The sequence below is a fragment of the Populus alba genome, chromosome 1, assembly GCF_005239225.2.
Source record: "Populus alba chromosome 1, ASM523922v2, whole genome shotgun sequence".
Lineage (NCBI taxonomy): Eukaryota > Viridiplantae > Streptophyta > Magnoliopsida > Malpighiales > Salicaceae > Populus > Populus alba.
Window position 1 is genome coordinate 50,554,957 of NC_133284.1, and position 72,089 is coordinate 50,627,045.

A 72,089-nucleotide genomic window follows, 5' to 3' on the forward strand; every position below is an offset into this window, starting at 1 on the left:
ATCGGCTACAAATTACAAAATCAAAATAACCTCCAATTTTATTTTTGTCTACATCTTTTCCTGTCAATTTATTTTGAAAACTTAATGGGCACTAGTTTTTAAAGCAAAATTTACAAAAAAAAAAAAAAAAAACTTCCGCTGCTCTTTTTCTTTAAGTAACATGTATAAATGATCTAAAACATCAATAAAAGGCCTCCTGAGTTGGAAATTAGGCATGGGGAGAGACATCTTGTCTTGCTCAAATAAATGTATTGTAACACTAAAAATGACTAAAGGAAAAATGATTTATTGATCGTAGCATTGACGGTGTTAAAAGCTAGTGAATCCCATGTTAGGTTTGTACATGTATAAAGCAAAGTTATGAAATTATGTGAATTCATGGTTCAGCTCAAGATCCAAGTAATAAGTTTAAATAAATTAATTTAAGTTTATTTGTAGCAATTTAAAATAAAATTATTTTTTAAAAATTAAAATAGATTTTAACAATAAATTGCTAGATCAATCAAGGTCAAATTTAGCTAAAACAATAAAAATAGATTTTAACAACAATTAGGTCAAACTTAGCTTAGAATCGGATTGAGCAGGTGTTATATTAACATTTCAAACCAAATCGTAATAGAGTAATAGTATTCTTGATTCAACCTATACATAACAAGACTAAACATTCAGACAATTATCAGGGTTTCACCTATCCTACATTGGCCTAGGACATATATAAAAGGAAAAAAAATCTATTTTTCATACACAGAATCATAATTTTCAAGAATTCAAGTACACAGGACTTGAACCATGATTACAAAATCAAAGTGAAGCATTGAGGTCCATTCTGGGTTTCTTTGTAGCTAATGGAGATGGAACAGTGAAGTTGCAACTAGGGCACTTGGGATTTGTCTTCAATGGAATCACATTAGCAAGTAACCAGGATTTGTCTAGAATGTAATCACATTAGCTGTAAGAGAATGTAGTGCTAATCTCATCTTCTTTAATGTCACTGGCTGGTGGGGTTGGTGGTCATGATCTCTTCTAGTCATGGTCTTTCTTCCAAGAACAAGAACACTCTGTTCTTCTACACTAAAAAATAAAAGATTTATGTTTCGTGGCTACTGAAAAATATGTATTTAATCGAAATGATAACCAGAAGCCTAAATTCTGTACAAAAACTGTTCATCAATATGAGAGAAACTATCAAGATTGTTCCTTGGCTATAAAAGAGATTGGGGATAAAACCATATATACCTTTAAATTAAGAGGCACATCCCAAGTTTTTGTGAATTGCAATTCCAGATCCAAATCTTTGTTACTAACCTTTGAAAACCCTCCAGACAAGTCTTTTGTGATCAAAATCTCTGAATTGCTACTGCTGTTGGGTATCAATATATACTATATAGAAAAAAGATAGATATATAAAAAAGAAGAAAAATACTCTACTTATTAAAAGTGATAAATTATTTGTCTTTTTGAAAAAAAAAAAAATTCTTCCCAATGTATTGATACAATTAATTTATTTTTTTTATTTGATAATTATATATACTCACATTGATACGTAAATTAAAATCAAGTTTTGTCTTCAAATAATTTTAATAACATACACACGATTATATAGATCGTTGTTAAATGAGAAATGATTACAAAGATTGCTCAATTTCAACTAATCTTATGTAAGGGAGTGAAAACGCATGGAGCAGCTGCCAACCGATGCACAGTTCTATAACAATCATCATTGTACCACGTGTAATCTTTAAAAATCAATTACCATGAGAGAAGGCACATTTTTTAAGTTTTTGCATCAATTGTTTTAAGTGTCAATATCCATTATAAAATCACATGCATAGATATTATTAAACAATGGTTTGATAATTCTTCTACGCATAACTTTGTTTAAACTGAATTTTATTTTAAATTAATTTATAGATAAACCTGGTTAACTATAATATTTTTTTCAAAACAATACTATTTTATTAATTTTACAGATCTTAAAGTTAATAATTATATAATATAAAATTTAAAATAATAATTTTTTAAAAATTTAATCTAAAATTTAAACAATTAAACTATATTCCTCGTAATTATATCTAAATTAAACTGAGAAGCTAGCTTCGCCCACACTTGGAAATGTTAAATAAATAACGATAAAATAGACTTTTCAGTACATTATATCAGTAATTTATTGGCTGGTAGTGGTGGCTCACAAGGTCTTTGGTGATGAGAGAGATGAATGAAAAAGAAGCAGAGTTCTCATTAATGGCAGCCATTCAATGCATTTTGTTCTCTTCAGTTAAAACCATGCCTTTCTCAGTGGGGAGCCAGTGGGAGAATAAGTTTCACTCTCACGATATGCTCGTGCCTTGAACGCACGATTCTTTGTCTTATTTTAAAAGATCTACACGCGTGAGACACACGAGTAGGTAGATAGTTGAAGGTTATTACGAAAGTGTACACATCTCTGTCATTAAAGATTGTAGTCATAGTACAGATATTTCGGGAATTTCATCATTGCCGGCATTAATGATCTCATTCACTCATAAGTTCCAGACTTGATGAGAGTTTTGACCGGTCAATAATTTAGAATTTGCATGCTTGTATAGTAGTAGATATTTTTTAAATAAATTTTTATATTAAAATAAATGTTAATGATATTTTTTTTAATTTTAAAAAAATTATTTTTAATATTAATATATTAAAATGATTTAACATATACAAATTATATTAAATTTTAATAAAATCTTTTTTTTTTAACTTTTTAAAAACATGGTTTACACCATATTTCTAAATGCTCTTTTAATCATCATGTTAATATTTTAAACTGATCTTTGAGATAATTTTTTTTTAATAATTTTTAAATTTTATATTTGTGGAAAAAAAGTATTTTTTAAAAATTAATTTTTTTTATATAATTTTATAAAAAAAGTAAAACTGCAATATAATTTATTAATATTTTTTAAAATTTATTAAAAAAATAAAAACTATAATTGACAAAAAAAGAAGTTAAAAGAGGATAAATTTTAAAGTTAATAATTATATAAGTTATTAATAATTTTAAATTTATAAAATTTAAATTAATAATTTTAAAAAAATTAAATTATAACCGAACCAATCAAAATTTAAAATTATTAATGACTTACATGAAGCGAACTCGGTGCAGGTCTTTGATTTCACGCATGAGCTAGAGTTGCTGAACAACAACCTTGTTGGTTCCTAGCTACCCTGTTCTGCTTTGACAAAATACAAGAACAATGTATTGGTTGTAAGGAGGAGATCAGGTCGAACTAGTGGCGACAATCTATTGGCTCATCGGATTACCACAAAAGAAATGAAGGACTGAAATAAAAGGAAACCACAAAAGAGGATGTAAGAAAGCAACTGCAGTTGGATGCCTTCAAAACGGGTAACGGGCAGGTCTTATTACTTGAGTGGGTGTTGCGGAGGTAGTCTTTTTTTCTCCTTATTCATAATTTTCCAAAAAAAAAACAAAAACATTGACCGATCATCAACCTTCCATTCATTTCTCTCTTTGCTAGGTGAGTACTTGTAAAAATTATTATTCTATTTTCTTTATCATTATCTTTATATTATATTATGCGTACTATCTTAATTATGTTATCAAATTGCATTTGTTTATGGGAATTGCTGCTCTAACTCGCAAGTTAGAATCCATGTAAACTATTTTGTTTTAATACTTCTCCTCTTTTTAACATAAAGTCGTTCTTTTATAAATATATTCATTAGATTGATGATATTCTATCTTTCACTAATGAAATTCTTTTTTATTGGTTTTGAGGGGAAAAAAAAGTATTTCTATCTTTTTTATGGATAGCTATTGATGAGGGGACAAGGGGATTACAGTGATCTATGAACTATTGTGTAAATAATTGTTATGTTAGGACAAGGGATTAATTGTTTATCGTTCTACTTGTACCTTGCCTTGTTGCTTTTGAAGCTGGCTTCCATACAGAGCTAAAGGCCTTCTCCTTTTGTTCCTCTCGCTATATTTTATTATTGAGCAGTCAGAACCAGTGCTTTCCGCATATATTTTCACAAATTAAGGTAATAAAATGACTATTCTCATTCTCTCAATGCCTATTTTACTTGTAATGACTCACTCTCACGTTCTGTATCCTTATTTCTTTGATTTTCAGACCGGTGGAAAATGGCTATCGAATGTGCTGCTGGATCCATTATATCCAAGATAGCAGATCTCATGGTGGAACCAGTAGGAAGGCAGTTCCGTTACATGTTCTGTTTCAACAATTTTGCACAAGAATTCAAAGTACAAAAGGAGCACCTGGTTTCGGTAAAAGATCGTCTGCAAGATGCCGTCCGAGTTGCTGAAAGGAATGCTGAAGAAATTTACAAAGATGTCATCGAATGGCTGGAAGATGCAAACAACAGAATTGAAGGTGCGAAGCCTTTGGAAAATGAAATAGAAAAAAATGGAAAATGCTTTACTTGGTGTCCAAACTGCAAGCGACAATTCAAGTTAAGCATGGCACTGGCCAAGAAGTCGGAGACTTTCAGAAAACTTCAAGAAACTAGCACAAAGCTTACAACAGTTTCCTGCAAAGCACCTCTTCCAGAGATAAAATTTCTTCCATCAAAGGAATTCACACTCTCAGGATCGTCAGAAGAAGCTTTCAAACAGATTATGAAAGCTCTCAAAGATGACAAGATCAATATGATCAGACTGTACGGCATGGGAGGGGTGGGTAAAACCACCCTGGTGAAACAAGTAGCCAGGTTGGCCAAAGAGTTGCAGTTGTTTGATGAAGTTTTGATGGCTACGGTGTCCCAGAATCCAAATATCACAGGCATCCAGGATCAAATGGCAGATATCGTTTAGATTTGACTTTTGTCAAGAAGAGTAAAGAAGGGAGAGCAAATGAATTATGGCAGAGACTGCAGGGAAAGAAGGTGCTTATAGTCCTGGATGATGTTTGGAAAGATATTGACTTCCAAGAGACAGGGATCCCATTTGGTGATGATCACACGTAATCAAGAACTATGTTCTTATTTGGCGTGCCAGCAAAAAGTGTTGTTAAGTCCCTTTACTGAAATTGAAGCTTGGGCTTTATTCAAAAGCAACGCAGGTTTAAGTGATGAGGACTCTGACTTGAACAGTGTGGCAGAGAAGGTTGTGAGAAAATGCCAAGGATTGCCTTTAGCACTTAAGGCAGTAGGAAGGGCTCTAAAAGATCAATCTAAAAATGAGTGGAAATTAGCATCTAAAAACCTCAAAAAATCTCAATCTCGGCACATGGAAAACGTTGATGACCGAAGTAATCCATATGCATGTCTTAAGTTGAGCTACGATTATTTGAAGTCCAAGGAAACCAAGTTATGTTTCTTGCTATGCTGTTCATTTCCAAAAGATTACAGCATTCCAATTGAGGACTTGACGCGATACGCAGTTGGCTATGGGTTACATAAAGATGCGGAGTCCATTGAAGATGCAAGGGAACAAGTTTATGCGGAGATGAAAGCCCTCAAAGATAGGTGTATGCTGTTGGGCACTGAAAGTGAAGAAAATGTGAAAATGCATGACTTGTTTCGTGAAGTTGCTATTGACATAGCAACTAAAGAATATGGATTCATGGTAAGTGCTGGCAATGGGTGGAAGAGTATAAATAATAGTGTTACAACAATTTCGTTAATGGGCAATAAACTAGCAGAACTTCCTGAAGGATTGGTGTGTCCACAGCTCAAAGTTCTTTTATTAGAACTGGATGATGATTTGAATGTTCCAGAGAGGTTTTTTGAAGGGATGAAAGCAATAGAAGTTTTGTCTCTAAAGGGAGGGTGTTTGTCATTGCAATCACTTCAATCCTCAACGAACCTTCAGTCGTTGCTGTTGAGAAGGTGTGACTGTAAGGACCTCATTGGGTTTAGAGAGCTGCAAAGACTTAGGATTCTTGTTTTCAGGTGGTGCTGCTCCATTGAAGAATTACCTGGTGAAATTGGGGAGCTCAAGGAGCTAAGTTTGTTGGATTTGACAGGTTGTAAAAATCTAAGAAGGATTCCTGTGAATTTGATAGGAAGGTTGAAGAAGTTAGAAGAACTGCTGATCGGGGATTTCAGCTTCGAGGAATGGGATGTTGTTGGATGTGACAGCACAGAAGGAATGAATGCAAGCCTAACAGAACTAAGTTCGCTGTCGCATTTAGCTGTAATATCATTGAAGATACCGAAGGTTGAATGCATTCCCAGAGATTTTGTTTTTCCCAGGTTGCTCAAATATGATATAGTGTTAGGGAATGGGTATTCAATAACAGCATACCCAATCTCGACAAGATTATATTTGGGTGGAATCAGCGCCACATCCTTAAATGCAAAGACATTTGAGCAGTTGTTTCCTACCGTGTCTCATATTTGTTTTTGGAGAGTGAAGGGTTTAAGAAATATAGTATTGTCCTCTGATCAGATGACCTCCCACGGCCATTGGTCGCAAAAGGACTTCTTACAAAGATTAGAACATGTGGGGATATTCGCAATTGGGTGTGGAAATTGATAAATGCAATTCATTGGAAGAGGTATTTGAATTGGGTGAGGCTGATGAAGGAAGCAATGAGGAAAAGGAGCTGCCGCTGCTATCATCTTTAACTAGACTTGTCAGCCTCCAAAGTCTTATTCATCTAGAGTTGTCGTCTCTTGACAAACTGACATCTATCTTCACACCGTCCCTCGCTCAAAGTCTTATTCATCTGGAAACACTACAGATATATTATTGCAGTGGATTGAAGCGTCTTATCAGAGAGAAGGATGACGAAGGGGAAATAATTCCAGAGTCTATTGGCTTCCCAAAATTAAAAACTCTTTGTATAGTTTCCTGTCAGTATCTGGAATATGTCTTCCCTGTCTCCGTGTCTCCAAGTTTTCAGAACCTGGAAGAGATGGAGATTCGTGAAGCTAACAATTTAAAACAAGTATTTTACAGTGGAGAAGGAGATGACATCATCGTCAAGTCTAAAATTAAAGATGGCATCATCGACTTCCCTCAGCTAAGAAAATTGTCTCTTTCAAACTGCAGTTTTTTTGGTCCAAGGTTATGTTTGGGGAATACGTTTATGTTGATTGTGAAGTTGAAGTGCAAGGTAGAAACCTATTAGGTGATTTGGTAATTTTAGAAATAGTAGGTTTTGATGTGATACTAGGTATGGACTGGTTGTCAAGGCATCATGCCTCAGTTGACTGTTGGAATAAGACAGTGGTTTTCAAGCCTGATGAGGGGACAGAGTTTGCTTTTCATGGAGATGGGTTATCATATCCATCTAATATTCTCTCGGCCATCACGAGAAAGATGGTACGAAAGGGTATGCAAGGGTTTTTGGCTTATGTGCATGATGTGAATATGGAGGTCTCGGGGATAGAACAAGTTTCGATAGTTAAGGAATTCATCGATGTTTTTTCCCGATGACTTACCTGGACTACCTCCCAATAGGGAAATCAAATTCTGTATTGATCTAGATTCAGGAACAAAACCAATCTCTATGGCACCTTACAGGATGGCGCCAACAGAATTAAAAGAGTTGAAAGAGCAGATTCAAGATTTGTTAGATAAGGGATTTATTCATCCGAGTGTGTCTCCATGGGGGGCACCTGTTTTATTTGTAAAGAGAAGGATGATCAATGAGGATGTGTATAGACTACAGGCAGTTGAACAGGGTCACTGTTAAGAATAGATACTCACTCCCTCGCATTGATGACCTTTTTGATCAATTACAAGGAGCTCAATGTTTCTTAAAGATTGATTTACGATCGGGGTATCACCAATTGAGGATTAGAAATGAGGATATTTCTAAAAACTGCCTTTAGGACTCGTTATGGGCATTACGAGTTCTTGGTGTTGTCTTTTGGGTTAACAAATGCACCTGCGGCTTTTATGGACATGATGAACAGGGTTTTTAGGCCATTTATTGATAAGTTTGTTATTGTGTTCATTGATGACATCTTGGTGTATTCAAGAAGTGAAGAGGAACATGAAGAGCATTTGAGATTGGTGCTTCAAACTCTAAGAGATCATCAGTTGTATGGAAAGTTCTCGAAGAGCGAGTTTTGGCTAGAGAGTGTTGGGTTTTTGGGACATGTGGTGTCCAAGAATGGAATAGAGGTTGATCCACAGAAAGTGGTGGCAGTTAAGCAGTGGCCTAGACCAGTTATGGTATCTGAGATTAGAAGTTTCCTGGGTTTAGCAGGATACTACAGGAGATTCGTGGAGAATTTTTCCCGAATTGCTGCTCCGTTGACTAAGTTGACACAGAAAAGTGTCAAGTTTCAATGGTCAGAAGAATGTGAGAAGAGCTTCCTAGAGTTGAAGGAAAGGTTAATTACGGCTCCAATTTTGACAGTACCTTCAGGGTCTGGTGGTTTTACCGTGTACTGTGATGCATCCAGGATTGGTTTGGGTTGTGTTTTGATGCAGAATGGTAATGTGATTGCTTATGCCTCGAGAAAGTTGAAGAAGCATGAGCAAAATTACCCCACACATGATTTGGAGATGGTTGCGGTAGTGTTTGCCCTTAAAATTTGGAGACACTACTTGTATGGGGAGACATGTGAGATATTTTCAGATCATAAGAGTCTTCAATATATTTTTCAGCAGAAGGATCTGAATTTGAGACAAAGAAGGTGGATAGAATTGTTAAGTGATTATGATTGCACGATTCAATATCACCCGGGCAAGGCAAATGTTGTTGCTGATGCTTTAAGTCGAAAATCTATGGTAGTTTTAGCTCATATTCAGGAGGTGAGGAGACCCTTGATTAAAGAGTTACACGGATTGTTAGATGAGAGAGTCAGTTTTGAGCTTTGTGAATCGGGAGCATTGTTAGCTCACTTTCAGGCTAAGTCAGACTTGGTAGACCGGATTAAAGTAGCTCAGATGAAGGATGAACAACTTTGCAAAATTCGAGATGAATTGGAGTTAGAGAGAGCTCCGGGTTTTGTTATCCACAAAGATGGTGTGTTGAGATTTGGTTCAAGATTGTGTGTGCCTGAGGTGGATGATTTGAAAAGAGATGTGATGATGGAAGCACACCAAACTGCCTATACTATACATCCTGGTTCTAATAAGATGTATAGAGACTTGAAAGAGTGTTATTGGTGGAATGGTATGAAGAGGGACATTGTTGAGTTTGTATCTCGATGCTTGACCTGTCAAAGGGTTAAAGGTGAGCATCAGAAACCACCAGGACTTTTGCAGCCATTGTTGATTCCTGAATGGAAATGGGAGAGGATCACTATGGACTTTGTGTCAGGCTTGCCTCGGAGTCAGGAGGGTTATGATTCGGTTTGGGTGATAGTTGATCGTTTAACCAAGTCAGCTCATTTCTTGCCAGTAAAGGTGACATATGGGTTTGCAAAACTCGCAGAAATCTATGTTAACGAGATTGTAAGGTTGCATGGTGTGCCCATCTCAATTGTGTCTGACAGAGGTCCACAGTTCACTTCTCGATTTTGGGTGAAATTTCAGGAAGCTTTGGGGACTAACGTTCAGTTAAGTACTGCTTTTCATCCTCAAACAGATGGACAATCTGAGAGGACTATACAAATTTTGGAGGATATGTTAAGAGCTTGTGTGATTGACTTTGGTGTCGGATGGAGCAAATACTTGTCTTTGGTGGAGTTTGCATATAATAATAGTTAAATGAAAAGACATTTGAGCAGTTGTTTCCTACCGTGTCTCATATTTGTTTTTGGAGAGTGAAGGGTTTAAGAAATATAGTATTGTCCTCTGATCAGATGACCTCCCACGGCCATGGGTCGCAAAAGGACTTCTAACAAAGATTAGAACATGTAGAAGTGAAAGAATGTGGGGATATTCACACTCTGTTTCCAGCAAAATGGCTTTGAAAAATCTAAGGAGTGTGGAAATTGATAAATGCAATTCATTGGAAGAGGCTGATGAAGGAAGCAGTGAGGAAAAGGAGCTGCCGCTGCTATCATCTTTAACAACGTTGCGACTGTGCTATTTACCTGAGCTCAAATGTATATGGAAGGGGCCCACTAGACTTGTCAGCCTCCAAAGTCTTATTCATCTGGAGTTGTCGTCTCTTGACAAACTGACATTATCTTCACACCGTCCCTCGCTCAAAGTCTTATTCATCTGGAAACACTACAGATAAAAGAATGCGGTGGATTGAAGCGTCTTATCAGAGAGAAGGATGACGAAGGGGAAATAATTCCAGAGTCTCTTGGCTTCCCAAAATTAAAAACTCTTTGTATAGTTTCCTGTCTCCGTGTCTCCAAGTTTTCAGAACCTAGAAGAGATGGAGATTCGTGAAGCTAACAATTTAAAGCAAGTATTTTACAGTGGAGAAGGAGATGACATCATCGTCAAGTCTAAAATTAAAGATGGCATCATCGACTTCCCTCAGCTAAGAAAATTGTCTCTTTCAAAGTGCAGCTTTTTTGGTCTAAAGGATGTTGCTGCCCAATTGCCTTCTTTGCAATGTCTAACCATCCATTACCACGAAGAATGGGATGATTTGTTGGCACAGATTCGAGTACGTCCTTTATATTTCTTCATTTTTTTTTATTTTCTAATTTAAATTGTCAACTTCAATACATTGTGATAATTTGTTCTATCTTCCTCCAAATTTCTAAAACTAAAGTAATTGATAAGTTCTTTAACCATCCACTGAATTTAATTGATGATTTAAATTGGCTTAGGAAGTTAGACATCAATTATTGTAATGTAATTTCTTATTTCTTCCATCATATTTCTAAAACTAAAGTAATGGATAAATGCTAGAAAATCCTTTAGCCATCCACTGAATTTAAAAGGAGTGAAATTGAGGCTCTTCCGCCAATTAATGGAAAGTATTTGGACAGGACGATAAAGCTTCGTCTGAGAATATTGAGTTTTTTGTTTCAGTGCTGCAACTTATGATGTCATGGTTCAAAAAATTAATAAAAATTGGTTTTTTTATCCAATTTTTTAAACAATTAGATTCAAAAAGTAAAAAATTGAAACTTTCTTTTTTAAATACAATATTTTTTCCTCATTCAAAGAATTTCAAAAGCACCAAATTTGTATTGAGTTCGAAAAACATATTTTTTAATGTATTTTTCTTGTTTTTTTCTTACAATTTTTTCACTTTTTTTATGGAAAAAATGATTTAAATGACCAATAATCAAGCATTTTTATTAAAACCATTTACTAATATGTAAAATTCAAAATATTTTCTTTTTATATTTTTATTTTTGGACAATGTCATAATTTTTTTTATTATAAATCGAATATAAAAAATTATTTTTTTTTAGTTAATTAGTATACTTTTTTCATGATTGCTTTTAATTTAACTAATATAAAATAATATTTTATATTTAGATTATCATAAATTACTAGGAATTATATCTAACAAATTGGTACCTTTTGATGCAGGGGTTAACAAGTTTGGAAACATTAACTTTGTCCCACGTGCTTCTGCCTGACTTGAGGTGTATATGGAAGAGTCTCATGCTGAGCCATTTGACTTCTTTGACGGTGTATAGCTGTAAGAGACTGACACATGTATTCACATATAGCATGATTGCTAATCTACTTCAACTGCAAGTTCTAAAGATATCAAATTATGAGGAATTGGAGCAAATTATTGCCAAGGATAATAATGATGAAAAGCATCAGATATTGTCAGAAAGTGATCTCCAATCTGCATGCTTTCCTAATTTGTGTCGACTTGAGATCAGAGGATGCAACAAGTTGAAGAGTCTCTTCCCAATAGCCATGGCTTCAGGTCTCAAAAAGCTCCAAATACTTGAAGTAAGAGAATCCTCTCAATTAATAGGAGTATTTGGGCAAGGTGATCATGCTTCATGTTAGCTGGCAAGATTTGTGTATTAGCTGGAGAGATATGTGTAGATTACGGGATTGTAGGGAAATCTATTTGTTTCCTTGTAACAGATTATTATCATACCAAGAATAGGAGTCTACCAAGACTAGGTCACCTTACCTACTTGTATATATATTCTTCTGTAAAGACGAACAAAAGCAATGCAGTGAAGTATTTTACAGAATAAAAAGCTTTGTTTGTATGTCTGCTATAATCAACATGGTATCAGAGCAGGTTTGAAAAAATAATTTTTTTTTTCTCTGTTTCTTCCCTACATTCTCCTTCGAACCCTTTTTTTTTAGGGAACTTCCAATTGCAAACGAAATCACAATGGCAGAACAAGAACAAAATCCTATTGTTCAAACCACTTCACACAACCCTCTGCCAAACCCAATTATCATTCAGCAGGATACCTCTGGTTTTCCTGTCAGCATTATTCTCAATGAAACAAATTATACGTTATGGTCACAGTTGATGGAGATGCGAATTGGAGCCCGTAACAAAGTTGGGTATCTAACTGGAGCAACGGCGAAACCAGCACCCAATGATCCGAATTATGCTATATGGATTACTGAAAATCATAAAGTTAAGAGCTGGCTCATTGAATCCATGAGCCCCCACCTGATGCAGAGATTCATTCGTCTTATTACAGCAAGAGAAATATGGGAGGCAGTGTCAAAAACCTTCTACGATGGATCTGATGAGACACGATTGTTTGAACTGAATCAACAATCTTTTTCAAGCACTCAGAATGGTAGGCCTTTGTCCATATATTATAATGAACTTGTTGCAATATTCCAGGAAATTGATCATCGCAGCACATCCCAAGAAGAATCTGTTGAAGGGATTGTACAACTCCATGCAGCAATGATGAGATTACGAGTTCATATTTTTTTAAGCGGTCTTGATTCTGAGTTTGATCAGATCCGTGGTGAAATTCTTCGAAAGGAACCAAAAATGGACCTGGAAGCAGTCTACGCATGTCTTAGAAGAGAATCACAACAGCGACAGGTCATGGGAGTTCCTCGGCTGATCTCTGAAAATACAGCCATGATAGTGAATAGAAACCAACGAGGGACAGGTTATAATTCTGCCAAAGGGAAAAATAGTCAGGGTTCAGGAAAGCAAAATCATTATGTTTGCACTCACTGTGGTGAATCTGGTCATTCAAAGCAGCGTTGCTATGAACTTATTGGATATCCCGAATGGTGGGATTTTTCCAAGAAACCACGGAAGAACATATCAGGTGGGAAAGCTGCACTGGCCATATCAGGTGAAAGCCTTCCAATTCAAGAGGGGACTTCGATGCCTACTGCAAATGTAACTCAGCCAGGTAGTATTGGTAAGGCTAATGTTCTTTCTGCTATTACTATGGATAATACTTGGATTATTGATACTGGTGCATCCGACCATATGATTAGAGACTGTAATAAACTACAAAATCTTCATCCATCATCCCAACAGGTCATCTCTACTGCCAATGGTGGTATCTCCCCTATTACAGGGAAGGGCTCCATTGCTTTAACTCCTACCATAACTCTTGATACAGTATTGGTTGTTCCTAGTCTTGAATGTAATTTGTTATCTGTAAGCCAAATCACTTCAGCACTAAATTGCACCGTTACTTTTTGGCCCTTTTTTTGTGTTTTTCAGGATATTCTGACACGGAAGACTCTTGGTTGTGGTGTTAAACGGGGCAATCTCTACTACTTGGAATTGACAAACATTTGCAAATGGCAGAACAACAAGGCATGTTCTGTGACGACGAGGGATAGGAGATTGTCTGAAGTGTGGCTTTGGCATAAAAGGCTAGGACATCTTTCCTTTAGTTATCTTAAGAAGTTGAAACCCAGTTTATTTATAGAATTGAATATTTTGGATTTTCAGTGTGACATTTGTGAATTGGCAAAGAGCCATCGTAAACCTCATTTCCCCTCTTTGAATAAAAGCTCGGAGCCCTTTATGGTTATTCACTCTGATATTTGGGGACCTGCAACAATCCCGTCTTTGTCTAAAGCTCGTTACTTTATTACCTTTATTGATGAATGCACTCGTATGACATGGATATCCTTACTTCATAAGAAAAGTGATGCAAGTGTTGCTTTTCGGGAATTTTACAGCATGGTGAACAATCAATTTCAGAAACAGATTAAAGTATGGCAATCTGATAATGCCATGGAATTTCTTGAGAGCTCACTTGGTGATTTTCTTCGCCAAAATGGTATCCGACACCATACTTCTTGCACCTACACGCCCCAACAAAATGGCCTTGCAGAGAGGAAAAATAGGCAGATCATGGAGGTGGTACGTGCATCTCTTTTTGGAATGCATATGCCTCGCTTCTATTGGGGAGAGGCTGTTAAGTCTGCTGTCTACATCATCAATAGAGTGCCTTCCCGAGTGATTAACTTTCAGACCCCAAACCAGAAACTACAAAGCTTCTTTGACACACCCCATCACCCGAACTTAGAACCCAGAACCTTTGGTTGCACCGTGTATGTTCACATACCCAAAGTCTTACGTAACAAACTTGACCCTTGTGCCCAACGTTGTGTATTCATCGGTTACTCTGATTTTCAGAAAGGATACAGATGTTATTGTCCTCAAACACGAAAGCTACATGTCTCTCTTAATGTTTCCTTTCGAGAAACAACTCCTTATTATTTAGCAGTCGGCTCAGGCTCTCCTCTTCAGGGGGAGAATGTGTATTCAGAGGATGAGCTTTGCAGAACTATGTCTAATAACAGTGAGGGTGATGGTGTTTTTATGGAACTGGAGACATTTGAAAAAAGGATGAATAGCAACAAGCACAATGCTATACCGCTCATTGATACTCAAATTATCCCAAATGAGAGGATCTTATCATTGGACAATGACCTTTGTAGGAATTATGCTGGTGACATAGAAGCTGTAAACCATAATGGGGACAACACTGAGATGATTGAATTGGGTGCTGTTGACATAGAAGATGTGAACCTTGATGAGGAAGACACTGCGATGATTGACCTGCCCGCACCATCAACCACAGAGTCCTCTGCACAGAATATCCTAGACAATTCCACCACTGAAAATACATCTCGACCGACTCCCAGGTATTCACAAAGATCTAATAAAGGTGTTTCCAAGAAACAATATGAACCGGACATTAAAACCAATGTCAAATATCCTATCAATAACTATGTCTCTTCTCATAGACTTTCGGAATCTTATGCACTAACCATTAATCAATTATCCAAAGTATCTATTCCTAGTAATGTGCAGGATGCATTGGCAGATCCAAGATGGAAAAAGGCTATGAATGAAGAGATGGAAGCCTTGCAGAAGAACTCCACTTGGGAACTTGTTGTGTTACCAGAAGGAAAGAAGGCGATTGGGTGTAGATGGGTATACACTGTTAAACTTAAAGCAGATGGAAGCATTGACAGATATAAGGCGAGACTCGTGGCCAAGGGGTATGCCCAAAAATATGGTATTGATTATCAGGAGACCTTTGCACCAGTAGCCAAGCTTAACACCATCCGTATACTCATATCCATTGCTGCAAATCGAGATTGGCCCTTACAACAATTCGACGTAAAAAATGCTTTCTTGAATGGTGATCTAGAAGAAGAAGTGTACATGGAACTTCCACCTGGAATAAATCAAAGTTCCAAACACGAAGACAAAGTGTGCAAACTAAAGAGATCTTTGTATGGTTTGAAGCAATCTCCTCGAGCTTGGTTTGGGAGGTTTTCTTTGGCAATGAAAGCAACCGGTTATCAACAGAGCAATGCAGATCATACATTATTTGTTAAACATAAAGATGGTAGGGTAACGGCATTGATTGTGTATGTAGATGACATGATTTTGACAGGTGATGATCCTGAAGAAATGAAGACACTGCGAGAGTACTTGTCTGCAGAATTTGAAATGAAAGATTTGGGACAGTTGAAGTATTTTCTTGGCATTGAAGTAGCAAGGTCCAAACAAGGAATTTCCCTTTCACAGCATAAATACGTATTGGATCTTCTAAGTGAGACTGGGATGCTAGCTTGCAAACCTGTTGAAACACCAATACAGGTGAACCATCGACTTGGGATCTTTCCAAATCAAGTCCCTACAGATATGGGTCGATATCAAAGACTTGTGGGTAAGTTAATTTACCTAACCCATACTAGACCTGATATAACATATGCTGTAGGTGTTGTGAGCCAATTTATGCATGCACCAAGTGAGGAGCATATGGATGCCGTCTATAGAATCTTGAGATATCTTAAAGGTGCGCCTGGCAAAGGTTTATTATACTCAAAAAATGGTATCTCAAATATAGAAGGCTATACTGATGCAGATTGGGCAGGAGATCAAACAACAAGGAGGTCTACATCTGGGTATCTAACCTTTGTGGAAGGGAATCTGATTACTTGGAGAAGTAAAAAACAGAAAGTTGTAGCACGATCTAGTGCAGAAGCAGAATTTCGAGGAATGGCTCAGGGAATATGTGAGTTGTTATGGATCCAGAGTATTCTGAAGGATTTAGAGATCAAGTATACGGATCCTATCAACCTGTACTGTGATAATAAAGCAACAATTCAGATTGCACACAATCCTGTTCAACATGATCGAACTAAACATGTTGAAGTAGATCGTCATTTTATCAAAGAGAAGCTAGATCAAAAAATTATATGTTTTCCATTTGTTAAATCTGCAAGTCAACTAGCTGATATCCTCACCAAGGCAATATCAAACAAAGATTTTTACAGTATGATTGGCAAGTTGGGCATGATAGATATCTATGCACCAACTTGAGGGGGAGTGTTAGCTGGCAAGATTTGTGTATTAGCTGGAGAGATATGTGTAGATTACGGGATTGTAGGGAAATCTATTTGTTTCCTTGTAACAGATTATTATCATACCAAGAATAGGAGTCTACCAAGACTAGGTCACCTTACCTACTTGTATATATATTCTTCTGTAAAGACGAACAAAAGCAATGCAGTGAAGTATTTTACAGAATAAAAAGCTTTGCTTGTATGTCTGCTATAATCAACACTTCACCTGTCAATGTTGAGAAGGAGATGGTGCTCCCTGATCTGCAGGAGTTGTTGCTTATACAATTACCAAGTATTTCCTGCTTTAGTCTCGGATTTTATGATTTCTTGTTCCCTCATTTGGAGAAGTTGAAGGTGCATGGATGCCCAAAGCTGACCATAGAATCTGCTACTACATCAAATGACTCAATGAGTGCTCAATCAAAGGTGCTCCTGATTTGACTTGATTTCTTGCCTCTCGTTTAGTTTTAAAAGTGCACAATAATTACTAGGAATTACATCTAACAAATCGGTACCCTTGTTTTCTTTTGATGTAGGGGCTTATGAATTTGAAAGAAATATCTATTGAAAACTTGGAAGGAGTACAAGACTTAATGATGCAGGTTGGAAGTTTGGTAACTAATATAAGTGGTCGGCATGAACTTTCATTGGTGAGTTTGAAAACATTACACTTGAACCTATTGCCTGACATGAGGTGTATATGGAAGTGTCTCGTGCTGTGCAATTTGACTATTTTGATTGTGAATCAGTGTAAGAGGCTGACACATGTATTCACAGACAACATGATTGCTAGTCTTGTTCAACTGAAAGTTCTAGAGATATCAAATTGTGATGAATTGGAGCAAATCATTGCTAAGGAGAATGATGATGAAAATGATCAGATATTGTCAGGAAGTGATCTCCAATCTTCAAGCTTCCCCAATTTATGTATACTCCAGATTAGAGGATGCAACAAGTTGAAGAGTCTCTTCCCAGTAGCAATGGCTTCAGGTCTCAAAAAGCTCCAAGAACTTGAAGTAAGAGAATCCTCTCAATTATTGGGAGTATTTGGGCAGGATGATCATGCTTCACCTGTCAATGTTAAGAAGGAGATGGTGTTCCCTAATTTGATGATGCTGATTCTAGAAAAATTACCAAGTATTGTCTGCTTCAGTCATGGATGTTATGATTTCATATTCCCTCTTTTGTGGAGGTTGGAGGTGCGTCAATGTCCAAAGCTGACCACAAAATTTGCTACTACATCAAATGGTTCAATGAGTGCTCAATCAGAGGTGCTGCATACTTGACATGATTTCTTGCCTCTCTTTTAGTGTTTTTATTTCTTGTTTCCCTTAATAATAAGACTTACAAGTTAGAATGTGTATGCCATGCTTGAATTGGTTTTGCAGGTATCTCAAGTAGTTGAGGATTCAAGTACTGGTTGCTCCGTGCCAACCATTTAATGGGTGGGAAGAGAAAGAGGAAAAGGAAAAGGAAGAAGATGGTGGTCATAATGATTGAGTCAGATGATTAGTTTGGCATTGGAATTTGAAAAACATGCTACTAATTCATTCTTCCAGGTAAAATGGCTGCATCTATTTATTTTATATCCTTCTTTAAATGGTTGGATTAAATCAACAAATACGAGATGCCTGGATGATCTTTGTCCTTGATGTTTGCATTAGGTTGGTTGGTTACCTATTTCATGATCAACTCGACATTGGTGGGAAGTAATTCCAACTGTTTCATTAGCTACAACAATTTGTCTTATTTCATGTGTTTGTTGTGTGAACTTCCAGAAATGTTGTGTGTTTAGTAATTTATTGTGCCAACCTTCAAAAAAGGGCTTTTGTTTGTTTGCCCATTTGTGTTTCTTTTTCAACCTTAAAAAGCAAGGTCATAATGTTTACTCATTTGTGTGCTTATTGTTTAATGTTTGGATTCTCATTCTCCTCATTTTGATGTTCTATTTCTATTACGGATTCTTTATGTGCTTAACTTGTTGTTGTGCGTATCGTACAATAATATGGTTTCTACATGAATATATATATATATATATATATATATATAAATACATGTGAATGAGTGACATGTCATATTACCATACCAGTAAGATTATGATACGAATTGAGTTTTACTCTTCGAAGTTTATTCACAATCTTTGTATATTGAATTCATGATGATCATCCATCAATTACATCTGCCTTTATATAGCAGTAGGCAGTAAAACTTTTATGGAAAGACTCCTATAATTTCGGCTATAATTTCGGTCTGTTACAAACTGATATAAATATATTATGTATAGCTAATAGTAAAGTAAACCTAATATAATATTTAACACCCCCTCTCAAATTGGTGCATAGATATCAGTCATGCCTAATTTGTCGAGACTAGTATGAAATATTTGGCTGGATACTGCCTTCGTCAGTACATCTGCAAGTTGATCTTGAGATCGAACATGAGGAACTTCAATAATCTTTTCTTCTAATTTTTCCTTGATAAAGTGTCTATCAACTTCAACATGTTTAGTTCTATCATGTTGGACAGGGTTATGAGCAATGTCACATGCCGCCTTGCTATCACAATATAACCTCGTCGGACTTGTCTGTTCAACCTGTAATTCCTGCATTAAATTTTTTATCCATAATAATTCACATATTGCTTTGGCCATTCCTCTGTATTCAGCTTCAGTTGAGGATCTAGCCACTACTTCTTGTTTCTTACTTCGCCAGGTAACCAAGTTTCCACCCACAAATGTGAAGTATCCCGATGTAGATCTTCGATCTTGTAATGAGCCTGCCCAATCGACATCGGTATATCCATCAATCTTCAAGTTGTCCCCCTTTTTAAATAGAATTCCTTTACCTGGAGATGACTTCAAGTAACGCAAGATACGGGTGACAACTTTCATATGTTCTTCACTAGGGGAGTGCATAAACTGACTAATTACACTTAAAGCATAAGCTAAATCAGGTCTGGTATGTGCAAGATACATTAACCTTCCCACTAGTCTCTGATAACGTTCTTTATTAGTGTGGATTTGTTGTGGATGTATACTTAGTTTCAGGTTTTCTTCTATAGGAGTGCTGATAGGGCTACAAGCTGTCATACCTGTTTCTTTTAACAAATCTAAGGCATACTTTCGTTGTGACAAAAACATTCCTTCTTTCGATCTTGATACTTCAATACCAAGAAAGTATTTTAAGTGACCTAGAGATTTCATTTAAAATTCTTGTGCAAGACGAGTCTGCAAAGCTTTTTGTTCTTCAGGATTATTTCCGGTTACTATCATATCATCCACGTATACGATTAGAGCTGTGACTTCCCCTTCGTTTATTTTCAGGAATAACGTATGGTCAGAGTTACTTTGCTTGTATCCAATGGATTTCATGAATTTAGTGAACCTGCCGAACCATGCTCTCGAAGATTGTTTTAACCCGTATAGGGATTTCTTTAACCTGCATACCTTTGTGCTTCCTTTGATTTGCATAATGCATCCAGGAGGTAATTCCATATATACTTCTTCTTGGAGATCCCCATGCAAAAATGCATTTTTGACGTCAAATTGATATAGGGGCCAGTCACGGTTTACGGCTAAAGATAGTAGGATACGAACAATATTTATCTTGGCCACCGGTGAAAATGTTTCCATATAATCAATCCCATAAGTCTGAGTGTACCCTTTGGCGACAAGCCTTGCTTTAAACCTTTCAATAGTGCCATCTGCTTTATGTTTAATGGTAAACACCCACCGACACCCAACTGGTACCTTTCCTGCAGGAAGTTCAACTACTTCCCATGTGCAATTTTTTTGAAGGGATCTCATTTCTTCATTCATGGCCTCTTTCCATCTTAAATCTGTTATGGCTTCCTGCACATTGTTAGGAATAGATATAGCAGATATTTGGTTCATAAAAGTTTCATTTTCCTTTGATAATCTATGATAAGACACATAATTATTCATAGGATAATGAGGATTAGAGGTAAGAAGTGGTTCATACGAAGTTTTGGGTTTTCCTCTCGTAGTTCTGTGAGGTAAAAATTTTAGTTGAGTTTCAGAACTTACTTGAGGTTCAGTTATGGATTCAAGTTCAGGATGCACTTGTAGTGGGGATGCTGGTAATTGAGGTACTTGAGTTTCTTGTTGCAGCACCTCTATTCGGTCTTCTTCACTTTCAATAGTTTGTTGTTGTTCTGCTCCTATATATTTTTCACTATTTACATCTAATGCATCTTGCATGGTATGTGAAAATGCATTACTAGTATGTTTATCTCTTGTAATATATAGGTCGTCATAACATGTCTGCCAGTTACTCTTGTTGTGCTCTTGACTTGAGGATTCAAGGGGAGAGTAATACATTTTATTCTCATGAAATACAACATCAAGTGTAGTGTAGAGTTTCTTACTTGGTGGATGATAGCAGCGATATCCTTTCTAATGCTGGGCATAACCAACAAATACACACTTGAGTGCTCGTGGTTCCAGTTTATTCCTTAATGGTTTGTGAAGATGAACAAACGTTGTGCATCCAAAAACTTTTAGTTGCAAATGTGACACAGCAGGAGAGCATATTGTTCTCTGAAGAACATTCAGTGGGATCTGAAATTCTAATGTGCTTGAGGGTATCCGATTGACAAGATATGTTTCTGCTGTGATAGCTTCACCCCAATATTTAGTTGACATATGAGCTTCAAATAACGAGGCTCGAACAACTTCAAGAAGCTGACGATTCTTACGTTCTGCAACCCCATTTTGTTGAGGGGTGTAAGGGCAAGTGGTTTGGTGAATAATTCCATGATTAATCAAATATTGTTTCAACTCCTGATTAACGAATTCTCCACCATTGTCGTTACGAAGAACCTGTATTGCAGAACTATATTGTGTAGCTACCATGTTATGAAATTGTTTGAATAAGGAGCTTACTTCACTTTTGCATTTCATTAGGCAAATCCATGTCATACGTGTGTGATCATCAATAAAGGAAATAAACCATCATTTACCATTAAGAGAGCAGGTATTTGCCAGACCCCATACATCTGAATGTACCACCATGAACGGTGTTGGGCTCTTGCTCTTGAAAAGGAACCCGATGGCTTTTAGCTAATTCACATACATCACATTTAAACTCTACATTTGTTAGCTGAACAAAGAGTTTTGGCATTAATTTGTTCAAATATCCAAAGGATGAGTGTCCTAAACGTTTATGCCATAACCAAATTTCAGAGGTTGCAGCAGATTCAATATTTGTAGCAGATTTATTCATGGAGAATGCTTGAGCTAACTGGTGACAGCTTGTTGGGGCTAAATCCAGATAATAGAGCTTTCCCCTTCTAGTACCATAACCAATTGTCTTCCGAGTTTGAATATCCTTGAAAACACAAAGGTTAGGCCAAAAAATAACAATGCATTGCAAAGCAAGAGTTATTTGAGCTACTGATAGTAAATTATAATTAAGAGTTGGGACAACTAATACGGAGTCAAGACTTATATTCTTAGTGAGGATAACAAATCCTTCCCCATTAACAAACGATGAGGTACCATTTGCTGATGATATAGTATATTGTTTCAATGGTTTAAAGGATTTAAGCCACAATTTGTCAAAGGTCATATGATCAGTAGCTCCAGAATCAATTATCCATTCATTTCTACTGCTAAGAGTGGAGGTATGAAATACTTTACCAGATTCTTCCTCTATGACTGTTTCTTTCGGATGTTGATGTTCTGCCACAAATGCTTCCTTAGTCGTGAGATTGGTTTTGTTTGAAGGATGTTCTGCCACAAATCTCTCAGGCGTAGCCACTGCAACTAAAGCATGATTATTTGATTTTGAATTTCGTTTACGAGGTGCTTTAGCCGGGTCCCACCATTCTAGATACCCAATTAATTCATAGCATTTCATCTTTGTATGTCCAGTTTCACCACAGTGTGTGCAGTTATATTCTGACTTTGCCTTTCCAATCTCATAGCTGCTGTTATGAGTTTCTGATGTCCGATTCTTTTCAATAGTAGGGCCATATGATCGGTAGTTTCTTGGCTTACCTCGTCTTGCCATCATTGCAGATGACTCTGCATGGCCAGCTCCATCTTCATTGTTTAAAGTAGATCTGCGAACAGCATCCCGACGTACATAAGCATGAGCTTCTTCCAGATCCAGTATCGGATCTTTTCTAAGAATTTCCCCTTGGATTTGTTCAAATTCTGCATCCAATCCATTCAAGAAAATATGTACCCGTAATCTTTCAACAGATCTTCTGTAAGTGATAATATCATCCGGATCTTTCATTTCAGTTCTGTCCCGATGGTCAAGTTCTTGGAAGATTTCCATCAGATCTCCATAATATGTGGATAACGGTCGACCTACCTGTTTTGTGGAGAAGGCTCTCTGGTTAAGTGCAAAAAGTTGTGATTCGTCCGATCCATCATAGAAAGCTTTAGACAAGGCATTCCATATTTCTCTTGCGGTGCGCAACCGAATGTATCTTTTCATAATGTCTGGTGACATAGACATTAGAAGCCATCCTTTAACTTTTTGGTTTTCTGCATACCATCTTGAATAAGACACATCAGCTTCCTGTGGTGGTTGTGTTTTGCCCATAATATATTCAAGCTTTTCTCTTCCTGCAATCTGCATTTCCATGATCTAAAACCATACATCGTAATTAGTTTCAGTGAGGATAACACTGGTTGTGAATCCAGAGTTTTCAGTTTGTACATGGATAATGGGTGTAGGTTATGTTGTCTTATCATTCATCATGGAAAAAGATGATCTCAGGATGCAAAGAGGAAGAAATGTTTAAGAATAGGCTTTAAGATCAGAATGCAGAAGAATATTTCAAGAACTGGTTGGATTTGTACAATTCAAGACTGGATTTCAAGATAAAAATTCAGAACCGAAGAAATATATTCAAGAACAGGTTTTATGATTCAAGAATAGATTTCAGGATCAGAATACAGAGGGATATTTCAAGAACTGGTTGGAATAGGTGATATCTGTATAGCATAACAGATTTGACAGATAGAATGCAAGATCTTGACAAATAGAATGCAGGATCTTGCTGTTGAAGTAAACTGGAAAAAAGAGATATAAACAGAGAAGGATGCAGATAAAATATCAGTCATGCATTTCCATGCTCTGATACCATGATACGAATTGAGTTTTACTCTTCGAAGTTTATTCACAATCTTTGTATATTGAATTCATGATGATCATCCATCAATTACATCTGCCTTTATATAGCAGTAGGCAGTAAAACTTTTATGGAAAGACTCCTATAATTTCGGCTATAATTTCGGTCTGTTACAAACTGATATAAATATATTATGTATAGCTAATAGTAAAGTAAAACTAATATAATATTTAACAGATTATACACGTGAATTTCTCCCTATAAAAATATATGGAACCTTATAAAAATACAATTTCTTCAATTTGTTTAATCAAGATTTGTAAATCTTGATATAAAGAAAATGAGAAATGAATTTCTCGTGCCTCCAATAAGTAAGGAACAGGTAAGGAACAATTATTCCTTCTCGTCCTATAGAGCTGTTCAAGCATGTCTGAACTTTCTCTCTAGCTGGTCTGCTTCTCGGTTTACACATATAGCAATCCATCCTAGTTTACCTAAATGGGAGAAACCTCCTCCTGGTTTTATCAAATGTAATATAGATGCAGCAGTTGACGATAATCAAGAGGCTATGGGAGCAGTGTTGATGAGGAGGGGGCTTTGATAATGCGTGGCTGCTGGCATGCTAATGATGTTTTTTCCCAAAGTTAGCAGAGGTATTATATATATATATATATTATTGGCATCACCCTTGAATATGAACCAAATATAAACCTAAATAACCTAATTTTTTTTCATTTAATTTCTGATTTTCTGAAAGCATTTGATTATTACAACATAAAATAGGATAAAAGTTGAAAAACAAAAAGCACCCACACCTACATAATAAAATGGGCTAATTATATGGTCACAATCACATTAGTAGATGTCGGCTATAAATTATAAAATCAAAATAACCTTAACCAAAATTGATTACCCCAAATTAATTTTAAAATTAGATTTATTTAACTTATATCTAAAATATATTATATATGAATTTCTCCCTATAAAAATATATGGAACCTGATAAAAAAACAGTTTCTTCTTCAATTTTTTTAATCATGATTTGTAAATCTTGATATAAAGAAAATGAGGAATGAATTTCTCGTGCCTCCAATAAGTATATGTTCAAGCCTCATTCTCAATGTGGAGGGGCGAGAGTATTAAACTTTAGGATTAAGATATTATTTGGTTATTATTTTGAGATAAAAAAATATAAAGATAATGGAAATATAAAATATATGTCTTTATATATTTTTTATTTTAAAAATATAAAACATTTTTAAAAAAATTATTTCAAAAAACAATTATTTTATGTAGCTATTTTCATCTTCACCATCAAACACATTTTCATCACTCCTGCATTTATTTATTTTGTTTTTAAAATACTAACTAAATACAGCTTAATTTTTAAATATGAGTTTATAAAAAGATATGAATATTACAACATAGGATAAAAAGTTTTAAGAAGAAACACTCATAACAACACCAACAACAACAATAATAAAACCTTTCTAAGTTTGTACTATAAATGACAAAATAAAAATAACCACAACAAAATCTATTCCTAATTTTCACATTAATCCACAAGCAAGTTTGTCAATTGGTAGCCCATTCCATACTGTCAAGTCAATCCTTGAACTTTTCAAATTGCATTTTCCTTTTCAATATTTTGTTCCAAATTACATTTTTCCCTTTCATTTTTTTTGTACATTGATTGAATGATACAGTCCTCATTTTCATTTACTTTTGTAAATAAACAAAAAATTCCTTTCAAGTTTCAAGTTACTAAACGACGTGCAGCTCAATCAATGCCTTCATTGCCTACAGCCTTTAAAAAATCAACTCATTAGTTAGTTTCGTCCTTGGCTCACTTAGAACGACATCCACCCCAATGTTTGACATGTGGCACTTGAAAATCAGATTAAGATAATGTTCTTTTAATTCTAGAAATTAAAAAAAAAATAGCTAAAATGAGTGGTAGGAGATATCTATTAAGTTAAAAAGACTGATGTCTAGAATGCTAAGATGATAAGTTGTTGTTACTTGTAAATTTGATAGATGTGAGTATTCTTAAGTGATTAAGAAAGAAATTATATAGAGAGAAAAAATATAATAATATTTTAAAAAGATAAACTCTAAAAATAATATATACTAAAATTATTAAGAATGAAGATATCATGAATCTTGAACTTTGAATATTCATTTAGTATTTATAACTCACAAGTCTTGTTTTTTTGTAAAGAGGAGAAGTTGAAAAGTAATTTGATCATTGGTGGTATTTTGAGTTATATTTCACTCAAAATAAAATATTGAGGGACTCGTATGGGGTCTTGAAAAAATTAATTTAATCCTTATGATATTTTAAGTTATATTTCACTTAAAATAATAGTATTGAATCAATATAAAATATATTGAGAGATCTATGTGGGATCTTTGAAAATATTAATTTCATTCCTATGGTATTTTGAATTATATTTTATTAAAAATAATATTTATTAAATCAATATAAAATATTAAAAAAACTTGTGTGGGGTCTTGAAAATTTTTTGAATGGAGAGGTAGGTTCTGACGAGTTACTTGAGTTTGTTATGAGTGAAAAAAATAGATCTACACGTGTTATATATCAACATGTATTGCCTAAACCCACACATATTGGATTCAAAATATACACTAAAGCCCGTAAAGATGCTGGGACGTATGCCGAACAAGGTATATGGGTCAAGGCAGCATCTGGATTCAAGGGCAGTTAAGCTTTGGGAGGTTGTTTTATCCCATTAAATTTTGGTCTAAAGCAAATAGAAAGTTATTGTTTTGTTGATAGTTAGTCCTTTTCTTTTATTGACTTGGTTTCTTTGGGCGTTGACTAGTTATTTATGGTGAAGTGATAATCTCTTCTTTTGTTCTAGTGGAATTCTTGATGTTTAGGTTGGGAATAAATTTAGCTCCTCTTGTTTACCTAAAAATTGAGGGAAAGTAGCTGAAATAATTTAAAACCATTTAAGATTTTTGTCAGTTTCCTGTAGTTTCTCGGATACCAAACACGTTGTTATGTGTTGAATAAATAATTAACCACCAATTAAAGCAGAAGGAACATTTGTGCTTGAATCCTGAGAATATAGTTGAGTAGGAAAGCTTTGCATTTTATGAAGTTTTTTTTTTCTTAGTTATGATGATTTATTTTCTTGGAGGTACCTAAAAGTGGAATAATGGTCCCAAAATTTACAAAGTTTTCCTGCAATCAAAGAGTGCCTTTTTGAAATTGCTCAATTATTAATCGCTTGGTGTTTTCTTGACAACACATTACTTTAATTTTGTGGTTGATTAGAGCTCTATCTTCAAAAGTTTAATCTTCAAATCTTCTTCTAAATTCTTTAATTTTGCTCTCATATTGAATTTATGAAAATGTTATCTTTTTTATATTGTTTAAAATGACGTCAAGTCTTAAAGACTGTTAGCCATGTGCTCCTAATTAACTTCTGATTTTTTGTATTATAGCTCATACATAATTGCTGGAAGATAAAATAATTTATTTTTTTATTCATGTTTGTTTGCTTTCTATCTATTTTACATGCAAAAGTTTATCTTATAATACTTTTAACCAAACATATTTTTTAAAAAACCCAACTAAAAGTGTTTTTGTTAAACCTATATTTTTAAATTGCAACTATAAAAGCTATCATTATTGTATGTTTGGTAACGTGGTGTATAATGCTTTTACAAAAATATTTTTCAATTGAAAATGAATTAAAATAATTTTTTTCAATTAAAAAAAAAACACTTCAAAATCATTAAAAATACTTAAAAAATTAAATTAACAACATTAATTTAATATTTTTTAAAAAATCAAATACAATTTAAAAAGTAATTAATTTAAATCAAAAATTAAATTAACGAGTTTTTTCTTTATTTGAAAGGGATGGGCTAAATGATATTTTTGCATTTTCTTTGCACAATGTGATTATTTAATTACCCTTTGGAAAACAAAGAAAATCACTTGGGTCTAGGGGCTTATTAGTCTTTGACTTGATTTTTCAACAAGTATGTTACTTCATTGTCCTTGAAAATTTAAAACAATTATTTGACTCCGAGGCTCTTTTATCATTTAGATGTTGTCATTTAGTAGTTATTGGATGTCATTGAAGACAATAAGATAATTTGGTAAGTAAAAAAATTAAATTAAAAAAAAAATAGAATCAAGTGAACAATGTTTGCCACCTCCGAACGATGTGTGCGGCGTCATCCAATACCCAAAACGATGATTCCAGGGAGGCTTCTGAAGGATCTCAATGTCCCCCTGCAAATCAACGACGTGTGTAGCACTATAGCGGTTGGTGTGATGCATGTGGCCTTTTGTTTGTTTTCCTTTTCCCCTATCTCCTACTCGATTTTCGTGTTGGGATTACAAAATCAAATCAGTCCCTAAAGTTTATTGTACTTATGACTTCATCCCTATTCTCTTTATTATAACTTTTTTAATTTAGAATACTTTTATGAAATTATGTGAAATTATGTGGTTTTTTCAATTTCGTCATTGTTCTCTTTGTTGCTTTTTTTTTTAGAATAGTCTACTAAATTAAGAATTGTTTTCAATTTTAGATGGTTTTCACAATTTCTTTTTACCTTAAAAGGTTTTTTTAGATTGATTTTTTTATCATGTCATCCTCCAACATTTTAATAGCCAAGTCTTTAGCTTTTTAGTTGAGTCCAAATCTAAAATTTAACGGTTTGTTCGTTTAAGAGACTGACCCCGGTTTCTTTTTTTGTTTTTTTGTTTTTTTTTTCCATCCTCCAACATTTTGTTATTTTTTAATTCACTTTATATGGTATTTTTTAGTCTTTTTTTAAAATAACACAGGTTGCCTTTTTTTTTTTTGTCTTTGTTCTATTTAGTTTTTATGAAGGAATTTTATTTTTAAATTGAATTAAATTAATTGATTTTATCTTCTAACATTTATTTGTTTAGGTATTAAGCTCCTATGTTGAGTCTGAGTCAAGAATTTAATGGATTGCGGGTTTAAGAGTTTAACTCGAGTTTATAGGGTTCACTCGAGCTTCTTTGGTGTTTTGTTTCTTTTTTTAAGCTCTTTTTTTTTGTTTTTTCATATTTCAACCTCTAACATTCTTTTTATGTTTTTTTATTGGTATCACCCCTTGAATATTAAACAAATATAACCTAAATAACCTAATTTTTTCATTTAATTTTCTGATTCTCTTAAAGCATTTGATTATTACAAGGATAAAATTAAAAAAACAAAAGGGCATCCACACACCAACATGATCAATCGGCTATAAATTAATAAATCAAAATAACCTCAGCCAACAATTGATTACTCCAAATTAATTTTAAAAACTAGATTTATTTGACTTATATATCTAAAAAATATTAATCTGAATTTCTTTCTATAAAAAATATGTGAGCAGAGTATTTCATGAAACCTAATAAAAATAAGAGTCTTCTTCAATATATTTTTTTTTATCATCACTTGTAAATTCTTGATAGAAAAAATGAGGAATGTATTTCTCATGCCTCATCACTCCTATATTTGTTTATTATATCCTAAAAATACTAACTAAGCACAACCTAATTTTTAAATCTGAATTTTTTAAAAACATTTAATTATCATCAAATGACAAAATAAAAATTTGTGCTCCAAATGACAAAATAAAAATAACCTCAACAAACATGATTAGTACTAATTAATTTTTACATTAATACACAAGCAAGTTGTCAATTGTTGGAGGGAAGAACATGTGCTGTCAAATTTATGGAAGGTTTATTTAATCAAAACTCTTGGTTAATACCAGTCAATAAAAAGACAAAAAGAAGGGAGAGAGAGCGCTTAAAAGTAGAAACACCATGAGCTTAAATTAACCAACGAGTTGACTGGTATATCTGAGAGGTTTTCAAGGAAGCCAACAAGTGGATTGGCTCAGCAAATACCATGAAAGGTTACTGGTATTTCTTGGAGGTTTTCAAGGAAAGAAAGAAGAGTATTGGCCCACACACAGATCATTATAATTGTATATTTGTGCTAATTGTCAGGAGGTCCGCTCTTGACAGAAAAAATAGTATAATTTATTTGGCGTAAAATTATAATTTTATTATTGTTCGTGTTATTTTTGACAAGTTGATCGAGTTATATTATATCAACTTTCATATTTTTATTTATTTTTAAAATTTAAATAATATAATTCCTAGTTAATTTATTTTTAAATTTAAATTTAAATTATATTTATTAAATTATATATATAACCCCAAAAAAACATGTCAAAATACCCCAATAAAAATCAATGCAGAGCCTTAATATACGGGACTTGTTAAAGATTTCTTTAAATTGCTTGAAAACGACTCCGAAGTCCATGCCATGTACGCGAAGAAAAAAGTGACTCTAGAGACAAGGCCATCTAATTAATTAGGAAACATTTATTATCTTTTACGGCATTAAAAAATGAACAGAAGGAGGACTCACTGTAACCCTTCTTATAATTTTTTTATCCACCGTAATAATTATTTTGTTATTCTTATAAAATATAAAGATATTTGTTGTTAATTGTAAATTTGGCTGAGAGTAGTTATTGTTATCTTTTTTTTTTCTAAACTAAATAAAAAAAATAAACACCATAAACAAAAATAGTTTTCTAAATTAAATAAAAATAACTAAAAAATAAATAATTTCCCCTAACAATCCTCGTCTACTTATCCTGAGTTATTTAAATGTTTGTCTCTAGCTACTGGGGAGCACCGCCTTGAAAAGTTGTGTGAGTGCCTCTGCGCTTCATGGATTTCTAACATATAATCATCCGACTCAGATAAAATATGCCAAGAATCAGTCCCACTCTCCACTACCAAATCATTCTTTATTGATGATGCTTGGACAGTACTGCGGAAGAAGATCACTTTCTAGAATCTAAATTATATTTCTATCGCAAAACCATATATCAAATCGATGTATGGACAAGTGAATTCGCATCAGAATCCTATGCAACTTTTCAAACGTGCAGCTAACTCTTTAGAAATATTATATTGATAATTGGCATATTCAAAAGTGTACGAGGATCGATGACCAATCTTCAGATTACTTTGAAATTCAACAGTTTTAGAAAACAATATAGCCCTGAAGTCCAGCTTTAGGTGCATGTTTTCTGCCTTTTGCCCATATTTAAAACAATCGCATTATCAGTATGAACAAAAAGTCGCATCAGCATGCCTTGAATTTAGAGATATAATGGTTTTTTTAATGGGACACATTCGTCATTATCTCAAAGGGAAGGGCTAAATGATATTCTTGCATTTTCTTTGCACAATGTGATGATTTAATTACCCTTGAAAAACAAGCTTGCACAAGGGAAGGGCTTATTAATCTTTTACTTGATTTTTCACAATTATCTTTGACTCTAACACTTTTTTGTTACTTCATTGCCCCTGAAAATTTAAAACAATTATCTTTGACTCTAACACTTTTTTGTCATTTAGATGTGGTCATTTAATAGTTATTGGGTGTCATTGGAGATAATAAGATAATTTGGCAAATTAAAAAATTAATTTAAAAAAAAAAAAAAACAGAATCATGTGAACAATGTTTGCCACCTTCAAACGGTGTGTGCATCGTCATTCAATAGCCAAAATGGTGATTCCAGGGAGGCTTCCGAAGAATCTCAACGTCCCACCCCCATGAATTAACGACGCATGTAGCACTATAGTGGTTGGTGTGACCTTTTGTTTTTTCCCCTCTCTCCTACTCGATTTTCGTGTTAGGATTAAAAAAATCAAATTAGCCCATAAAATTTATTGTACTTATGATTTTATCCCTATTCTCTTTATTATAATTTTTAAATTTAGAATACTTTTTGAAATTATATAAAATTATGTGGTTTTTTCAATGTCATCCTTATTCTCTTTGTTGCATTGTTTTTTTATTTAGAATAGTCTACTAAATTAAGAATTGTTTTCAATTTCAGATGGTTTTTTACAATTGTTTTTTTTTTCAATGTCATTATTTTTTTAGTTTTTTTCTTGTTAAATCTAATCCATTTTTTATTATTGTATTTTTTTTACCTTGAAAGATTTTTTTAGATTGATTTTTACTATTATGTCATCCTCCAACATTTAATTAGTCGGGTCTTTAGCTTCTTAGTTGAGTCCGGGTCTAAAATTTAATGATTTATTGGTTTAAGAGATTGACCCCAGTTTCTTTTTTTTTTTCCCTTTTTTTTCCATCCTCTAGCATTTTGTTATTTTTTAATTCACTTTATATGGTATTTTTTAGTCTTTTTAAAAATAACGCAGATTGCGTTGTTTTTTTTTTCTTTGTTGAATTTAGTTTTTATGAAGGAATTTTATTTTTAAATTGAATTAAATTGATTGATTTTATCTTCCAACATTTAATTTTTTTAGGTTTTGAGCTCCTGCGTTGAGCTTGGGTCAAGAATTTAATGGATTGCGGGTTTGAGACTTTAACCCGAGTTTATAGGTTCACTCAGGTTTCTTTGGTGTTTTGTTTCGTTTTTTAATCTCTTTTCTTTTTTCATATTTCAACCTATAACATTATTCTTTTACTCTCTTTTTATAGGATTTATCTTTCTTTTTAAAATAACAAGGGTTACCTCAAAGTTTTTTCTTTCAATCTTTGTTAAATTTTGCTTCTTTAAAAGGATCTTTTTAATTAAATTAATTTTTTTAATTTCATCCTCTTGTATTTAAATTGAAGCAATACATGAGAGAATTTTGTTTTTTTAATTAAGTTTTTTGAAAATTGGTATATTTTTATATTTCTAGAATCTAAATTATATTTCGATCGCAAAACCATATATCAAATCGATGTATGGACAAGTGAATTCGCATCAGAATCCTATGCAACTTTCAAACGTGCAGCTAACTCTTTAGAAATATTATATTGATAATTGGCATATTCAAAAGTGTACGAGGATCGATGACCAATCTTCAGATTACTTTGAAATTCAACAGTTTTAGAAAACAATATAGCCCTGAAGTCCAGCTTTACGTGCATGTTTTCTGCCTTTTGCACATATTTAAAACAATCGCATTATCAGTATTAACAAAAAGTCGCATTATCTTCTCTCTTTTCTCCAAATATTTGACACACGGCAAAAATAAAACTAGTTGTTATTTGTTAATCTATAGGATACCTAAAACCATCATCTTTGCGTAGAAGTACATCAGTCATGCTAAAACGTCCTGATACTTTATCAAATAGATAATAAATTTATATTTTACCAAGTATAAGATATCAGTAAGCCACCTTTTATTCATAAAAAAAAGTCTACCAGCCACCTTAGTGTTGGTAAATGCGAATCGAGAGTCAACATTCAACACTACAAAGTACAAACTACTCAATTTAATGGAAAGAAAAAACAAATAAAAAGTAGACATATAAGATTTAATGTGGGTAATTAAGCAAAAATCTATCTCCTCGGCACACCTAGAGTAACCATTCTTTACTTGAGAGGAAATATAAGAATATCAACGTGATTTTTATACTTGAATATAAATTCCAAAACTTCTTTGGTAAACCTACTCACTCACTCACTCACTCACTCAAAAGAAAAAAATTTGATGAACAAGAAAGAAAACAGCCTGGTGACTATTCTCATAGGCAAAGCCATGATGATTCGTAGTTAAGGGGGACACACATAAAAATACTATCCCTTCACACAAATTTATGTATAACTTTTTTATACATTTCTAAGAATTATCTTTATAATTAATTGCTTATTATTATTTTTATTTAAAATAGTTTTAAAAATAAAAGAAAATTGAAACTTAAGAAACATGTTTAATAAAAAAAAAAAAAGGTTAACGGACGCATGTTATGTGATTCAAAGAGTTATTATTCTGTCTTATATAACAATGCTATAACAAAAGGCTGATATTAAATATATTACCATCGATATAAGTTTTTACCAGGCTTGAATCTAATGAGATTCTCGTTATAAAATACATGTCCTTATTCATATAGTTTATAAAGGTTAATACCCTTTTTTATATTGTTGAAATGATGTCAAGGTCTTAAAGACTGTTAGCCATGTGTTACTAATTAACTTCTGATTTTTTGCATTGTACGTCGTACATAATTGCTGGAAGATAAAATGCTTGATCAGACGAGTTTCTAGAGTAGATAGACTAGAGAAGGGAAGCAGAAGAGCCAGCCTGAAATTTGATTAAAATGAAATATAAAGTAAGCGCGTATGTCACTGGGTTATTTTTTATTCGTTTTTTTATCTATTTTACATGCAAAAGTTATCTTAGAATACTTTTAATCAAATATATTTAAAAACAAAAAAAAATCGCAACTAAAAGTGTTTTTGTTAAATTTATTTTTTTAAATCGCAATTATAAAAGCTATCATTATTTTATGTTTGGTAATGTGGTGTAGAATAATTTAACAAAAATATTTTTCAATTAAAAATGTATTAAAATATTTTTTTTTCAATTAAAAAAACACTTCAAAATCATTAAAAAATACTTAAAAATTAATTAACAACATTAATTTAATATTTTTTAAAATTAAATACAGTTTCAAAAGTTATTAATTTAAATCAAAAATTAAATTAACAAGTTTTTCTTTTATATTATATATACTATATACTAAAAGATAGCAGCCTTTAACTGTGGATTCATATAGTGAAAGGCTAAAGGTTGATTTTACCCTTTAATGAGCAAAGTAGCATGCCTTGAATTTAGAGATATAATGGTTTTTTTCATGGGACACATTGGTCATTATTTCAAAGGGAAGGGCTAAATGATATTCTTGCATTTTCTTTGCACAATGTGATTATTTAATTACCCTTGAAAAACAAGCTTGCACAAGGAAGGGCTTATTAATCATTGACTTGATTTTTCACCAAGTATGTTACTTCATTGCCACTGAAAATTTAAAACAATTATCTTTGACTCTAACGCTTTTTTGTCATTTAGATGTGGTCATTTAGTAGTTATTGGGTGTCATTGGAGATAATAAGATAATTTGGTAAATTAAAAAATTAATTAAAAAAAAAACAGAATCATGTGAACAATGTTTGCCACCTTCGAACAGTGTGTGCATCGTCATTCAATAGCCAAAATGATGATTCCAGGGAGGCTTCGAAGAATCTCAACGTCCCACCCCCCATAAATCAACGACGCATGTAGCACTATAGTGGTTGGTGTGACGCGTGTGACCTTTTTTTTTTTTTTTCCCCTCTCTCCTACTTGATTTTCGTGTTGGGATTAAAAAATCAAATTAGTCCATAAAGTTTATTGTAATTATAATTTCATCCCTATTCTCTTTATTATAATTTTTTAAATTTAGAATACTTTATGAAATTATGTGGTTTTTTCAATTTCATTCTAATTCTCTTTGTTGCATTATTTTTTATTTAGAATAGTCTACTAAATTAAGAATTGTTTTCAATTTCAGATGGTTTTTACAATTGTTTTTTTTTTCAATGTCATTATTTTTTAGTTTTTTTCTTGTTAAATCTAATCCTTTTTTTATTATTGTATTTTTTGACCTTGAAAGATTTTTTTAGATTGATTTTTACTATTATGTCATCCTCCAACATTTAATTAGTTGGGTCTTTAGCTTCTTAGTTGAGTCCGGATCTAAAATTTAACGATTTATTGGTTTAAGAGATTGACCCCAGTTTCTTTGTTTTTTTTTTTTTCCTTTTTTTTCCATCCTCCAGCATTTTGTTATTTTTTAATTCACTTTATATGGTATTTTTTAGTCTTTTTAAAAATAACGCAGATTGCCTTGTTTTTTTTTTTCTTTGTTGAATTTAGTTTGTATGAAGGAATTTTATTTTTAAATTGAATTAAATTTATTAATTTTATCTTCCAACATTTAATTTTTTAGGTTTTGAGCTCCTGCGTTGAGCTTGGATCAAGAATTTAATGGATTGCGGGTTTGAGACTTTAACCCGAGTTTATAGGGTTCACTTAGGCTTCTTTGGTGTTTTGTTTCTTTTTTTAATCTCTTTTCTTTTTTCATATTTCAACCTATAACATTATTTTTTTACTCTTTTTTTATAGGATTTATCTTTCTTTTTTCTTTCAATCTTTGTTAAATTTTGCTTCTTTAAAAGGATTTGTTTAATTAAATTAATTTTTTTAAATTTCATCCTCTTGTATTTAAATTGAAGCAATACATGAGAGAATTTTTTTTTAATTAAGTTTTTTGAAAATTGGTATATTTTTTTTCCACTTTTTTTTTTTTATAGAGTTATCCTGATATTATATCTCAAGTCATCGATTCAATAGATTTACCAAGTTTGACTTAGGTTTATTTTCATTTCTTTTCATTTTTTTTATCTCAAGTCAATGATCAAAATCTTAAATTTAAAAAAAAAATGCATCGTCAATGTCGATACATGACATCGGGCGATGGCTCGACTTTTTTTTGTTTATTTTAACAAAAAGATTTTTTTTTTTATTGGGGGAAATGAAGTTTTTATTAGAGTCGTCATCTAGTAATATGAGGGAACTAGAAATCCCAAATTAGACACTAGTCCCAGAGATTCAGGTACTGGGTTAGTTATGATTAAAGGAAGGTAGACACTACCCTTAAAACATCCCTTCAAGAAAAAGGTTACCCTTACTTGCGTGTTTTTTATTTGTTTCAAATGATATTATATTTCGAGCTTATTTGCAATTTTGTTTCTTTTTTAAATGGTTAACGTCGGTTCCTAAAAATAGTAGACACGTTAAAAATGACATCAGTCCCTAAAAATAGGAGACTCATCTAAAATATCGATGTTTAACCCTAAAAAGGAGATTTATGTCTGAGTTACCAAAGAAAAAAAATGGACATAATCCATATTTGGTATAAATACCCTTGACATCGGTCCTTTTATGTAAGAAGAGACATGTCGACAAACAACATTCGTAGGAGACGCGTTAAAAAAATGACATCAATTCCTAAAAATAGAAAACTCGTCTAAAATATTGACGTTTAACCCTAAAAAGGAGAATTACGTCGGAGTATCCAAAAGAAATTATGGACATAATCCATATTTGGTATTTAAACTTTTGACATCGGTCATTTTCTGTAAAAAGAGACGTGTCGATGAACAATATTCGTTTATAAAACAAAAATTATTTTGATATCGTTGAGAAATGGGTATAACTATATTTGAGATTTGGCTTTGGATCCACGAACGATAACATGATAAGATGAGTGTTGGACCCGCGTCGTATTTTTTATATTTATTTTTTTGTTTTATTTTTTTTACATCCAAGAATATTTATATACAAAATAAAAAATGTTAGAAATCCAAAAATATTACATGAGTGCCACTGTATAGGTAAAAGACTGAAATACCCTCGGATTTCTCAAAAAATTACAAAAATGCCACTGGCGGCGCGTGTGGCTCATGCTCGGTTACTGTTGGTGGCGGCGAAATTTTTCGGCGAGATTTCTGGCCAACCGATGGTCGATCCTGGTAGATCTGAGGTCGGGGATTCTGAATGTGGTGGTCTTGACGGCCGTTGATGGTTGATGAGGGAGAATCGACGACTTGAAGCTTCGGTGACTGGCGACGATCGCGGCCTTTTTCTGGCCAGATGAGGCGGCGAAAACACTGAAAAATGTCGGGTTTTTGCTTTTTAGGAGGTTGGCGACCTTTCTGTGGTGGTTTGGAGGCTTGAGACGGCCAGAGATGGGAGATCGGAGGAGAGAGAGAGAGTCACCGGCGAGAGGAGAGAGAGGCTCTGGGTTATACTACGGTGTGAACTCTAGCACGGTACACCGGTGCATCTGAAGTATGTGGGTTGTTGGATCTCTAATGAAAAGATCGTGCGGCTGTGAACACCAGAGGTTTGATTTGGTGTGGCGCGGTGCACCGAAAGCTCGGTACACCGGGTGACGTGGCGCAACGGGATCAAAGCTTAGATTATTTCAAGGGTTGAGATGTGTTTGGGTTTTATTCTAGTGTGGTAAGTCCTATTGTATCCTATTAAATCAAAGGCCCAGAACTAACACTATTGAATCCAACGGTTGGGATATGTTTGGTATTTTTCAAATTGTTTTATAAAAAAATAACAATATCCTACTCTCGTGAAGAAAACACTAAAAAATATATGAATAGTGGCAAATCAATTATTTCTCTTCTTTTCTGCTTCTCCTCTTCCCCTCTCGTGGCTATTTATAGCCAATCAGCAGGGGACAACACGCATCTACCTTAAATAAAAAAATTTATCAGCACAACTGTTCCGTCTATAATGCAACTGCTCCTCTGACAAATTTTTGTATTATTGATTTTGTTTTATTATATATAATAATAAATATTTATATAGGTAAAATTAAAAATTCAAATAAGTATTAGAAAAAGCTCGTTTCAACCGTAAAAAAAAAGAAATGGAATAACAAAAAAATATTTGATGGGTATCAACCCGGTGAACCAGGTTTTGGTCGAAAATGACGGTTTTTGACCCGAAACAGCCCGAAACTCATTTTTTACCCTGGTCGACATGGTTTGACCCGTATGGACCCGGTGAACTCGGTTTTGGTTAGAAATGACGGTTTTAACCCAAAACAGCCCGAAACTCATTTTTTACCCTACTCGACATGGTTTGACCCGTATTGACCCGATGAACTCGGTTTTGATGGAAAGATGCGGTTGACTCAAGAAAAATGTATTTTTGAATTTTAAACTTTTTCTCAATTTTTTTTGGATTTTATAAATAATAATAGAAATAAAATAACATTCAAGAAAATCTTGGTGAATCCAAAATTGGGTTACAACAGTCAATAGTGTTTTTTTTACTTGGTTTTTTTTTTTCTAAATCTATATTTCTTTCTCTATTTTCATACTTCAACATTTAGTTTATTAGAGACCGGGTTTAATAATTTATTATGGTTTGCTTTATATATGGTTAGTTCAGTTTCTTTACACTATAAACTAAAAGAGGTGGTGAATTCACTATTCATTCCAATAATGTTTTTTTTAATTTTGTTTTTTGATTTCTAAATCTATATATTATTTTTCTAATTTCATATTTCAACATTTAGTTTATTGGAGACTAGGCTTAATAATTTATCATAGTTTGCTTTATATATGGTTAGCTAAGTCTAATAACTCGTATTACGGGTTTGACGAGTTAGCTCAATGTTTTTTTTTTATCTTTTTATAATTGGTATTTTTTTCAATTTTATCATTCAATACTAGGTTGATTATGAATTAAGCTTCATGATTTATTTTAGTTTGTTTTTTATGAGGTTATCCTGATTTTATGACTGAGGTCACGTGTTTTGTGAATTAAGTCGTGAAGACTCAAGTCTTTTATTATATAATATTTTTATATTGATTTTTTTTTCAATTTCAACCTTTAACAATAAGTTTATTGAAAATTAAGATTTATAATTTGTTTTGATTTAGTTTTTATAAAAGTTATCACAATCTCATGACCTTGGTTGCGGGTTTGGCAAGTTAATCTAGGTTGAGACTCACGCTATTTTTTTTTTTACTTTCTATGAAAAGTTAAAATAGTTTAGTAATAAAATTAATATAAAAAATAAATTGGGTGCAAAATTGATAACACCCATGTAGTTTAATGGTATATATATATATATATATATATATATATATATATATATATATTATATATATTTAAAAAAAGTTACCATTTTGAAAGTTTTATTAAAAAGTCATATTTTTACCAATCATTAAGATTGTTTTTTGATCCATAAAATCAATTAATTTAATTTAAGCTAACTTTTACATGACTTAATTTAAAACTTTAGTTAAATAAAAAAACAAACTAAATTATAAAATTAACTTATTAAATCAATAATATAATTAAAAGATTCTTCATGCTTTTAATATTTTTATATTTAAAAAACAATTATCCAATGAATAATAGTTCAATAAACTAGCTGAACTACTTCATGAACGATATGTTTTAAATTAGCAATTAAAATATCAAAGGATTTATGGGACACTCCCAATGATATTAATTTGTAAAATACTTAATTTTTTAGGTAATTGTAACATAAATCCTTAATTGAAAAATCAAAATAATTTAGTAATAAAATTAATATAAAAAATAAATTGGGTGCAAAATTGATAACACCCATGTAGTTTGATGGTATATATATTTTTTTAAAAAAGCTATCATTTAAAAAGTTTTATTAAAAATTAAGTCATGTTTTTACCAGTTATTAAAATTATATTTTAATCCATAAAATCAATCAATTTAATTTAATCTAACTTTTACATGATTTAATTAGAAAGTTAGATAAAAAAAACTAAATTGCATGATTTTAAAATTAACTTATTAAACCAAATTTAATAATATAATTAAAAGATTCTTCAACATTTACATGATTTAATTAGAAAGGTAGATAGAAACTAGATCATAAGACACTAACGTCAGATGAACTACTTAATGATTGATATGCTTTAAATGAGCAATTAAAATATCAAAGGATTTCTAGGGTACTCCCAAGATGTTTAATTATTAGAGGGTTAATTTTAGTTCCCTGATATCTTCTGATTGTTGCTGGTTGTAGATTTCCTACTTCTTCCACCTTGATGACTGCTACTCATATCAAAGGATTTGCAAACTACTTCATGTTTTCTTCTTTTTTTTTTTTTTTTTTTTAAGTTGAAAAATCAGTTGAACCAACTAGATCTGATCTAGATTTAATCCACTTAAAATTAAAAAAAAAAATAAAAAAAAAAAAAATGCTTCTTTAATAAAATTAATTAATCTAAATTGAGGCAATAATCCAATAACCCATGAATTCAAAGTATGTTTAGGAGTATGATATTGGTTGATTTTCAAAGTGTTTTTTGTTTGTAAATATATCATAATAATATATATTTTTTAAAAAAATAATTTTTGATATCAACACATCAAAATAATAAAAAACATATTAAAAATTATTAATTTAAAACAAATAAATAAATAAATAAAATTTAGTTTTTTAAAAAAATACTTGTGAAATATCTAAGTAATCATTCAAATTATTTTATTTTTTAAAATGAAAAAAAAAGTCGCGCACGAGAGAACCTTTGTTATTAATATCACATGCAAACTTCTTAAAACATTATTGTAATCATTATTGACCATTATATTATTGTCCTCGTGAAAATGACAGGGAATTGACATCTTCTCACTTGTGCATATTATTCTTAATTTTATTTGTTTGTCATTATCTTTATATTATGCGTTTTATCATAATTATGTCATAAATTTGCATTTTTGGGGTAATTGCTGCTTTAAACTCGTAAGTGTAAACTATTTTGTTTCAATGTATTCGTTACATCGATGGTATGCTATCTTTCACTAATGAAATTCTTTTTATTGGTTTTGAGAAGGGAAAAAAAAGTATTTCTCTCTTTGTTTTATGGAAAAAGCACATAGATCTATGAACTATAAAAAAAAGATAGACATTTCCGTTACATAATAATCGAGGAATGAGTGTGTAAAATTAAGGTAATAAAATTGAAACCAAATCAGCTTCATTAGATAAAGCTATTGTGTAAATCAGTGCGACTTTTACCCAAATTAAATAAGTGTTCGAATATGTGATAAAGTAATTTTTGAATGTTTAATTTTTTATTTTGTACAATGAAGTATTTAAGTAAATGTATATTAATTCAATATTAATGTGACCGTTAAATAGTGACAGGAGGGATAACACTTGAGATAATATTTAAAGTTAATATCATTAATCGAGTGATTGAAATAAGAGATAAAATCAGAAAAAAATTAAAGTTTTGGGGTTAATTAAGAGTTAAATTAAAAAATTTTGCACCTAAAAATCGTTTTGTAAAAGACTTTGAATTATAAAGGTTTAATTGACACATACCAGGGGTGAAATTGAATGTAGAAGAAGCAGAGGTCCCATTAATGGCAGCCATTCAATGCATTTTGTTTTCTTCAGTTAAAACCATGCCTTTATCATTGGGGAGCTAGTGGGAGAATTAAGTTTCACTCTCACTACATGGGCGTGCTTCGAACGCGAGATTCTTTATCATATTTTAAAAGATCTACACGCGTGAAACACACGATTTAGCTAATTGTTCCTGAGAGTGTCAGACTTGATGTAGTTCTGACCGGTGAATGATTTACGCATGTAATTTTTATGTTTTTTTTTAAATTAAATATTTGTTTATTTATTTATATATTTTTAGATTTGATATCAAAAATAATTTTTTAAAAATAAAAAAAATATTATTTTAATATATTTTCAAGTAAAAAATAATCACAATCACATTCCTGAATACTTCTTAATCATCATGTTAACCTTTTACATTGACCTTGAGATCATTTTTTACAAAAAAAATGAGGTTTTTTTAAATTAAATTATTTTTTTAATTTTTGATAATATCATAAAAAAATAAACTAAAAAATAATTGTAACCTTTTTTCATATTATTTTAGCATGCTTTATTTCTTTACACCCCTTCATGGTGTTTTGTGTATATATATATATAAGTTTATTTGATTGATAAAACATTTTTGTTTGTTGTTTGATGAAATATCATTTGATTTTTTTCTTATTTTTTTTTAACATTTGAGGGCACTTTTTTGTTGTTGCAAACCTCCACTATGGTTTTCTTTACTATATTCGGTAGCTGTTCTTTGCATGTCAGCTTTTATTATCTTATAGTTAGAAAACAAATCCAAAAAAATAAGTTATTGAACTGATCCATGCCCATCATCTAATTTATGGATTTGATGATTTAATCTGAGTTGATTCAAATCAATACAAAATATTATCATCTTAATGTATAAAAAAACTTAAAAAGTCATTCATTTGATTTTATTTTTTAATATCAAACTAGATTTTACCTAGGTCGCGTCAGAAGGCTAGATCAATTTTTGAAACCTAATCCATGTAAGGGCTTGATTTGGGAGGTCTCTTAACTTCTAAAAAAAAAAGTCACTTGAAAATAGTGAAAGAGATAAAGTTGGTGAAAGAGCATTTTTCAGAAACGAATTGATTTTGGTATTAATGAGTTTCATTATATGAGAAAAAGTTTGATGGTAGATATTTCTATTAAATTAGCTCTATTTTTAAATAATGATTGATTTTTTATATGACTTTAGTTGTGAAGCCTGAGAATAAAGTATACAAAAAAAAAGGGGGGAGTTTATAATAATTTAAAAAGTGTTGTTATATATATATATATATATATATATATATATATATAAATAGAAGGGGCTAAAATAAGAAAAAAGCGAGAAAGATGGGACCAAAATGAATTAAGAAGAGATGGGACTATAAATACCCATCTCCTCTCATTCATGACCGGGGAGGAACAAAAAGAAAAGGGGAGGGGAATTTTTCAAATTTTCCTTCACCAAGCCTAGGAGAAGACACCTAAATTTCTATACCAACACAAACCTTAGAATTTTCTACGTGGGAAGACAAACTTGGACAGGAGATTTGCAAGAAGAAAAGTGACATAATTTCTAAGAGAAGAGGAGGTGGGAGGCCGACTGCTTGTAGAGAAGAAAGGGGTTATGAAACTTTAATCAAATCAGAAATCAAACCTAAATTTTCCTCCAGGAGGAACTGCGGGAGGAGTACAACAACAACAGGGAAACGCAAGTCGAGCGTCTACAGAAGGTCCCTCTCATTCACGTCAGGAGTAGAATTTAGGTTACTTATCCCTTTTGTACAAGTTAGGAACTTAAGGATCTTTCATGTAATTTTGTTATGCAGCAAACATGTAACCTGAATAGAATAGTATGCTCCTTATATTATTTTGTTTTTGGAATATTAATGTATTAATCTATACGTGCTTGGATGGTCCTCTTAATTACTAATTTATGCATGTGATATGAGATGGAGATTGAGAATGAAGAATTGTCCTAAATATATTCTCAAATGAATAAAATGATTGAATGTACCAATCATGGATGTGATTATGGGTGGGATGTGATTATAATTGTGTGCAGGATAAATTATCGATAACTTGGGATCTCCCGGTATAGGGGAGACTCTGCCGAAATTTCGTACGAAATTTCGGTGAATTGAAAAAAAAAATTGCTCCATTTACCCCTTATGTAGGAGTTAAATAAATATATATTGATTGAATGTTTTTGAGATTGTTACAGTAATGCATGATATTTCAAAGAAATTAGTTTGATTTGTTCTAAACATGATTAAAATAAAAAGAACAATCAATGTAAAATATCTGCATGTTTATCTATATTTTATTTCTATTATAAAGATTAACTTTATGCTTTAATATTAAATTAGTGATAACAACTCCTTTTGATTTATTAGTTCATTTATATTTTTAATTTGTTTTATACAATACAAATAGCATCTTTTCATATATCAATGAAAAAAATGTTAAGTATTGGACTTTATAATTTATTTTGATGTATTTTTTATAAAATTATGGTGATTTGAAACAAATATTTCGGTAATAGAACGAGGCTAGATTTTATTAACGTTAATTTTTAAAATATTTTAGCGGTAATCATTACCGGGTAATGGATTGGTGATATCTTCTGATTGTTGCTAGTTGTAGATTTCCCTGCTTCTAGCACCTTGACAACAGCTTCTAATATCAAAGGATATGTAAACTAACTTCATAATTTGTTTTTTGTTTTTTTAAGTTGAAATTCAGCTGAACCAACCATCCATATTTGACAAAGTTAAAATTAAAAAAAAATTAAAAAAAATTATGTGGTAGTAGTTGGTTTTCAAAGTGTTTTTTTTTAATACAATAAAATAATATATATTTTTTTAAAATTTATTTTTAATACCAGAAAATCAAAATAATAAAAAATATATTAATTTGAAGTAAATAAATAAATATATTTTTTAAAAAAATACTTGTGAAATATCTAAGTAATCATTCAAATTATTTGATTTTCTTAAATGAAAAAAAAGACGCGTACGAGAGAACCTTTATTATTATTATTATTATTAATATCACATGCTAACTTTTTTAAATATTATTATTTTCTTGAAAATGACAGGGAATTGACTATTATTTTCCTCGTGAAAATCACCATTACTATCTTTGTTATTAACATCACATGCAAAGTTTTGAAAACAACACTATTGTCCTCGTGAATCGACCTCTTCTCACCATTATTTTCTTTTTTTCGTCAGGACCGCTGAAATAAGAACATGAGAGTGTTTTGAAAAGCGGGGACAGAGTGAGAAACAATAACATGATTTTATGGCCTCAATCAGAGAGGAAAGGCAGAATAAGGTTAAAGGGACCTAATTTACAAATTTTACTCTTAAGGTGTATAGTGGAAATAAATTCTTCCTGGTTAATTTCTATATTTTACATCGGTATATTAGAATCTAAAAAAAACACTAATTTGATATATTTTGGAACAAAACCCTCCTTTTCTCTTTAAAAAAAAAAAAAGCATCAATGCCGATTGCCTTAATTTAATAGAGGATCGACAAAAAAAAAAAGACTTTTTTTAGGACTTTGGGCTCGCTTTTAGGCATATCGCATATGCGAGGGCAATCACAACAACTCAAGAGCAAAACAACACCCTATTAGTGGGCAAGTCTTATTGCTTGAGTGTATGATGCGGAGATAGTCATTGCAGATTTTAGTGGCCTAAGTTTGATCCTTTGTTGAGTTCCTTGCAAGTCTTTTTTTATCCTTATTCATAATTTTCAAAAAACAAAAAAAAAATTTGACCGATCATAGCTTTAGATTAATTATATGTGCTATTGGAAGAGAGATGAGGAGCTAGTATCATTCGTGCAGGTGTCAAAGTGATCATCATCAGCTTTCCATTCCTTTCTCTCTTTGCTAGGTGAGCACTTGTGCATATTATTCTTAATTTTATTTGTTTGTCATTATCTTTATATTATGATTTTTATCTTAATTGTTTCATAAAATTGCATTTTTATGGGACTTGCTGCTTTAAACTCGTAAGTGTAAACTATTTTGTTTCAATGTATTCTTTAGATCGGTGGTATGCTATCTTTCACTAATGAAATTCTGTTTGTTGGTTTTGAGAAGGAAAAAAAAAAAGTATTTCTATCTTTGTTTTATGGAAAAAGCACATAGATCTATGAACTATATATATCGAGGAAATGAGTGTTTAAAATTAAGATAATGAAATTGAAACCAAATCAGCTTCATTAGATAAAGCTGTTGTGTAAATACGCGTATGATGCAGAGATAGTAATTACAGATTTTAGTTGGCTAAGATTGATCCTTTGTTGAGTTCGTTCCATTAATTATACTTCCTTGCAAGTCTTTTTTGTCTCCTTATTCATAACTTTTTTTTTAAAAAAAGACATTGACCGATCATAGCTTCAGATTGATTAGATGTGTTGTTGGAAGCGATGAGCAGCTCGTATCATTCGTGCAGGTGTCAAAGTGATCATCATCAGCCTTCCATACAGAGACTGGTGGAAAATGGCTATCGAAAGTGTTGGTGAGTCCGTTGTATCTAAGATAGCAGAGCTCTTGGTGGAACCAGCAATCAAGCAGTTCCGTTACATGTTCTGTTTCAACAATTTTGTTCAAGAATTCGATGAACAAATGATGAACCTGGCTTTGGCATTTTATCGTCTGCAAGATGCTGTCAACGTTGCTGAAAGGAATGCTGAAGAAATTGAGATTGATGTCAACACATGGCTGGAAAATGCAAAAAACGAAATTGAAGGTGTGAATCGTTTGCAAAATGAAAAAGGAAAAATTGGCAAATGCTTTACTTGGTGTCCAAATTCGATGCGACAATTCAAGTTAAGCAAGGCACTGGCAAAGAAGACGGAGACTTTGAGAAAACTTGAAGAAAATAGCAGAAAGTTTCCAAAAGTGTCCCACAAAGCACCTCTTCAAGACATAGAATTTCTTCCATCAGAGGGACTCACACCCTCGGAATCATTAAAAGAAGCTTTCGAACAGATAATGAAAGCTCTCAAAGATGACACTGTCAATATGATCGGACTGTACGGCATGGGAGGGGTGGGTAAAACCACCCTGGTCAAAGAAGTAGGTAGGGGAGCCAAAGAGTTGCAGCTTGTTGATGAAGTTTTGATAGTCACGGTGTCCCAGAATCCAAATGTCACAGACATGCAGGATCAAATGGCAGTTATTTTAGGTCTGGATTTTGATGGAAAGAGTGGAAAGGAGAGAGCAGGTCGGTTATGGCAGAGACTTCAGGGAAAGAAGGTGCTTATAATCCTGGATGATGCTTGGAAAGATATTGACTTGAAAGAGGTAGGGATCCCATTTGGTGATGCTCACAGGGGTTGTAAAACTCTTCTAACAACACGTCTTGAACACATATGTTCTTCTATGAAGTGCCAGCAAAAAGTGTTATTAAGAGTCTTATCTGAAAATGAAGCATGGGCTTTATTCAAAATCAATGCAGGTTTACGTGATGAGGACTCTGACTTGAACAGAGTGGCAAAGAAGGTTGCGAGAGAATGTAAAGGATTGCCTATAGCACTTGTGACAGTGGGAAGGGCTCTAAGAGATAAATCTGCAGTTGAGTGGGAAGTAGCATTTGATCAGCTAAAAAAGTCTCAATTTCTGGACATGGAACAACTTGATGAACAAAAAAATGCATATGCATGTCTTAAGTTGAGCTATGATTATTTGAAGCACGAGAAAACCAAGTTATGTTTCTTGCTATGCTGTTTATTTCCAGAAGATTACAACATTCCAATTGAGGACTTGACAAGATACGCAGTTGGCTATGGGTTACATCAAGATGTGGAGTCCATTGAAGATGCAAGGAAACGAGTTTATGTGGCAATCAAAAACCTCAAAGCTTGTTGTATGCTGTTAGGAACTGAAACTGAAGAAGATGTGAAAATGCATGACTTGGTTCGTGATGTTGCTATTCAGATAGCATCATCAGAAAAATACGGATTCGTGGTAAAGGCTGGCTTTGGGTTGAAGGAGTGGCCAACGAGCAACAAAAGATTAGAAGGTTGTACAGTAGTTTCGTTAATGGGCAATACACTAGCAGAACTTCCTGAAGGATTGGTGTGTCCACAGCTCAAAGTTCTATTATTAGAACTGGATGATGACGTGAATGTTCCAGAGGGGTTTTTTGAAGGGATGAAAGCAATAGAAGTTTTGTCTCTACAGGGAGGGTGTTTGTCATTGCAATCACTTCAATTCTCAACGAACCTTCAATCGTTGCTGTTGAGAGGGTGTGAGTGCAAGGACCTCAATTGGTTGAGAAAGCTGCAAAGACTTGAGATTCTTGGTTTGTGGTGCTCCTCCGTTGAAGAATTACCTGATGAAATTGGGACGCTCAAGGAGTTAAGGTTGTTGGATTTGACAGGTTGTCACTATCTAAGAAGGATTCCTGTGAATTTGATAGGAAGGTTGAAGAAGTTAGAAGAACTGTTGATTGGGGATGTTGTTGGATGTGACAGCACAGAAGGAATGAATGCAAGCCTAACAGAACTAAGTTCGCTGTCTCATTTAGCTGTGTTATCATTGACGATACCGGAGGTTGAATGCATTCCCAGAGATTTTGTTTTTCCCAGCTTGCTCAAATATGATATACTGTTAGGGGATGAGTATTCAGAACTCGATAAAGAATACCCAACCTCGACAAGATTATATTTGGGTGATATAAGCGCCACATCCTTAAATGCAAATACATTTGAGCAGTTGTTTCCTACCGTGTCTCATCTTTGTTTTTGGAGAGTGGAGGGTTTAAGAAATATAGTATTGTCCTCTTGATCAGATGACCACCCATGGCAGTGAAAAGGACTTCTTACAAAGATTAGAACATGTAGAAGTGAAAGCATGTGGGGATATTCGCACTCTGTTTCTAGCAAAATGGCGGCAAGCTTTGAAAAATCTAAGGAGTGTGGAAATTGATGATTGCGATTCATTGGAAGAAGTATTTGAATTGGATGAGGAGAAAGAGCTGCTGTCATCTTTAACAAGGTTACGGTTGTCATCTTTACCTGAGCTCATATGTATATGGAAGGGGCCCACCAGACATGTCAGCCTCCACAGTCTTGCTCATCTGGAGTTGTTATTTCTTGACAAACTGACATTTATCTTCACACCGTCCCTCGCTCAAAGTCTTATTCATTTGGAAAACACTACTGATACATCATTGCCGTGTATTGAAGCGTCTTATCAGAGAGAAGGATGACGAAGGGGAAATAATTCCAGAGTCTCTTGGCTTCCCCAAATTAAAAACTCTCTCTATAATATGCTGTTATGAACTTGAATATGTCTTCCCTGTCTCCGTGTCTCGAAGTCTTCAGAACCTGAAACAGATGGAGATTTTTAAAGCTGACAATTTAAAGCGAGTATTTTACAGTGGAGAAGGAGATGACATTATCATCATCGACTTCCCTCAGCTAAGAAAATTGTCTCTTTCAAAGTGCAGCTTTTTTGGTCCAAGGGATTTTGCTGCTCAATTGCCTTCTTTGCAAGAATTAGCCATTGATGGCCACGAAGAATGGGATAATTTGTTGGCACAGCTTCGAGTACGTCCTTTATATTTCTCCATTTGTTTTTCTTTTCTAATTTAAATCGTCAACTTCAATACATTGTGATAATTTTTTCTATCTTTTTAAAACAATAGAGTCAAAAAGTAAAAATTGAAACTTTCTTTTTAAATACAATATTTTCTCATTCAAAGAACTTCAAAAGCACCAAATTTGTATTGAATTCAAAAAACATATTTTTTTAAATATTTTTTTTTTTTTTTTTTACAATTTGTTTTCACTTTTTTTAAGAAAATAATAATTTAAATGATCAACAATCAAGCATTTTTATTAAAACATTTTACTAATGTGTAAAATTCAAATTATTTTCTTTTATATTTTTATTTTTGGAAAATGTTATAATTTTTTTTTTATTATAAATCGAATATAAAAAATTAATTTTTTTGAGTTAATGAGTATAATTTTTTCATGATTGCTTTTAATTTAACTAATATAAAATAATAGTTTGTATTTAGATTATCATAAATATAAAAAAATATGATTTTATATTCCCATGACTTGTTGCCCTGTCTATTTATATTTTCTTGTTGATAAGTATTTCGGCATTGGGGATAATTGGTTCATCTATTTAACAAAATTATATAATAGTTTCAAAGTGCACAAAAACTAATAGGAATTATATCTAACAAATTATATCTAACAAAATTACTTTGGTACCCTTACTTTCTTTTGATGCAGGGGTTTACAAGTTTGGAAACATTAAAGTTGTCCTCCCTTCTTGTGCCTGACTTGAGATGTATATGGAAGGGTCTCGTGTCATGTAATTTGACTACTTTGAAGGTGAACGAGTGTAAGAGACTGACACATGTATTCACTGACAGCATGATTGCTAGTCTACTTCAACTGGAATTTCTAGAGATATCAAACTGTGAGGAATTGGAGCAAATCATTGCTAAGGAAAATGATAATGAAAAGGATCAGATATTTTCAGGAAGTGATCTCCAATCTGCATGCTTTCCTAATTTGTGTCGACTTGTGATCAGAGGATGCAACAAGTTGAAGAGTCTCTTCCCAATAGCCATGGCTTCAGGTCTCAAAAAGCTCCAAATACTTGAAGTAAGAGAATCCTCTCAATTATTAGGAGTATTTGGGCAGGGTGATCATGCTTCACCTGTCAATGTTGAGAAGGAGATGGTGCTCCCTGATCTGCAGGAGTTGTTGCTTATAAAATTACCAAGTATTTCTTGCTTTAGTCTCGGATGTTATGATTTCTTGTTCCCTCATTTGCAGAAGTTGAAGGTGCATGGATGCCCAAAGTTGACCATAGAATCTGCTACCACATCAAATGACTCAATGAGTGCTCAATCAAAGGTGCTCCTGATTTGACATGATTTCTTGCCTCTCGTTTAGTTTTAAAAGTGCACAATAATTACTAGGAATTACATCTAACAAATCGGTACACTTGTTTTCTTTTGATGTAGGGGTTTATGAATTTGAAAGAAATATCTATTGAAAACTTGGAAGGAGTACAAGATTTAATACAAGTTGGATGTTTGATAACTAATAGAAGAGGTGGGCATGAACTTTCAATTGTGAGTTTGGAAACATTACACTTGAACTTATTGCCAGACTTGAGGTGTATATGGAAGGGTCTTCTACCGAGCAATTTGACTTCTTTGGAGGTGAATGAGTGTAAGAGACTGACACATGTATTCACAAACAACATGATTGCTAGTCTAGTTCAACTGGAAGTTCTAGAGATATCAAATTGTGATGAATTGGAGCAAATCATTGCTAAGGATAATGATGATGAAAATGATCAGATATTGGCAGGGAGTGATCTCCAATCTTCATGCTTCCCCAATTTGTATCGACTTAATATCAGAGGATGCAACAAGTTGAAGAGTCTCTTCCCAGTAGCAATGGCTTCAGGTCTCAAAAAGCTCTGCATGCTTAATGTAACGGAATCCTCTCAATTATTTGGAGTATTTGGGCAGGATGATCATGCTTCACCTGTCAATGTTGAGAAGGAGATGGTGCTCCCTGATCTGCATTTTCTGACTCTATATAAATTACCAAGCATTGTCTACTTCAGTCATGGATGTTATGATTTCATATTCCCTGATTTGATGGAGTTAAAGGTGCGTCAATGTCCAAAGCTGACCACAAAATTTACTACTACATCAAATGGTTCAATGAGTGCTCAATCAGAGGTGCTGTATATTTGACATGATTTCTTGCCTCTTTTTCAGTGTTTTTATTTCTTGTTTCCCTCAATAATAAGACTTACAAGTTAGAATGTGTATGCCATGCTTGAATTGGTTTTGCAGGTATCTCAAGTAGCTGAGGGTTCCAGCACTGGTTGCTCCGTGCCAACCAGCACTTGTAGAACGTGGACCATATATAATGGGTGGAAAGAGGAAAAAGAGGAAGAGGATTAGTTTGGCATTGGAATTTGAAAAACATGCTACTAATTCATTCTTCTAGGTAAAATGGCTGCAACTATTTATTTTATATCCTTCTTTAAATCAACAAATACGAGATGCCTGGATAATCTTTGTCCTTGATCTTTGCATTAGGTTGGTTGGTTACCTATTTCATGATCAACTCGACATTGGTGGGAAGTAATTCCAGCTGTTTCATTAGCTGCAACAATTTGTTTTATTTCATGTGTTTGTTGTGTGAATGATGGGGACACCGAACCGGAAACATTATTTATGCACGCGAATGATCATAGACGATGGAGGATAGCCCAAACAATTGAGAGATCGGGCTTTAACTTATGTTTTGGGCTTAATTTATATGAACCTTTAGATTAGTTTTATTAATTTGTCTTTATTTTGTTGGGCTTGATTTAATTATTGTTAAGTATTTTATTTAGTGGGCTATAAGCCCAATTGCTTATTGTAGTTAGGGTTTTAGTATAAATACCCTACTTTTCTAAATGGTAAGGGACTTTTTGATGATTAATGAAAAAATACAGATTTGCATATCTCCAACCCCCCTTCTCTTCTTCTTCTTAGCTTTTTTCTTTCTCTAAAGCTTCTTTCTTTTCTTGCTTTAATTCTTTTTATTTGTTGTCCCGCGTCAAATTTGGTATCAGAGCACGACTTTTAATTGTTCTTACAATTAATCGATCTATGTGTTACAATTAATCTGAAAAAAAAAAGGTTACTGTTCATCTCTCCACAGCAAACAGCCGTCGAACTCAAATTGTCACTGTTCATCGGCACTGTTGATCGTCTCCACCAGCAACACAGCTGCCACAATCAACATTGTACACTGTCCATCATCAAAAACAGCCACCGCAGGGCACACCATCCTCACGAGAGAGCAGATTGGGCATCCCCAATAGCCACCAAAAACCACGACAGCTCTCTACAACATCCACGACGACAGATCGCATCACCTCCTACAGCAGGCCACTCTTCACGCCATCGACAGATCTGCCATCCAGCCACCATCTCGCACCACCAGTAAACTCCCACAGCGCCTCCACAGCAGACCCATTAGTGACAACAACCACAACCAGTCGTCTGCCGCATCTGAGCTCACCGGCAATAGAGCGAAATTGTAGCAGCAAAAGATCTTCATCTTCGGCAACAGACGGAACAGTAAAAACTGGCCAGTGGCAACCACCACCTCTAGTGGCCGCAATAGTCGTCGCCGTCATCTGTTACGCCCCGCCGCCAGCAACAACAACCGAGAAATCGCAGAGACAAAGGAAACTCAACATTGCAGCACAGAAGGCATTGGAGGGGAAATTAATTAACCCACCACGTCAGCCCTCTAAATCCACGTCAGCCGCCACATCAGCATGAGCAGCCACATCATTGTCCGCCACATCAGCATGAGCAGCAATGTCACCCCAATTGCCATGTCATCTGAGGTCCATCCGCGATCGAATTCGACAATTTGAATCTTGGTCGGTAAATTACTCTATTTTTGGTTTGTTGATTTTATCTTTTTAGTATTGCACTTAGTATTCAAAATTATTATTAATATTTCTTTTTGTGCCAAAAAAAAAAAATCTCACCTAGCATTTTTATTGTTAATTATGTTCATCAACCTCTTTTATTAGTGATAGCTAATATCTTGTTCTATTTGATAATTATAAGTTCTCGCTTGTGACATCGTGTTTGATTAATCATTTACACAAAAAAAAAATCTAGTATTACATGCTTACAATTTTATTAGTGTAATTTGTTCTTGATTAATCTCCATATTTAAAAATAAATAAATAAATAAAAAATTAGCTTTATTTTTGTATTGTGATTTTACATGCAAGAACCATTTGTGATCTCAATTCCATTTATAAGTTAGTATTGCATGCATTTGTGTCACGATCATCTAGTGTCTAAGCTCAAGTTTACACTTACTGTAGACTCAACCTTTAGTGATACCCTGATGATCATTTGAAAGGAACTGCAAACTTAGGTGATCAACATGTTTAGAAGAATTGAGCCCCAAGAGAGTTTTCGAATAAGGCACTCAAGGACCAATAAATATCACAAGAATAATCATTATGGACAAGATCACTCTGAGCGACACCAATATGACCATCATTTAGGTTACTCTAAACACGATGACTTTGATGAGCGAGTCTTGAGTCCTAACAAAATAGAAGCCCCCACTTTTGACGGTCATCATGACCCTTGGATATTTGATATGTGGATTCGTGATATGAATCAATTCTTTGAGTGGCATAATTTGTCTGATAATAAGAGAGTTAGATTTGCTAAGATGAAACTCATTGATAAAGCCAAAATTTATTGGAGAGATGTTGAGGACTGTTTAGAGATGAGAGGTAAACCTCCTATAACTGATTGGATCAAAATGAAACAAAAACTTTAGGAAAAGTACCTACCCCAGTCTTATAGGAATAAACTCTTAGACCAATGGAACAATCTAAGACAAGAGAATAAGTCTATCAATGAGTATATAACGCAATTTAATGATTACATGATTAGATGTGCCATAAGAGAGAATGAAGCCATGACTGTGCGTAGATTTTGTAGAGGCTTAAATGATGATCTTAGAAGAGAAGTTGTATTTCAAGGTGTATCTACCCTTGACCAAGCTTATACCTTAACTAAAGACTACAAGTTGGTCACAAAGGATCAGTGGAAAAATCGTCAGGACTCTTATAGTATCCCTATTAGGTCCCAATTCAGAAGTAGTGATTCTTTGTTAGTTACTCCACTCCACAAACCTAATCCTAGTAACTCACAACCTTACAAGAAAGATAAAGGCAAACGAGTTGTTAATGAAGTGTCTAAAGTGAGTTCTATGGTTAAGTGTACTAATTGTCTAGGTTTTGGTTATATCTCTTTAGATTGCACCTCTAAACCTTTAGTCATCCAAAAATATAAAGATCTAGGTAAAGAGGAATATTGTAGTGTTGAAGTGTATGAGCCTAATCTTGAGGATTTTAGTGACCTTGATGACGAGTATGTGCAAGAAGAGGGACTTAACACTATGAGTCCACATGAGCTTGAGACTAAGGTTAAGAAAGAGTCTGATATGTCTGCTTTAATGGTGGAGGAAATTTTAAGGAACTCTTCAGTGGAATCACCTATAGAGATAAGTATGGTCTTAGAAGAGTCTCATGATATTAGTCCTCCTGAATTATCTGATTCCTCACCCCACATGCTTGGTGTCCAACACATCATAAGTTTAGAGCAACATGTTGAATTTGTTGACCCCTTACCACATGCACGTTATGAGGAAGATGAAGATAATCCTAGTTTACTTGATTGTGTCCATACCATATCTACACAAGTTTCAAACAATGTTTGTCTCATTCCACACCCTCAATCATTTAATGTTCATAGTTACAAACTTGAGGAGCCGATAGAACACCTTCCCATATCTCCTCATGATAGGATGTCTAAGTTAGCAGAGTCATTACAATGTAGAGTTCATAATTTGCATATTGAGATCATGAAACAAATTCAAGCAAGTAATGAACAATACAAATTTCGAGCTGACTTACTTAAATATCATGATGCACTTAATGTTGGAGATTATTTCATGATACAGATTAGACCTGAACGGTGTCCTTTGGAAACCGATCATAAATTGCAAGTAAGTAGTGCTAGACCATTCAAAGTGTTGCAAATGATTAAATCAAATAATTATATCATTAAATTGCCATTAAACTTTGATATTAGCTCTACTTTGAACATGAAAAACCTCAGTATTTATAAAATACAGCCTACCCCTGATGCTCCTTTTGATACCTCTACCTCATTATCCATATCTTTGGCACAAAAGGAACATATTAATGCTACTTTGAATGCACAAGTTGCTTTTACCAGGGATGGTGAACTTCAGCAAATCCTAGTATATGGACTCGACGACCAGATTCAGACTATACTTGGATTATCAGAGATACATCACAACAACTTGATCATTATCTTTGAGAGCATTATCGGAGTTGCCTTGACCTATACTCGACGGGGTCGAGTTCTTCCAACCCCGGGAGAATTGATGGGGACACCGAACCGGAAACATTATTTATGCACGCGAATGATCATAGACGATGGAGGATAGCCCAAACAATTGAGAGATCGGGCTTTAACTTATGTTTTGGGCTTAATTTATATGAACCTTTAGATTAGTTTTATTAATTTGTCTTTATTTTGTTGGGCTTGATTTAATTATTGTTAAGTATTTTATTTAGTGGGCTATAAGCCCAATTGCTTATTGTAGTTAGGGTTTTAGTATAAATACCCTACTTTTCTAAATGTTAAGGGACTTTTTGATGATTAATGAAAAAATACAGATTTGCATATCTCCAACCCCCCTTCTCTTCTTCTTCTTAGCTTTTTTCTTTCTCTAAAGCTTCTTTCTTTTCTTGCTTTAATTCTTTTTATTTGTTGTCCCGCGTCAGTGAACTTCCAGAAATAAGAGTAATGTCATGTAATGTTATGTGTTTAGTAATTTATTGTGCGAACTTCCAGAAATGTTTACTCATTTGTGTGCTTATTGTCTGAACCTTCAAAAGCATAATGTTTACTCATTTGTGTGCTTATTGTTTAATGTGTTGATTCTCATTCTCCTTATTTTGATGTTCTATTTCTATTACGGATTCTTTATATGGTTAACTTGTTATTATGCGTATCGTACAATAATATGGTCTCTACATGAATATATATATATATACATACACACATGTGAATGAGTGACATGTCATATTACCATACCAGTAAGATTATATAAAATAATAAATCAAAGGCATCAATGAAAAAGAAATCACGTTTCTATTTATTTAGGCTGTCTAAAGCTGAACTTACTAGATTAATTTTATCACACACAACAATTAGTCCATTAAATATGGATTATTGTTGAAAAAACATGCTAAATACACCATAATAAACAACTTCTACCCAAAAAAGTGAGGAACAAATGCCTCATGGGGATAAACCTCGTAAGGGACAAAGTTAGCACAGTGGTGAACTACATCAAGGGCTTTATCCTTGTGGAGATATATCTTAGAAGCTATCAATCAACGGAATAATACTAATTAAATACAACCTAATTTTTAAATTTGAGTTTATAAAAAGATATAAATATCACAACATAGGATAAAAGTTTTAAGAATAAACACTTACAAAATAATAATAATAATAATAATAATAATAAAACCTTTCCAAATTTGTTCTATAAAAGACAAAATAAAAATAACCTCAACAAATCTAGTACTAATTTTACATTGAACCTTGAACTTTTCAAATTGCATTTTCCTTTTCAATATTTTGTTCCAAATTGCATTTTCCCTTTCATTTTTTTTGTACATTGATTGATTGGTTGATTGAATGGTACAGTCCTCATTTTCATTTACTTTTGAAAATACACAAAAAAATCACTTTCAAGTTTCAAGTTACTAAACGACGTGCAGCTCAATCAATGCCTTCATTGCCTACAGCCTTTAAAAAATCAACTTATTAGCTAGTTTCGTCCTTGGCTCGTTTAGAAACGACATCCACCCGAATGTTTGACATGTGGCATTTGAAGATCAGAATAAGAGAATGTTGGATGTTCACTTAATCTTTTAATTCTAGAAATTTTTTTTAAAAATTAGCTACAATGATTGCTAGGTGATATCTAAGTAAGTTAAAAAGAATAATGTCTAGTGTGCTAAGATGATAAGTAGTTGTTACTTGCAAATTTGATAGATGTGGGTATTCTTAAATGCTTTAGAAAGAATTCATACAGAGAGAAAAAATACAATGATATTTCAAAGAGATAAACTCTAAAAATATATATACTAACATTACTAAGAATGAAGATATATGAACCTTGAACTTTGAAGATTCATTGAGTATTTATAACTTACAAGTCTTGTCTTTTGTGAAGAGGAGAAGTTGAAAAGTAATTTTATTCTTGTGGTATTTTGAGTTGTATTTTATTCAAAATAAAATATTGAGAAACTCATGTGGGGTTTTAAAAAAATTAATTTGATTATTGTGGTATTTTGAGTTGTATTTCACTCAAAATAATAGTATTGATTCAATATAAAATATTGAGAGGCCTATCATAGTAGGCCGCCTATGTGGGATCTTGAAAAAATAATTTCATTCCTATGGTATTTTAAATTATATTTTACTCAAAATAATATATATTGAATCAATATAAAATATTTAAAAACCTGCGTGCAGTCTTGAAAAATTTTTGAATGGAGAGGTAGGCTTAGACGAGTTACTTGAGTTTGTTATGAGTGAAAAATAGATCCATTAATGCTACATATCCACATATATTACCTAAACCCACACACATTGGATTCAAAAAAATGCACTAAAGCCCACAAAGATGCTGGGATGTATGCCGAATAAGGTATATGGGTCAAGGCAGCGTCTGGATTCAAGGGCAGTTAAGCTTTGGGAGGTTTTTTTATCCCATTAAATTTTGGTCTATATTGACTTGGTTTCTTTGGGTGGTGACTAGTTATTTATGGTGAAGTGATAATCACTTCTTTTATTCTAGTGGAATTCTTGATGTTTAGGTTGGGAATAAATTTAGCTCCTCTTGTTTACCTAAAAATTGAGGGAAAGTAGCTGAAATATCTTCTTCTAAATTCTTTAACTTTGCTTTCATATTGAATTTATGAAAATGTTATCTTTTTTATATTGTTAAAATGATGTCAAGTCTTAAAGACTGTTAGCCATGTGTTCCTAATTAACTTTTGATTTTTTGTATTATACCTCATACATAATTGCTGGAATATAAAATAATTTATTTTTTTATTCATGTTTGCTTTCTATATATTGTACATGCAAAAGTTTATCTTATATTACTTTTAACTAAACATATTTTTTTAAAAAAAACCCAACTAAAAGTGTTTTTGTTAAATCTATTTTTTTAAATCGCAACTATAAAAGATATCATTATTGTATGTTTGGTAACGTAGTGTAGATCATGCTTTTACAAAAATGATTTTCAATTGAAAATACATTAAAATAATTTTTTTCAATTAAAAAAAACACTTCAAAATCATTAAAAATACTTAAAAAATTAAATTAACAACATTAATTTAATATTTTTTTAAAAAATAAAATACAATTTAAAAGTAATTAATTTAAATCAAAAAATTAAATTAACGAGCTTTTCCTTTATTTGAAAGGGAAGGGCTAAACGATATTTTGCATTTTCTTTGCACAATGTGATTATTTAATTACCCTTGGAAAACAAAGAAAATCACTTGGATCTAGGGGCTTATTAGTCTTTGACTTGATTTTTCAACAAGTATGTTACTTCATTGTCCTTGAAAATTTAAAATAATTATCTGACTCTGAGGCTCTTTTATCATTTAGATGTGGTCATTTAGTAGTTATTGGGTGTTATTGGAGACAATAAGATAATTTGGAAAAATAAGAAAATTAAATTAAAAAAAATAGAATCAAGTGAACAATGTTTGCCACCTCTGAACGATGTGTGCGGGGTCATCCAATACCCAAAACAGTGATTCCAGGGAGGCTTCTGAAGGATCTCAATGTTCCCCTACAAATCAACGACGCGTGTAACACTATAGCGGTTGGTGTGACATTTGTGGCCTTTTGTTTTTTTTTCTTTTCCCCTCTCTCCTACTCGATTTTCGTGTTGGGATTAAAAAATCAAATCAATCCCTAAAATTTATCGTACTTATTGATTTCATCCATATTATCTTTATTATAATTTTTTAAATTTAGAATACTTTATGAAATTAAGTGAAATCATGTGCTTTTTTCAATTTCATCATTGTTCTCTTTGTTGCCTTTTTTTTTTCTTCAGAATGGCCTACTAAATTAAGAATTGTTTTTAATTTTAGATGGTTTTCACAATTATTTTTTTACCTTGCAAGATTTTTTTATTATGTCATCCTCCAACATTTAAATAGTAAGGTCTTTAGCTTTTTAGTTGAGTCCGGGTCTAAAATTTAACGGTTTGTTGGTTTAAGAAATAGAACCCGGTTTCTTTGTTTTTTTTTTCCTTTTTTTTTCCATCCTCCAATATTTTGTTATTTTTTAATTCGCTTTATATGGTATTTTTTAGTCTTTTTTAAAATAACGCAGGTTGCCTTGGTTTTTTTTTTCTTTGTTGAATTTAGTTCTTATGAAGGAATTTTATTTTTAAATTGAATTAAATTGATTGATTTCATCTTCCAACATTTATTTTTTTAGGTGTTAAGCTCCTACGTTGAGCCTGAGTCAAGAATGTAATGGATTGCGGGTTCGAGAGTTTAACCCGAGTTTATAGGGTTCACTCAAGCTTCTTTGGTGTTTTGTTTCTTTTTTAAGCTCTTTTCTTTTTTTCATATTTCAACCTCTAACATTCTTTTTATGTTTTTTTTTTTTAATTGGTATCTCCCTTAAAATATTAAACAAATATAACCTAAATAACCTAATTTTTTTCATTTAATTTCTGCTTCTCTTAAAGCATTTGATTATTACAAGGATAAAAATTAAAAAAAACAAAAGGCACCCACACACCTACATGATCAATCGGCTATAAATTACAAAATCAAAATAACCTCAGCCAACATTGATTACTCCAAATTAATTTTAAAACTAGATTTATTTGACTTATATCTAAAAAATATTAATCTGAATTTCTTCCTATAAAAAATATGTGAGCAGAGTATTTCATGAAACCTAATAAAAATAAGAGTCTTCTTCAATATTTTTTTTTTATCATCATTTGTAAATCTTGATAGAAAAAATGAGGAATGTATTTCTCATGCCTCATCACTCCTATATTTGTTTATTATATCCTAAAATACTAACTAAGCACAACCTAATTTTTAAATCTGAATTTCTTAAAAAGCATTTAATTATCATAACATGTGAATAAAAATTTTGTGCTCCAAACGACAAAATAAAAATAACCTCAACAAACATGATTAGTACTAATTAATTTTTACATTAATACACAAGCAAGTTGTCAACTGTTGGAGGGAAAGAACATGTGCTGTCAAATTTATGGAAGGTTTATTTAATCAAACTCTTGGTTAATACCAGTCAATAAAAAGACAAAAAGAAGGGGGAGAGAGCGCTTAAAAGTAGAAACACCATGAGCTTAAATTAACCAACGAGTTGACAAGTGGATTGGCTCAGCAAATACCATGAAAGGTTACTGGTATTTCTTGGAGGTTTTCAAGGAAAGCAAGAAGAGGATTGGCCCTCACACAGATCATTATAATTGTATATTTGTGCTAATTGTCAGGAGGTCCGCTCTTGACAGAAAAAATAAAAAAAAGGAATACAGAAACCATCGCCAGTGTGAACAGCTTCCTGTTGTTCATATTTTAGGCACGAAGAGGAAAGAATACTATAAGAATTCAAGAGGCAAGCGAGTGTGAAAGCTTGAATTCCACACGTGGGCTAAGCATTTTAAAATTTATTTGGAGTAAAATTATAATTTTATTATTGTTCGTGTTATTTTTGACCCGTTAAGTTGATCGAGTCATATTTTATCAACTCTCATATTTTTACTTAGATTTAAAATTTAAATAGTATAATTCCTAGTTAATTTATTTTTAAATTTAAATTTAAATTATATATATAACCCCAAAAAAACATGTCAAAATACCCGAATAAAAATCAATGCAGAGCCTTAATATACGGGGCTTGTTAAAGATTTCCTTAAATTGCTTGAAAACGACTCCACCGTAATAATTAGGAAACATTTATTATCTTTTACGGCATTAAAAAATGAACAGAAGGAGGACTCACTGTAACCCTTCTTATAATTTTTTTATCCAACGTAATAATTATTTTGGTATTCTTATAAAATATAAAGATATTTGTTGTTAATTGTAAATTTGGTTGAGAGTAGTTATTGTTATCTTTTTTTTTCTAAACTAAATAAAAAAATAAACACCATGAACAAAAATAGTTTTCTAAATTAAATAAAAATAACTAAAAAATAAATAATTTCCCCTAAGAATCCTCGTGTACTTATCCTGAGTTATTTAAATGTTTGTCTCTAGCTACTGGGGAGCACCGCCATGAAAAGTTGCGTGAGTGCTTTGCGCTTCATGGATTTCTAACATATAATCATCCACTACCAAATCATTCCCACTCAGATAAAATATGCCAAGCATCAGTCCCACTCTCCACTACCAAATCATTCTTTATTGATGATGTTTGGACATTACTGCGGAAGAAGATGAAGATCTAGAATCTAAATTATATTTCTATCGCAAAACCATATTTCAAATCGATTTATATATGGACAAGTGAATTCGCATCAGAATCCTATGCAACGTTTCAAACGTGCAGCTAACTCTTTAGAAATATTATATTGATAATTGGCATATTCAAAAGTGTACGAGGATCGATGACCAATCTTCAGATTACTTTGAAATTCAACAGTTTTAGAAAACAATATAGCCCTGAAGTCCAGCTTTAGGTATAATTAATTGCTTATTATTTTTTTTATTTAAAATAGTTTTAAAAATAATAGAAAATTGAAACTTAAGAAACATGTTTAATAAAAAAAAAAAAAGGTTAACGGATGCATGTTATGTGATTCAAAGAGTTATTATTCTGTCTTATATAACAATGCTATAACAAAAGGCTGATATTAAATATATTACCATCGATATAAGATTTACCAGGCTTGAATCTAATGAGATTTCTCGTTATAAAATACATGTTCTTATTCATAGAGTTTATAAAAGGTTATTACCCTTTCTTATATTGTTGAATTGATGTCAAAGTCTTAAAGACTGTTAGCCATGTGTTACTAATTAACTTCTGATTTTTTGCATTGTACGTCGTACATAATTGCTGGAAGATAAAATGCTTGAGACGAGTTTCTAGAGTAGATAGACTAGAGAAGGGGAAGCAGAAGAGCCAGCCTGAAATTTGATTAAAATGAAATAAAAAGTAAGCGCGTATGTCGCTGGGTTATTTTTTTTATTCGTTTTTTTTTTTAATTTATTTTACATGCAAAAGTTATCTTAGAATACTTTTAACCAAATATATTTAAAAAAAAAAAAAACACAACAAAAAATGTTTTTGTTAAATTTATTTTTTCAAATCACAACTATAAAAGCTATCATTATTGTATATTTGGTAATGTGGTATAGAATGATTTAACAAAAATATTTTTTCAATTAAAAATGTATTAAAATAATTTTTTTCAATTAAAAAACACTTCAAAATCATTAAAAATACTTAAAATTTAATTAACAACATTAATTTAATATTTTTTAAAATTAAATACAGTTTCAAAAGTTATTAATTTAAATCAAAAATTAAATTAACAAGTTTTTCTTTTATATTATATATACTATATACTAAAAGATAGCAGCCTTTAACTGTGGATTCGTATAGTGAAAGGCTAAAGGTTGATTTTACCCTTTAATGAGCAAAGTAGCATGCCTTGAATTTAGAGATATAATGGTTTTTTTCATGAGACACATTGGTCATTATTTCAAAGGGAAGGGCTAAATGATATTCTTGCATTTTCTTTGCACAATGTGATGATTTAATTACCCTTAAAAAACAAGCTTGCACAAGGGAAGGGCTTATTAATCCTTGACTTGATTTTTCAACAAGTATGTTACTTTATTGCCCCTGAAAATTTAAAACAATTATTTTTTACTCTAACACATTTTTGTCACTAGATGTGGTCATTTAGTAGTTATTGGGTGTCATTGGAGATAATAAAATAATTTGGTAAATTAAAAAATTATTTTAAAAAAAAAAAACAGAATCATATGAACAATGTTTGCCACCTCCAAACGGTGTGTGCAGCGTCATTCAATAGCCAAAATAGTGATTCCAGGGAGGCTTCCGAAGAATCTCAACGTCCCACCCCCCACGAATCAATGACGCATGTAGCACTATAGTGGTTGGTGTGACCTTTTGTTTTTTCCCCTTCTTTCCTACTCGATTTTCGTGTTGGGATTAAAAAATCAAATTAGTCCCTAAAGTTTATTGTACTTGTCACACCCGACATCGCGGCGGCCCTAAAAAATAATTCTTAAGAATTATTTATGGAAAAAGAACAGATTCTGGCATCCGGTTCTTTTAGGAAAAAATGTCTTGTTTAAGGAGTCGCCACCTGGTATTATGGTCACTAGGAACCCTAACTGGTCAACAGAGATTCTATAACTCGGGATTGGTTACGTAAAAGGGAAGATATTATCACCCCTTAAACGTTCTGCCTAAGGTAGACTGCATTGTTGGTTTTGTCTTAAATTGCTAAATATTTATTAATTTATGCTGTGATGATTTGTCTATAATATTCCTGACTCTGGCGCTAGTGAATATTCGAGCTCGAATAATTCCAACTCTGGCGTTGGTAAAAATTCGTAGCTACGACAAAAAATAGATCAATATATTTTATTCCCTACACTACCGCCAGTGAATAAATAAATAAAAAATAAATTTATTTTTTTTACGCATGCACACTTTTTTTATTTTTCTAGCTAAACAAAATAAAAATACAACGAATAAAAATAATATAAATTTAAACCGGTATTTTTATTCCTAACTCTGGCGTCAGTGAATAAACCAATAAATTTACATTATTTTTTATTTATGCATACACATTTTATTTATTTATTTATTTTATTTATTTTTTCTATTTTATTATTATTTTTTTTTATTTTTGGGCTGGGCCCAACTCAGCCCACATGGGCTGGGCTGGACCCAGCCAGCCCGACCCGGGTCACTGGCCCAAGCCAGTGACCCGGCTAAAAAGAGATGCACGCGTGAAACAAATTCACGCGTGCATCAACAGTGCGAAGGTAATTAAATTACCTTCGCACTGTTCAAACGATATTTGAACACCGAAGAACCAAAAAAAATGGAAACGGGCGCACCTGTTTCTGGCGATTGAAGAAGGCTGCAACGCTGATGTGGCTACTTTGATTCGGCTGCTTTCTGTTTCTGGCGATGCTGAGGAAGGTTGCAACACCGGTGTTGGTTCGACTGCTTTTTGTCAATAACCAATGGTTCGGTGATCAATTAGTTTCTTGCAGGGACGAAAACAGGGTTGATCCGTGATCCTCTGCCTTTCTCTCCTTTTCTGGGTATATTTGTTTTGACAAAAACTGGTTTCTTGCAGGGACGAAATCTGGGTTGATGTTTCTATTCTTCTCCGTATTTTCTTTTCTGGTTGTGTTTTGTTTGCTTTGTTTTTCTTTTGGTTAATTGCTCTGTTTTTCTGGCTTTTTTTGTTGTTGTCGGGTGCTGTGAGTTGCTCTGTTTCTGGGTTAATCTCCTTGTGTTTTTTTTTCGGGTTTTTCTTTCTCTGTATCCTCTCCTGGGTATTTTTTTTCTGTGATTTCTTCCTCCCTTTTCTGGGTTTATTCTTCGTTCAATCCCCCCCTTTTCTTCGTTGTTTTCTCTAGTTTTATAGCCACAGAATTCCACCGTTACCAAGTAATTAATCGACTGTTATTGCAGGAGTAATGGTGGCGGCCGGCAGCTGAAACGTTGAAGAAGATGAACAGTGCTGTGTTCAATGGCCATTTGCATTTTGGTCCTTGGAATTCTGAAATCGTGCAATCAAGCCCCTGGATAAAATTTAAATTTGGACCCCTTTATTTCGGCGCTTTTCCAATGTAGTCCTTGGATTTTTAATTTCGAAATTTGAACCCCAAGCCTTAATAGTTCTTCAATTAAGCCCCTGAATAAGTTAATTTAATTAAATCCAAAGTCCAATTAAGTCTAAAACTTATCCATTCTCTAATTAAACCCCTGATTGAATTCATAAAATTAATTACAAGCTTAATTAAGTCTCCAAACTTATCAATTCTTCAATTAAACCCTTAACTGGATTAATTAAATTAATTCCAAGCTTAATTAAGTCTCAAAACTTATTAATTCTCCAATTAAATCCTTGATTGGATGAATTAACTTAATTTCAAGCTTAATTAAGTCTAAAAATTTATCAATTCTCCAGTTAAACCCTTAATTAGATTAAATAAATTAATTCCAAGCTTAATTAGATTAATTCTAAAAGTTTAATTAAACTCCAAAAACTTCCAATCATATTGCCCTTAACCCAAATTTTAATTCATTCTTTCATTTATTTCATTTTACTTCTTTTTTCATCATCATTATTATTTTTTCCTTAATTTTTTATCCTTTTCAATAAATAAAATAATAATCATAATAAAAATAAAAATGATAAAAAAATTGGGTTATGACAGTTGCCCCCTCTTTATAATATTTACTATGCAAAGATATTGGAAAATTTCATTTTCTTTTATCTTTATGTAGTTAATTTATAAAGAAAAGTAGATAGAGAAAGAACCCTTTTTTTTTTTCTTTTTTTCTTGCAAACATAGAAAACAGTAGATTGACACATGACCTTTATAGAGAGATGTAGAAATCAAGAAACAAGTCATTTGGAAGACGACCCACTTTTTTTTTTTTGTTTTTTTTTTTTTTTGTTTTTTTTTAGAAGTGGTCTCATTATGATGGGTGACCTACCCAAGTAAAAAAAAAATAAAAAAATAATAAAAATGAGGGCTCAAAGGCGCACTCAAAAGAATGTGAGGGCTCAAAGGCACTCGAAAAGAAAAACAAGTACTCAAAGGCACTCCAAAAGGAAAGCGAGTGCTCAAAGGCACTCAAAGAGAAAAACGAGTGCTCAAAGGCACTCAAAAAGGAAAGCGAGCGCTCAAAGGTGCTCGAAAAAGGAAAGTGAGTGCTCAAAGGCACTTCTAGAAAAAAATGAGTGGTCAAAGGCGCTCCAAGAAGAAAATGAGTGCTCAAAGGCACTTGAAGGGGAAAGCGAGTGCTCAAAGGCACTAGTGCTCAGAAGCACTTGAAGGGGTAAGCGAGTGCTCAGAGGCACTTGAAGGGAAAAGCGAGTGCTCAGAGGCACTGGTGGTCAGAGGCACTTGAAGGCGAAAGCGAGTGCTCAGAGGCACTGGTGCTCAGAGGCACTTGAAGGGAAAAGCGAGTGCTCAGAGGCACTGGTGCTCAGAGGCACTTGAAGGCGAAAGCGAGTGCTCAGAGGCACTGGTGCTCAGAGGCACTTGAAGGGAAAAGCGAGTGCTCAGAGGCACTGGTGCTCAAAGGCACTTCAAGGGGAAGCGAGTGCTCAGAGGCACTGGTGCTCAAAGGCACTTGAAGGGAAAAGTGAGTGCTCAGAGGCACTGGTGCTCAAAGGCACTTGAAGGGAAAAGCAAGTGCTCAGAGGCACTGGTGCTCAGAGGCACTGGTGCTCACAGGCACTTGAAGGGAAAAACGAGTGCTCACAGGCACTGGTGCTCAAAGGCACTTGAAGGGAAAGGGAGTGCTCAGAGGCACTGGTGCTCAAAGGCACTTGAAGGGAAAAGTGAGTGCTCAGAGGCACTTGAAGGGAAAAGCGAGTGCTCAGAGGTACTAGTGCTCAAAGGCACTTGAAGAGAAAAGCGAGTGCTCAGAGGCACTAGTGCTCAAAGGCACTTCAAGGGGAAGCGAGTGCTCAGAGGCACTGGTGCTCAGAGGCACTGGTGCTCACAGGCACTTGAAGGGAAAAACGAGTGCTCAAAGGCACTGGTGCTCAAAGGCACTGGTGCTCAAAGGCACTGGTGCTCAAAGGCACTTGAAGGGAAAGGGAGTGCTCAGAGGCACTGGTGCTCAAAGGCACTTGAAGGGAAATGTGAGTGCTCAGAGGCACTTGAAGGGAAAAGCGAGTGCTCAGAGGTACTAGTGCTCAAAGGCACTTGAAGAGAAAAGCGAGTGCTCAGAGGCACTAGTGCTCAAAGGCACTTCAAGGGGAAGCGAGTGCTCAGAGGCACTGGTGCTCAAAGGCACTTGAAGGGAAAAGTGAGTGCTCAGAGGCACTGGTGCTCAGAGGCACTGGTGCTCAAAGGCACTTGAAGGGAAAAACGAGTGCTTAAAGGCACTGGTGCTCAAAGGCACTTGAAGGGAAAGGGAGTGCTCAGAGGCACTGGTGCTCAAAGGCACTTGAAGGGAAAAGTGAGTGCTCAGAGGCACTTGAAGGGAAAAGCGAGTGCTCAGAGGCACTAGTGCTCAAAGGCACTTGAAGAGAAAAGTGAGTGCTCAGAGGCACTGGTGTTCAAAGGCACTTGAAGGGAAAAGCGAGTGCTCAGAGGCACTGGTGCTCAAAGGCACTTAAAGAGGAAGCGAGTGCTCAGAGGCACTGGTGCTCAAAGGCACTTGAAGGGGAAGTGAGTGCTCAAAGGCGCTCGAAGAGGCAAACGAGTGCTCAAAGGCGCTCGAAGAGGAAAGGGAGTGCTCAAAGGCACTCGAAGAGGAAAACGAGGGCTCAGAGGCACTCAAAAAGGAAGGCGAGTGCTTAAAGGCATTCGAAGGAGAAGGCAAGTGCTCAAAGGCACTTGAAGAAGAAAGTGAGGGCTCAAAGGCGCTCCAAGAAGAAAACGAGTGCTCAAAGGCACTCTAAGAGGAAAGCGCAGAGATTTTTCTAGATGGCCTAATTCTCATGGGCGGCTTGCCCGGGATGAAAAAATTTTCAACAACAATTTCAATCTTTGGCCATTTCAAGTTGGCCTTCCACTCGATGGATTCCGTTGGAATTTTCTCTAATGAGATTTGCAAAACTCATTGTCCAATGTCTCAAAGTTTAGATGATATGCATGCATCTTTACCTGATTTGAAATATAGACCCCCATTTCTTCTTAATCTTCTTGTTGCTTGACTGATGAGGACTTGCTACCTCTGATTTGGGTCATTTTTATCGCTTGGCTTCTAGCCCACTCGAGTTGGCCCATGTAAGTCTATTTCCAGATTTATTTGCACAACTTAGCATTTGTGGTGCCCATCATGACCCACTTGCTTGCTAAAGATTTCTGACTCGTCAAATAATTTGAGAGGACTTTATTCATTGCCCCTCGCTTCACTGATAAAACACATTCGTGTCACTTGCTGAAACGAGCAAATTGTCTTTCGTAACTAAAATGCCCCCTTGTCTTGTTTGTAGGAAATATCCTCTCTTTTTTCTAGAAGAGAAAATACAATGTTGCCCCCTTGTACTGGTCATTGCCTCCAAGTGTGCTTTGCCATCGACTTAGACAAATAATGGTTTTAAAAGACCATTCTCATATCTCTTTTGGTTTCATTTCGGTGAAGGAATATGGGGTCTAGAATGAATCTTGAAATCTTGATCTGCATTTTAAAAAACAAAAATTATTTCGATGTGAATCTAAAACAATTTGCTTTTGAAATCTTGCAACTCCTTGGCTATTTTCTTTCTTGGAAAAAGAGGTTATTTGCTCTTGTTTTTGGCAATGAGATCTTCAGTCATGAGATGACCTTTTGTTTCAAAGTGAAGGGCTCGAGAAAAAGCTCGAGGTTTTATATGAGAAAAATTTGTCTCTTTTTGAATCATTCATTTTTATCAACATGAATAATAATGAGTAGTTTATTCTTGATGTCATGAATCTTATGAAAAAAGTATTCTTTGCATTTGGAGAGCATTGTTTATTGTTCTAGGTTGCTTGCTTACTTGATTAGAAAGGACTTTTACATGCACGTAATGTAGGCTGTGGTTCTTGGTTATGAAAGAAAAGGATTCATAAGGCTCAAAGAGTGTTTCAGGGTTTCAAAGACCGAGGATCACTATCAATAGTTTGACTCTTGACGTCATTCACATTTTCTTTTGCCGCTATTCTTTGATTTGCTGCTTCTTTTCTTTTTATGGCTTTGCTAGGACATACTCATTTTATTTTGGATGTCACCCTTTTTTAGTGATTTGGGCATGCCCCCCTAGCTTTTGAGTTTCTTGGGCTCTTTATGCCTTTTTGGCTTTCTTGCAGCGTTTTCTATTTTCTCATTGAATTTTCTCTTGCCCCCCAGTGTGGGGTGTGATCCTAGTCGGGATTTTTTCATGAAAGAAAAATTATTCAGGCTCAAAAAGGGATCGCAAGGGATATACTTATTTCAGAACGTGAAAGGAATAACAAATATGGCCTTTCCTCATTTCAAGCACAAGCAGTTAAAATCAATAAACTTTGACCTCATCCAGTATGATTGTTTGGTCTTTGCAAAGATGCATTTCATGAGTCATGAGTAAAGAGTTCACTACATACCATTATTCATACATTTAAAAACACACGATTCAAGAGTATAGGGTAAGGGTGTTTATTCATTTTTTTCTTTTTTCTTTTCTTTTTTTCTTTTTTTTTGGTTTATAATTTAGTCACCTCAATGATGGAGTTGCTTGATTCAATTGTCATTCTATAAGTAGAATGTTAAAAATATCATTTTTGAAAGAACATCAAATTATTTTTTTGAAATCAAAATACCAGATCAATTTTTCAGAACTCTAATAGGGAAATGGATTTAGGTATAAGAGATGAATTGCATCTATGAGATCACGCGAGGCTTCAAAGGGGTATTCATGAGTTCTTATAAAAAAACTCTCTTAAGGAGATGAATAATGCTTGGTCGCAAACATGATTGAACGAGAAACTCATTATTTCATTGAAACTTTGGAAAAGCAGTTTAACAACAAAGAACTTATGTCAACATGAGTACTGGCATGATAACACAAACGGGGCTAAAAATTTAGTGATCCTTCATTGGAATTTTTGGAATCATTCATTCTCCTTGACAAAGGCATCTTTTAGACACTTAATTGCAGTCGCATGCAGACCATTCTCGACCTACTATCACCATAGCTTTATCTTCAAAATAGTTGATTTCTGGGAGTCGGTGTGAAGGAATTAGCTATAGGAACGATAAGTGTCTTGGCAACCACCTTCAGTGAAACCGTTCTTCTTAGTCGGGTTAGCAATCTTACCTAACCCAATGGCTTGTTCAATCCTCTCAGCTATAATAACCAGGTCAGTGAAATGTTGTGCAGAGCTTCTAACCAAGTATTCAAAGTACGGAGCTTTAAATGTATTGGAAAATAAACTGATCATCTCTTTTTCCAACATGAGAGGATTAACTTGTGCAGCTACCTCGCTCCATCTCCGGGCATATTCTCTTATGGATTCCTTGTTGTTCTTCTCCATAGCTTGCAAGCTTAACCGATCAGGACCCACGTCTATATTGAACTTATATTGCCTCATGAAGGCATCAACTAAGTCCTTCCATTTTTTAACCTTGGTATTGTCCAACCGCATATACCAAGTGAGGGCAGCATCACTTAAGCTGTCTTGAAAAAAATGAATTAGCAGTTTCTCATCATCAACCACCTCAGCCATTTTGTTGCAGTATGCTTTGAGATGAGTCATAGGGCATTGGGTTCCCGTATATTTGACAAATTCTGGTACTCTAAACTTTTTGGGAATGACAACGTTGGGCACCAAACACATATTGACAGCTTTCACCAGGTCACACAAATGGTTTCCCTCAACTGCCCTTATCCTCTCTTCTAGGGCGGTCCATTTTTCCAAACCCTTTTCTCTTACCATCTTGCCCTTTTGAGATTCTTTCTCGATAGAATCAATGGTAAACGGAATTCTTGAGGGGTATGCTGGTTGGAAATGCATAGCTTGTTGAAATTCAGATGACACCTTATTTGCCCCCAGATTCTGTGGATCAAAATGAGTTACATGCATATCCTCAGGTTGAGCTATTTGTGTTGCTTTTCCGGATTTATCTCTCAAGGCCTGCTCGAGTAGACTAGTAAGCCTTGCAACTTCTTCCTTAAGATTGTCCACCTCTTTTTGATGATGGGCTTCCAACTGGGCTCTTTCTTCGTTTTCCATTTGTCCTTTTCTTGAACGAGTGTTATAAATGAGTTTTAATGGGGACCTATATTTCAACCTGATAAATGTAAATCATGCAATTATGCAAAAATGCTAAAGCAATAAAAAAATACGTATGAAATGCGAACTTGCCCTTCACGGGGTGACAACCTAATAGAAAGATCCTAATTATTGAGTGCATCAAAGGGTTGGTCATTATCTAGTTTCAAAGGGTCTCTCGCATGCTCAGTGATCGTCCATGAAAGGTCGATATGAGGCTTACAAGTAGTGTGAAGATAGAGGCCCTGAGTAATATCAGTTTGGCATATCCACCACTTCCAAGTAAACAATCAAGCGAGAGTTGGATGGTTTCACGAGTCTTACCCAGGCTAAAGCCATTGGGGTACCGTTACTTTCCCACTTATCCTAGGTTGTAAAGTGTGTGCTCTCAAAGTGATGCATGACAACATAAACAAGGATGCATGCTAAAGCAGTAAATGCAGGAAAAATAAACAAATAAGCACAACAAAAAACAAATAATAATAATAATAAAAAAAAGCAATAAGAAGACAAAATACAAAGCTTAATCCTAAGTCCCAGTGGAGTCGCCATCCTGTCGCTCCCGACATCGCGGCGGCCCTAAAAAATAATTCTTAAGAATTATTTATGGAAAAAGAACAGATTCTGGCATCCGGTTCTTTTAGGAAAAAATGTCTTGTTTAAGGAGTCGCCACCTAGTATTATGGTCACTAGGAACCTTAACTGGTCAACAGAGATTCTATAACTCGGGATTGGTTACGTAAAAGGGAAGATATTATCACCCCTTAAACGTTCTGCCTAAGGCAGACTGCATTGTTGGTTTTGTCTTAAATTGCTCA

At 33.5% G+C, this 72,089-nt stretch overlaps 2 protein-coding genes and 2 pseudogenes across 2 annotated transcripts; 3 read left to right on the forward strand and 1 right to left on the reverse strand.

Moving 5' to 3' along the window:
• Positions 1 to 3,383: 3,383 nt before the first annotated feature.
• On the forward strand, positions 3,384 to 12,024 carry LOC118059515 (disease resistance protein At4g27190-like; annotated as a pseudogene).
• A 4,810-nt stretch (positions 12,025 to 16,834) lies between these two features.
• Positions 16,835 to 18,488, forward strand: LOC140954288 (uncharacterized; annotated as a pseudogene).
• Positions 18,489 to 21,705: 3,217 nt separating this feature from the next.
• LOC140955482 (uncharacterized) lies at positions 21,706 to 23,714 on the reverse strand. The gene is made up of 2 exons (XM_073408554.1): positions 22,293 to 23,714; positions 21,706 to 21,981 (listed from the first exon to the last, which is right to left on the reverse strand). The coding sequence occupies exons 1-2, from the start codon at positions 23,248 to 23,250 to the stop codon at positions 21,944 to 21,946; spliced, it is 996 nt and encodes a 331-aa protein (XP_073264655.1). The 5' UTR covers positions 23,251 to 23,714; the 3' UTR covers positions 21,706 to 21,943.
• Positions 23,715 to 45,163: 21,449 nt separating this feature from the next.
• On the forward strand, positions 45,164 to 52,091 carry LOC118059522 (uncharacterized). Its single transcript, XM_035072406.2, is given in 8 exon segments — positions 45,164 to 45,472; positions 46,037 to 48,372; positions 48,374 to 48,742; positions 48,744 to 49,139; positions 49,839 to 50,471; positions 50,582 to 51,313; positions 51,431 to 51,587; positions 51,680 to 52,091. Coding segments are annotated over 6 exon segments (4,530 nt in total). The 5' UTR covers positions 45,164 to 45,472; positions 46,037 to 46,083; the 3' UTR covers positions 51,542 to 51,587; positions 51,680 to 52,091.
• The last annotated feature ends 19,998 nt before the right edge of the window (positions 52,092 to 72,089 follow it).

What these genes read in the sequence shown, in the direction of transcription:
- LOC140955482 (XM_073408554.1), bottom strand. Translation starts at nt 23,250, where the DNA reads ATGGAAATGCAGATTGCAGGAAGAGAAAAGCTTGAATATATTATGGGC. An exon ending in AGTCATAGAGGAAGAATCTG is followed by an intron (nt 21,982 to 22,292) that starts GTAAAGTATTTC and finishes TGTGTTTTCAAG; the next exon opens with GATATTCAAACTCGGAAGAC.